Source organism: Lolium rigidum, chromosome 6, assembly GCF_022539505.1.
Source record: "Lolium rigidum isolate FL_2022 chromosome 6, APGP_CSIRO_Lrig_0.1, whole genome shotgun sequence".
NCBI classification, from domain to species: Eukaryota; Viridiplantae; Streptophyta; class Magnoliopsida; order Poales; family Poaceae; genus Lolium; species Lolium rigidum.
The window spans coordinates 127,410,635-127,482,723 of record NC_061513.1 but is presented as its reverse complement, the minus strand read 5'-3'; the positions used below and the strand labels follow the sequence as shown (position 1 = coordinate 127,482,723).

The 72,089-nt window shown below is 41.2% G+C and overlaps 1 protein-coding gene across 16 annotated transcripts; it reads right to left on the bottom strand.

Annotated features, from left to right (window-relative positions):
• Positions 1 to 13,140: 13,140 nt before the first annotated feature.
• On the bottom strand, positions 13,141 to 63,569 carry LOC124666467 (exportin-7-like). 16 transcript variants are annotated; one of them, XM_047203803.1, is made up of 31 exons: positions 63,496 to 63,552; positions 26,799 to 26,826; positions 26,322 to 26,541; positions 25,925 to 26,235; positions 25,152 to 25,312; positions 24,430 to 24,495; positions 23,181 to 23,310; positions 22,976 to 23,085; positions 22,776 to 22,871; positions 22,252 to 22,375; positions 21,882 to 21,949; positions 20,927 to 21,013; positions 20,659 to 20,811; positions 20,480 to 20,566; positions 20,220 to 20,279; positions 20,033 to 20,154; positions 19,864 to 19,951; positions 19,073 to 19,177; positions 18,872 to 18,976; positions 18,750 to 18,802; positions 18,596 to 18,662; positions 18,373 to 18,507; positions 18,179 to 18,291; positions 17,997 to 18,090; positions 17,652 to 17,871; positions 16,512 to 16,642; positions 15,464 to 15,616; positions 15,076 to 15,213; positions 14,905 to 15,003; positions 14,743 to 14,781; positions 13,141 to 13,751 (listed from the first exon to the last, which is right to left on the bottom strand). In XM_047203803.1, exons 4-31 carry the CDS (start codon positions 26,172 to 26,174, stop codon positions 13,614 to 13,616), a joined length of 3,192 nt encoding a protein of 1,063 aa, XP_047059759.1. In that variant the 5' UTR covers positions 26,175 to 26,235; positions 26,322 to 26,541; positions 26,799 to 26,826; positions 63,496 to 63,552; the 3' UTR covers positions 13,141 to 13,613. The 16 variants fall into 16 exon arrangements, with proteins under 16 accessions (XP_047059759.1, XP_047059761.1, XP_047059758.1 ...); XM_047203805.1 differs by having other exon boundaries at positions 26,488 to 26,541; positions 63,496 to 63,549; XM_047203802.1 differs by lacking the exon at positions 26,799 to 26,826 and having other exon boundaries at positions 63,496 to 63,569.
• Between the last annotated feature and the right edge of the window lie 8,520 nt (positions 63,570 to 72,089).

The following is a 72,089-nucleotide window of genomic DNA, read 5'->3' as shown; positions in this document are numbered from 1 at the left end:
AGGGACTTGGTGTTGAGAAGTACAATGACGGCTTCGAGATGAATGAAGCATTCATAAAGTCCAAGGTCATTGCTATGATTGCCGTCAAGCAAGAAGACACCAACCTTGCACTCAACTTGCAAATCATGACCAAGAGTGCCGATCTCAACTCCGATGATCTAGTCTCCTATGTGGCCGCCAATGAAAACATGGCCAAAGCGGAAAGAGGCTCATGGCAATGAACCGTGTTGATGAAGCCTCACACAACCATGAAGCGTCACACAACCTTGCTCTCAAAGCTAGGGCCGATCATGGAAGCAAAGAAGACTATGAAATTGAAGAAGAAGAAGAAGAAGAAGAGATGACTTCAACTAGTGACATTGCTACCGACTTTGCTTTCTTTGCCAAGAAATACAAGGGAAAGTTCCCAATGATCCTCAATGACAAGAAGAAGAAGAGAACTTGCTACAATTGTGATGAAGATAGCCACTTTGCAAATGAGTGCCCTTATGAGAAAAGGGTATACAAGCCAAGATTCATCAAAGGGGTCAAGCCAAGATTGAAGCCAAACCCAATCAACGATCGATACAAGAAGAACAAGGGAAGAGCCTTTGTTGGGGCCGAGTACTTGTCCGATGATGAAGAGGAAGATGAGGAGAAGGAGGCCGGGGTGGCCGGCTTGGCTTTCTCTAAGCCTGGGTCACTCTTCACATATGACTACTCCAAGGACTACTCCACGGAGAATGATGTTGGATCTTCCTTCATGGCAAGAACAACTCAAGATGATGACTCCGATGACTCTCCCTCCTCTACAATCGTTGGCTCTTGTCTTATGGCAAGAGAAACCAAGGTAATGGAACCTCCACCTTCCCTATCTAGTGTTCTTGATGATGAAAACAAAAATCAAGAAGAATTAATTGTGCTTAAGGAACTCTATGATGTTAGATGCACCCTTCGTGGTGAAGCTCTTGTCAAGTTTTATTTCTTGATGGACTCACTCAAGGAAAAGGATGAGTCCATTGAGGAATTAGAATATCATTTGAATGAGAAGGAACGGAGATTCAATCTCCTAAGACAAGAGCTAAAAACCGAAAGGTGCATATCTCAAGGTCTTAAGCAACAAATTGAAACTTATGAACTTGATAAAGTTAAGGGCCTAGAAACTATTGATAGGGCTCAATCTTTCACTCAAGTGCTCCATACCTCAAAGGAGGAACTTGAAGTTGCTCATGCTTCTCTCACTAGGGATCTTGACCACCTTGAAAGAGCTAACAAGCTTGTTAAGGATGAGCTCAAGAAACTTGGAGAGAACCATGACCTACTCCAAGAAACCTACACAAAGGCACTTGAATCAATGAAGGATCCCATTGTTGTTGAAAAGCATGCTAGTTCCCCTACCTCTTTTACTAGTGAGGATGCTAAGATTGTTGAGGAACATGTTCGTTTACAAGAGGAACTCTCTTTGCATGTTGAGACCAATGCATATCTTGAATCATTGGTGACTAAATATGGTCTCGACTATCATCCTAATGAATCCTCTTGTGAGCAAGCATCTATTCTTGAGGAAAATGTTAGGTTAACAATGGAACTTGCAAAGTTCACCACCGCCAAGAACAAGATGGGATTGGATGACCTCTTGAGTAAGCAAAGGTCAAACAATCAAAAGTTTGTACTTGGATATGTTCCCAAGTCGCACAAGAAGAAGAACTACAACAAGGAGAAACCCGCTCAAGATAAGAACAAGAAGGTCACTAATAATGGCAAAGCCTCAAAGGGCAAAGCCACTAGTGGTGACCGCACGGGGCCAAACGATCACTATGCATTATTTGTTGATTATTATGGTGATGTCTATGCTAACTATGTTGGCCCTCCTAATGGCTATGCTTATAGAGGGTACTCAATTTGGGTACCAAAAGACATTGTTGCCTTTGCAAAGGAACCCATTAATCGATGGGTTCCTAAATCCTCTACTTGATTTTGTAGGGGTATTCCTCCGGTGGTCCAAAATGGGTGTTTGATAGTGGATGCACCAATCATATGACCGGAGGAAGAGGTGTGCTTGATCAATTCATTGAAGATATCAACAAGAAGTCAAGCATTACCTTTGGTGATAACTCAAAGGGAAAGGTACTTGGGTATGGCAAGGTAGCAATCTCTAAGGACTTGTGCCTTGAGACGGTTATGCTTGTTGAATCCCTTGGCTATAACTTACTTTCTATATATCATCTTGCCGATGCCGGTTACAATTCATATTTTACTAGTTATTGTGTGAAAGTCTTTAGGAATGACAATCTCAAATTGCTCCTCGTTGGATATGTGGAGAACAACCTTTACGTGGTTGACCTCTCGAAAGAGAGCTCCTCTCACTCCACATGTCTAATGGCGACCAAGCATGACGAAGGTTGGTTGTGGCATCGCCGCCTTGGTCATGTCAACATGAGGAATCTCAAACAACTCCTAAAGGGTGAACACATTGTGGGACTAACCGGCATTTCTTTTGAGAAAGATCGTGTTTGCAGTGCATGTGTAGCCGGAAAGCAACTCAAGAAGAGACATCCTACCAAGAGCATCGTCACCACATCTAGGCCTTTGGAGCTCCTTCATTTGGATCTCTTTGGGCCATCACATTATGATACTCTTGGTGGGAGCAAATATGGACTCGTCATTGTTGATGATTACTCAAGATACTCTTGGGTCTTTCTCCTTAAGTCTAAGGACGAGACCCATAGGGAGTTCATCATCTTTGCCAAGAAAGCTCAACGTATGTATGAATCCGATATCAAGGCGATAAGAACCGACAATGGCACCAAGTTCAAGAACTACACCATGCGAGAGTTTGTCGATGATGAGGGCATCAAGCATGAGTTTTCGGCGCCATACACCCCTCAAAAAAATGGTGTTGTTGAAAGGAAGAACCGGACTATCATTGAGATGACAAGAACCATGTTGAGTGAATTCAACTCACCCCACAACTTTTGGGGAGAAGCCATCTCTACGGCCATCCACTACTCCAACCGGCTCTTCCTCTGTCCCCTCCACAACAAAACTCCATACGAGCTTCTTACCAGTAACAAGCCTAATGTCATGTACATTCGTGTCTTTGGATGCAAATGTCTTGTTAAGAACAACAAAGGAAAGCTCGGTAAATTTGAAACTAGAACCATAGAGGGCATATTTGTTGGTTATGCGGAGAACTCTCACGCCTATAGATACTACAACCGGTCCATTGGGACTATTGAAGTATCTTGTGACGTGGAGTTCTTGGAGGATAATGGCTCCCAAGTGGAGCAAGTTGTTCCATGTGTTGCAGATAATAATGATGATCCATCTAGTGCCATCAAGCATATGGGCATTGGACACATCCGGCCCATAGAAGTTCATAATGATGACCAAGATGATGGAGTAGAAGTATCAAGCACGGCTCAAGTGGAGCCTAGCTCAACTCAAGCTGAACCATCAAGTGCAACTCAAGAACCATCCTCCACTCAAGATGAGTCACATTCCGAAGAACAAGAGGAAAGTCCTCATTCCACTGAGCAAAACCATGATGATGATCAAGAGACATCCACAACTCATGATCAAGCTCAAGTGATCCCTCATGATCAAGCACTAGCAAGGGATGAATTCATTGATCATGAAGGAACCATTCGGAAGATCAAGGCCGCTACAAGGGCAAGTGACATGAAAGTGGATCAAGTCCTTGGTAGCATTTCAAGAGGAGTGGTAACTCGTAGACACCATGCATTACTTATCACTTATTGTCAACACCACATGCTTTTGTGTCTAGTTTTGAACCACTCAAGGTACATGAAGCCTTGGTTGATCCGGATTGGGTAATTGCCATGCAAGAAGAATTGGAGTGTTTCACTCGTAATGAAGTATGGTCTCTAGTTGAGAGACCCAAGGATCATCGCATCAATGTTATTGGGACCAAATGGGTATTCAAGAACAAGCAAGATGAGAATGGCATTGTCATACGAAACAAAGCAAGGTTAGTGGCGCAAGGGTTTGCCCAAATAGAAGGTATGGATTTTGAGGATACCTTTGCGCCGGTAGCCCGTCTTGAAGCTATTCGTCTTTTGCTTGCATTTGCATCTTTCCACAATTTCAAACTATATCAAATGGATGTGAAAAGTGCATTTTTGAATGGTCCCCTAAAAGAAACCGCATATGTGGCTCAACCCCCGAGTTTCGAAGACCCATGCCGACCCAACCACGTGTATTTACTCCATAAGTCACTCTATGGTCTCAAGCAAGCTCCACGTGCTTGGTATGAGTTCCTTAGGGATTTCTTACTACATGATGGGTTTTGCATGGGTACGGTCGATTCCACCCTTTTCACCAAACAGGTTAAAGGGGGTGGCTTATTTATATGTCAAATATATGTTGATGATATTATCTTTGGTGGAACTAACCCCAATCATAACAAAGCTTTTCAGCTATTGATGACTAGGAAATTTGAGATGTCCATGATGGGAGAGTTGAAGTTCTTCCTAGGCTTCCAAGTGAGGCAACTTGCAAAAGGCACCTTCATCTCTCAAGAAAAGTATGTGAAGGACATGCTCAAGAAATTCAACATGACCAATGCAAGCCCAATGAAGACACCCATGCCCGTAAAGGGGCAACTTGGTTCATGTGACGGTGAGAAGGATGTGGACATAAAGGTATACCGCTCCATGATAGGATCCTTACTCTACCTTTGTGCCTCTAGGCCGGATATCATGCTAAGTGTAGGGATGTGTGCTCGTTTTCAATCCGCTCCCAAAGAGAGCCATTTAATGGCGATCAAACGGATTCTAAAATACCTTGTTCTCACTCCTACTCTCGGGCTATGGTATCCAAAGGGGTCAACCTTTGAACTCATTGGCTATTCGGATTCCGATTGGGCCGGTGATAAGGTTGACCGGAAGTCTACCTCCGGGGCTTGCCAATTTATTGGCCGGTCATTGGTGAGTTGGTCATCCAAGAAACAAAACTCCACCGCTTTATCCACCGCCGAAGCCAAATACATATCCGCGGCATCTTGTTGCACTCAATTGTTATGGATGAAGCAAACCTTGAAAGACTATGGTGTGTCTCTTGGTACGGTGCCTCTTCTTTGTGACAATGAAAGTGCAATTAAGATCGCCAATAACCTGGTTCAACATTGTCGCACCAAACATATTGACATTCGCCATCACTTCCTACGTGATCATGTTGCCAATAAGGATATTGATCTCGCTCATGTGGGAACAACCTACCAATTGGCGGATATTTTCACTAAGCCTTTGGATGAAGCCCGGTTTGTTAACTTGAGAGGAGAACTTGGTATTCTTGATCCTAAAAACTTGGATTGATTAACTTCTTGCACTATATTCTTGCATTTATCTTGCTATCTAGCTTAGAGGCATAGCACATATGGGGATAGTCATCCTACCATGTCTTGGTATGATGCATACCTATGTGTGCAACATAAATAGACCCAATGTCATTATATGGACCCAAGCATGTCTCTTCGAGGTCTCATGACATTTGCGCTTTCACATAGGGGGAGTAATCCCCCGCCCCTCATTGAGCGTTCATTACAACTTGATTTGACTATATAAGGCCAAATGATCTTATTGCAAAATTCATTTCAAAATGACTTATGATTCTTGATATATATTTCGAATCATGCCCATTGTTGCTATTTACATCTTGTTTGGATTTTCTCTCCAATGGGTATGCCTAGAGAACTTTGTGTTTCCAACCCCATGTCTATGCTCATCTCATCATCATCTATATATCTATATGTACATGTCATCATCTGAGCATTCACACACATTTACACGAAGCATAGGGGCAAAACGAGGCAAAAACGAGACAAAACTGGACAGTTAGTCTCTGGCCGGTCTCTGGCCCGGTTGGACCGGCCTCTGGGCTGGACCAGCCGGCGCCAGGTCCGGTCGACCGGGCGCCCGACCGGCCATGCGACCTGATATGTGTGGAAGAGGATACCCCTTGGGGTCTTCTTCCTCATTACCCCCCAACTCCCACACCTCCATGGCCGCCGCCTCCATCACCTCCACCATGCTCTAGGGCCTTCCCACCACAAGAATCCTCCCAAACTCCACCAAACCATAGATCGGGTCCCTTGGAACAACTCCACCAAAGGATTTGGTCCCTCTCAAGCTATTTTGGGAAATTTGGGAGTTTTGGGGTTTCAAGCCCTACCTAGTGTTCTTCTTGCTCTCTTGATCAAGGAGGACCATGTCTTCGGGTAATGTGCTCTCCCTCTCTCCCTATTCTCTTGTCCTCATCACACATTGCAATTTCTTGACAAGATTTGAGGAAATCTTAGGGTTAGGGTTAGGGTTTGTAAGTCCTCATGCCTTTAGAGTGTCTCACAACACAATGCACATACTCCACTCTATTGCTATAGTCTATATTCAAGTTTATGAGTTTTTGCATGATTTTGTGGTAGAAAATCTGGGCAACACCTCACAAGTCGACAGATCCGGTCCCCAACCTGGTCAACCGGCCTCTCAACCGGCCGGCCCGGCGTGCCGCCCGGTCAACCGGATTGGCAACCGGCTCGTCCGGTCTGCCGCCCGGTTGGACCGGCCTGTGCACCGGATCGCCCAGTTTTCGCACAATCTTGTCAATACACTTGGTTATATGCTATGCTCTTTGGCTTTCCTCTTATTGATGACATGTACACTTACCCCACTGCTATCCTTGCTCTATTTTCTCATTCACAGATAGTTGGAGTGGTGAAGGATGTGGTGCTCGTCCCAAGAGAGGAAGGCCTACGGTGGATCCACCCCGTCGTTCTAGCAGCCGCATGCCTCCTAAAGCACCTCAGACTCATGATACTGGCAGCTCGGCTGGGGGAAGAACCAAGATAGTTGGTGGTAAGAGGAAGGATAAGCACGCAGCTCAAGTGGATGCCAACCTTCAATATAGCAGACGCACATCGTGGTGATTGGCAGGATTTGAGGACGGTGAATCCGTATCGCTATGAGCAACGGACTTACCTTGGTGGGGACAAGTTCTTCTGGACCAAGACTCAAGCAGCCATATGGGAAGGTTTCTATGACACTCGCGAGTGTATGAAGAATGGTGCTGTTGTGATGCCCAAGGCCATCAACCCTGACGAGCTTGCCTTGCATGAAGCCACAAAGTACCGCTTTGTGGTTGAAACTTTGAAGGGTTTGGGACTATATGATCTTGTGTGCCTAAAGCCCGATGAAGAACAAGCTGACAGCATCTATTGTCCTCTTCTTGTCCGTCAATTCCATTGCACCGTATTCTTCCATGATGATGAAGATCGCACTATCACTTGGATGACTGGCAAGGAGAAGTACTCATGCACCTACACTCAGTTCCGTGCAGCCATGGGTTGTGGTGGTGACTGTGCTCCAGGGTACAAGATTCATTCTCGGTCTAAGCTTGCTAAGGGTGACATCTCCTTTTGCTATCCTCCGAACCCTACACCCGGGCCTCCCACTATCTCTGGGATGTACTACTCATATCTTGTTCTTGCCAAGATGTTCCGTGAGAGTCTCATCAGCAAGTCTGGCGACACCAGTGAAGTCAGGAACTATCACCTAAATCTGATGTACTATTGCCATCCTGACAGGGTAAGGAAGATTGATGGCTGTGATCTCATTCACTATGAACTGAAGCGGTCTGTTATGGGTCGCATGACTCCCAACTATGCTCAGTATGTTCAGCGGCTCATCAACTACATTGTACCTGCTCCTCTCAACACACTAGATGAAAGGGTCATCATGGACCCATTTAGGATCCCCACTCAGGAGGCCACTCGTCGGACGTTCCCTCCATGATGCCCTCCACTGAGCGCCGTTCCAAGGAACACCATGATCATGATGCTAGCTCCAGCTACTCTCGGCGCCCCAAGCACGGTGTCGCTCGCTTCTTCTCCAGCATGTGGCAAATGTGCAAGAACACCAATGATGTTGCACATCAGAGCCTTGCTGTGAACCAGGAGACAAGGAGGCGACAGAATGAGTTCATGGCCTCACGGAATGCTCCTGTTCCTCCTTCTGGACCGGAGATGGAGCCTGTGGTTGCACCTCAGTGGGAGATGCCTCTCCTTACCGATGAGATGATCCAGAACTTCGACTTCTCCATGTATGCTCATGGTGGCCTTCCTCCTCGGACTGCTCGTGCTCCTACTCCTAATGATGATGATGGTGATGAGGATGAAGGTGATGCGGCTGCACGCGATGATGGCGGGAGCTCCTACTCCTCCGGGCATCAGTTCTATTGATGGGTGCGATAGCATCTCTCCTCTTTTCTTTGCCTTTTTGGTGTTCCGATGCCAAAGGGGGAGAAGAGAGTAGAGTCTAGGACCACGGGGTTCTTTGATTGTCACAAGCCATGGGTGTTGCTTTATTTGGATTTTGTATGGCTTGTGCTCATTTGCTTTGATTTCTCAAGAACCATTTGCTACTTCGAATAATTCGTGTATGGATGTGTATGGACGACTATTATGTGTGCTACTCTATGTTAGGATGATTTTGTGTGCTATGCTTATATATCTTGATATGCACATCTCCATACCATGCTTGTTTCCTTAAGATATTGGGGGAGCTTCTCATGTTCCACAAATGGTGCACTTTGCATTCAAACACAAATTCTCCAAGTGCACACATTATGGGGGAGCTGTCGTAATATCTTATATAGAATCAAGGTTTAGAGCTTATCATAATACCTATTTGTGACTCTAGCTCGGTTTGTCATCGTATACCAAAAAGGGGGAGATTGTAAGGGTATTTTACCCTTATCCATTATTTTGGTAACAATGACACCGTGCTAGAGTACTTGGCCTAATATGTTTATAAGGATAATATCGAGGTATTAGGCAAAGAGGCATAAATGGTGTATCAAAGGAACAAGAAGGCTAAAGGAGACCCCCACTTCAACAACAATCGAAAAGGGGTCTACGAGCAGAAATCCGGTCTGCAGCCCGGTCCAACCAGATCCACCAACCGGCCGGTCCGGCGTGCTGCCCGATCAACCGGTCGCCAACCGGGCGAAGTCCGGCGCGCGGCCCGGTCGACCGGTCGCCAACCGGGCTCCAAACGAGGACCCAACAGATCCGGTTGTCGACCGGTCAGCCGGCCTACCAACCGGAGAGTCCGGCGTGCGGCCCGGTCGACCGGTCGCCAACCGGGCGTCAACCGGCCACCAACCGGAGGAGCTCCTGGACGACGCGAAGTGAATCCGGTCCCTGGTCCGGTCCGGCCGGCCTCTCGCATCGGGCAATCCGGTCCGTGGTCCGGTTGACCGGGTTTGTCGAGAGAAAAGCTGAGGTGGCAAGTGACCAACGGCCATATTTCGAAGAACACTATAAATAGGCCTTCTCCTACCTCTGAACAGTTAGGCACTACACTACAAGCTGTTCTTGAGCTCTCTCTCTCTCTCTCTCTTACTCCATTGCTAGAAACACCAAAAGCCTCAGATCTACCTCCTCCTCCACCCAAACTCAAATCCCTCCGGGGAATCGTCAGAGGAGGACCCGATCTACTGTTCTACCAAGCCAAATCTCATTCCCCCTTGTATTCATCGAGAAGCTTGCTTCCTAGGGTTCCTTGGAAACCCTAGGTGGGCAAAGGAGTCCGGAAGCATCCGGGCTGTGGATTTGCTCCGGGCAAGATTGTGAAGGTTTGGAGGCTACCTCAAAGTCTACCACAAGTGAGTGAGCTATTCCTTCGTGGGATAGGCTCCGGAGAATAGGGTGAGCCTTCGTGGCGTGGGGAATCCTTCGTGGGACCTCCACCCCTCCAAACGTGACGTACCTTCTTGCAAAGGAAGGGAACACGGGAATACATCCTCGTCTCCGCGTGCTATCGGTTATCTCTAACCGAACTCCTTACTTGTGATTTAACTGCATGTGAGAGCCTTCGTGCTCGAGTTAGTTGTATCCTCATATAGGTTGCTTCACCTAGTTTGCATTAGGCTCACCTTTATATTCCGCAAAGCCTAATATTGCAAAGAAAGAATTAAAACTTGTAGAAACCTATTCACCCCCCCCCCTCTAGGTTTACCATCTCTATACTTTCAGTAGATTTTTAACCAACCTAAATATTTTCACTTAGTGCACCATGTGGCCCGCTGTCCACACTATTAGGAAAAAGCTCATTAGTGGTGTACCAAAAAAAAAGATGCCAGTGACCAATCCTAGCGCCGCCGTTAAAAATAGTAGTGGTGCACCATTCCGCGCGCCACTGGTATCTGGCATACTAGTGGCCCACCATGTGGTCGTATGCAAAAAAATTGTTTTATCGAAACATAACACCATTTTACAAAATAAAATCAAAATTGATGTTTGTTAATTTTTCTTACAACTAGATGACATAACACATGAACGTCTCGAAGTATTTTATTTTTTAAAATATTTATCTTCTTTTAAAAGACGGTTGGGGGTGGGCAGAATCCAATGGTGCGATATTGGTAGGGGGACAAAAAATCTGCCATTTGACACACTTAGTTGTGGCGCACCTTGGAGCACCACAGCTTGGTGGGTCACTAGTATGCCAAGAGTGGTGCGCCACTCCTAATTGTATCAAAATTTCGAGACCATGCAAAGACGTAGAAAAAAAACTTGGCGCACCACAAACCATGAATACGTCCATAAATAAGTATTTGTTCGCCAATGTTAAGTTTTTTTCTAGTGGCGCACTGGTTTGTGGTGCGTCACTATATAGCAGGGGCGCACCAAAACTATAATGCGCCACTACTACTGATATTGTAGCTAGCTGTTTTCCGTAGTAGTGCCATTTGTCGCACACTGCCGCATCGCCCGCTGGTCTGGCCGCAGAAGGGCGTCCCATGCTAGTCGCACTCAAATTTACTATGTTGTATGGACGTATTCGTCAATATTCTAGTGTCTTTTTACCTATTACTGTTCAATTATTTTATATCATCAATAAAGCAGAGCGAGTCTTTGCCCCCAAACAAAAAAAATAATGAACCGTTTGGTGCACGGACCGTTCATCCCAACGGAGGAAAAAGTATGTGTTGTATGGACGAATTCACATCATCATACTTCAGTAATAGTTGATTCTAGACCTCCCGCAACGAAAAAGTATTGCAAAAATTGGCCTCTCAGCGGAAAAAGGTTGCATGATTTGACAAAATAACATAATACTACGTAACACAACATAATAAATTATTTATTTCTGCTTTAGGAATGCTATATTTCTTTTTGGAATACATAGTAAAACATTACTTGTTCAGTTACTCTAAATAATTTCACCCAGTGTAGCAAATCTTGCATTTGCATTGGCTTCCACCGCACCGAGCGGCATGGTAAGAGCCACGGCTTTGTTTTGCTGAGTCAGCACAAGCCAACGCGCAAAGAGGTTTGATGCAAAAGAGTGCGCCCAGATCTTCTATGGTGCAATGATCTGTGGAAAATACAAACACAACATGTTTGTGAAGGTTATTACATATTTGCCCATAAAATGTCGTAAAATCCTATCGTGTAGAAAATTTACTCACTCCATCTAAATAGATAAAATCAACTCGAAGTCCTATAACATATACTTGAGATGACAATAACAAAACATAAAACACACCTGCTGAAGCTGGATTTCCTAAGAACAGAAGCAGCACAACGAGAACACATGTGGCCCGTGCATCCATCACAAACTACTCCACTAACACAACGATGCTGCTTATGCTAATGTATGTTTTCGAGAACACTGTTGCGTGGTGTGAAGAATCGAACAAACTGTCATCTTATAGACTTCTTGAGAAAGGTGGAAATGGAAAGCAGGTAATGTGAGATTTACAGAAAAGGATGCGAATAAGGCCATTGAATTCCATTTTAATATTTCTATGTACAGCAGTACATTTTATTATATTTTTTCGTAATTACAGATTGATGGAACACATATATGTATATGTGACATCTTAACGATCATTACTGGAATAAAATAAAGAGACGTCTAGCACATCTCAATTCGGCGCATAGAAAAATGCATTGTGTATTCTTCAAATTAATTTAGGTGTAACAATAGATTCTTTCCTAAGTAGAACCAGCTCACCATGGCAATATAAAACAATTGTCTCATGTAATGCTTCATCCATTCCAAAAAAAAAAAGTTAACGCCGAATTTTCTAGATACACATGTATCTACACTAGTTTTAGTATGTAGATACACACGAATCTAGACAATGTGTAAATTAATTTGAAATGTTGGGAGTAGTAACTAAAGAATACCAAACACATGGCTAAATTTATCTGAATGATTCCGTACATTATAATTCAGGTTACCATGGCAATATAATTAAAGCTATAGTTGATCAAATTTTTCGTCAAAGTTGCGTCTTAGGAAACATGTATGTCTTATTCATGGAAACAGAGGTAATATCTAGTTGGAGGAAAACAGCAAAACATCAAACAATTGAAAATATCTGAAGAAGCCTACTATTCCCAAATTAGATCTCATATGTGCTTTGCACCGGATAGCAATAGCATCCAGCATTTGCATAAATAACGAACAGAGATTCTCACAACAAAGGAATAATTGTCTCACGTACATCGTTTGCAAATCTCAGAATAAAAGTTCATACATTATATTCGTTAGCCCCGAATTTATAGAAGGAGGAGAAATAATTTGAAAAGGCAAAAGGATGGGTGCATTTGCCCAACTCAACGGAGGCACTATTTTATCAGTTAGTTACCCGCCGCTTGAAGGTGGTCTGATAATCAACCTGTGCATAACTTAACAATGATGAAAAGAAACTCAGTCGAAAATGATACGCCAGCTATTGTCGCCTATTATCCCACATGCATGGCAAATTAGTCAGGCTAATGTGACTGTTTATCCTTTCAAAAAAAATGCCAAATGTTTCAAATCACCGGTGTTATGGAGCATATACAAGAGATACATAATTACAACATATTGGCAAAAGAATGGCCAGAAAGGTACAAAAAGGTAGGAAAGCCTCACATATACTAGCATTAATCAGGAACCTACTTTGTACCAAGTACTAGTTTGAAGTCATGCTGAGCGAAGCACGAGAATCACTCCAGTCCAGAGGCCAGCACAAATCAATATTGCACATCACCAAACGAAACAAATTGGCTACCAGGACATAAACCTGCATAAAACCATCAAAAGGAAACATCGACAGAGACAACAATCTATAGGGAGGACAGCCTGATTTGTACAAAAGATGTTAAGACGGCATTTGATGTACACAGGGGAAAGATCTTCCCTTCCACCCAGACTATCATTTTCCACCCTTCAGCTAGCCAACATGGCCATTTACATGACTTTCCTTCTAACTTTTTAACCAATGAATTAGGTAAGTGAAGGCTGTTGTCCCCCTAACAACTTGGGGAAACGGCAATCACGATGAATGTTGCTATATAAGCAAAGGGATGCAGAGCTAAATCAAGTCAGTCCCCACCATTCACCATTCTGATACGGATAACTAAGAGATTTACAACTGCTTTTCACCACAGCATGCAGCAACAGAACCCTTGATCCTTCCAGCCAACGAAAGCTAAACTGAGTTTTTTTAGAACAATTTTTTTCCCCAACAAATGGTGATTCCTAAGATGAAAACAAGCTGGGTATTTACAGCAAAGCAGAAGCACCTCCTCCAACTGGCAGCTAATTCTGAAACCACTGCTACTTCGCTCGGAAATCATGCCTGAATGTTGTAAGGTTCTGAGTGAATCTATCTCTGTTCTTCGGTTCCAGGCTCCTTGTGACATCAGTCATGAGCTTATCGAAGCACTGCGAGAGGCGTTGTTGCTGCTCTACAGCCTGCACCAAACAAGTGCATTAGTTATTTAGTTCTCATGCCTATGCTTTTTGTTGGTTACAGCAGTAAAAAAATCCTATTGAATTGATCTAAACTAGTTCACCCAGTAGGCCAGTATGTTATTTTTATTTTCACATTTGCTACTTGAACATAGGTGATTCTCATACTATATAAAGTTGTCAAAACCGGTTCAAATAGAAAGAAATATAGGCGCTCTTCCGTCACCAACTTGGTACCCATGCAAAATCATGATGCCGCAACGTAAGTTCAATAGACTGCAGCCTATAGCACATCCATTTTACAAAACATTACTGGTACTTCAAAATGTCAAAGCTTGGGTAGTCCATCTTCTACTGAACATTTTCTGCAAGAACTATTCTATAGGGGTCGTACTAAAGGGACCATTTTAAGGAAGTTACTGATTCTGCAATATGATGATGCTTCATGATGTATTTAAATCTTCTGGTACAATCCTGAAAATTAAAACCACCTAAATAGAACACCTAGTAGTACAGAACCTGGCCTTTTTGAGTTACATCAAGTATGTGCTCAGGTGTACCATCTATTTCATAAAGGTGTAGCTATTAATACCAAAGATTTACGCAGAACTGGATATGCAACATGGTAGTCATAAAATAATCTCAATTATAGTTTCCCAATAAATTTGTTTCATCAAAATCATAAAAGCAACAATTTTCCAGAAGTTCATTTTTGTCTTAAAAGTGGTTTTTATGTGTCAGTTTAATTATGTGACAACATCACATACCATAAAGTGAAGGTTTTGTAACAGCTTAAGTGCTCAAGTGTAGCTTTGTGACAGTTCTGCTAAATAGTGCAGTTTTCTGATATTTACTCAAGAAAACTATGTCCTCTCACCATCAACGTAAATAAAGCCTTACTGACAACAACTTAGTAAGAGGGGAGGAGAGAATGTACAATAAGAGGGGAGGAGAGAATGTATAATGAACTTAGAACAAAGGTGCACACACTAACCTGTGACGCTAATATCTGTGCTCTCAGATCACTAAACATCTGCACACCAAAATAAAAGCAAATCAAAATTTACAAAGATGATTAAACTGGGAAGAACAAAAACGAGAACAGAACATGAGTAATAATGACATATTAACAATAACAATAACATTATGCAGGCACCTGTTCACTGATCATTATTAAACTCAGTATTGGTCTACTGAGACTCCACTGGTTACCCGCATCCTCGAAGATAATGATTTCAAAAAGTGTCTTTAGTATCTGTTGCAAAAACAATGTTATTATCACATAGTACCTTTTCAGAATATGGTGGAGAAGGTTAGCATCACAAACCTGAGGAAATAAACTGGGGAACTCCCCAATATGCCGAGCAAGATTCAGTGCAGCTGGTGATGGAGGGTTATCACCAGCAGTTATATTAGCTATATTGTTAAAATAGAAAGCTGCCAAGCTATCAATGGCGGAAGCGCACTGCCAAAATGAAAAGGCAGAATTCAGTATACTTATTAGAGAAGTACTCCCTCCGGTCCAAAAAGATCAAGGCGGAGCTAACACAACATCAGCGTATAGATATGTACACTCTCGCGTCGATTAAATCCGACTGGAGGTCGTACAATGGTACTATACAAGCTTTCATAGCAACATAGAGTAATGAACTAGCTTCAGGCAAACGCACACTGACAATATGCACAAAAGTGGTAAAAGATCCATAGAGACATACCTGTGTTGATATCCCCGTATCTAATCCTTTTAAGCCAGATTCAAGTGTGCTGACAATATGCACGAAGGTGCTTGTATCCAAATTGAGAACAGAACTGATAGTGATATGGTTGTTGAACATAACTTCCATGTATCCATAGTATGCTTTTGATAGCTGAAACAAACCAATAGATTATTCTGATTGATTCTAAATTTCTACAGATGAAATGTAAAATAGACGCATCTCGCTGACCATAAAAGGGGGTTCTCATAAGATCTGCATCACTGTCCAGATTCATGTATTTGCAAATGACCAAACCAAACAAATCTGGCCTACGTATCTACTGCCTGATGGTTTAATTAACAAACAGGATCCAAACTACAAAACCAAGGATATTGCTAACTATTGAGACATTACCTATCATACCAGCATACGGCAAAAATACAAGCTATCAAGAACAAAGGATATGACTTGCCATCCAGACTCCTATTTCTCTACTTATATACTTATAAGAAGCATAGAATGGTAGGGGTTGGAATACGGATGCAACATCAAAGATTCCTGAAACAGCTTCACGAAAAGATCCTGGACCCCAGTATTTTGCCATAGATCATTTCATGTTTGCCTCGCGTCATTACTATGAGCTTTTACTTGACATTTTTTCTGAATTTTCATTTTGGCACATATATAATTATCGAATGGTACCCCTTAATATACACTTGTCAAAATAGTACAAATGTGAAACAGCAATTCTGCCCTGAATATAGAAATCCCGACTTAACCAAGGTCCGTATTAAAAAAAAACAATAATGTATTGACATTATGGGATTAATTTTATAAAACAAAACTAACTCAACCGCATTCATGCTAAAATTTAGGTCAAGTTTGTAATGACCAAACTGTTGCCTCTGCTAATGATCAATGTCCATTGTTCCTATGCTCGTTCAGTGCTATAGAACTTATCACAAATATTTTCAGATAGCTAACAAACATAATAAGCTAAGCAGTCGCATATGGCAGCAAACAAATGAGAACTAAATTACCAATGACAGCATGAATAATTGAGTACCTTTTTAAATGTCAATATATCAGACAGTGGAATTGACAGCGTCATCTTCAAAGATATATCAAGGGCATCTGCGAGAGCTCTGTCACCATAAAGCTCAAACACACCAAAATTGACATAGTTCCCACATAAGGCTGCAAATACAATTGAAGTGAATGTCAATCACAAGAACAGTAAATATCAGCAAGGAACTAGAAGTCTGCAATGTGAGTTTAATATTTTGAAGTGAACAAAGTAAAAGCATAGTAATAGGCTCACAAAGTGGAACACAGACAATATTCAACTTTGTGTAACAAACTATTATTGCATTTTAATTCTAATAATGCAAACAAAACTAAGGTTCATAGCACAGCCACACGAGATCTTCCTAGAACCTGGCCAAGAATAACAGAATTCGAATAGAATTATTTCCCACCAATAGGCTTCCGTAGAACTAGCCAAAAATTTAGCAGTACACAAATTTTGCGAATTAAAATCTCAACTCAGAATATTTTGGTTCAGGGTAACCATAGCTGAGGTAACTTGTTGCATTAAAATATAATCTCATTGGGAATAGCGAACTCTTCTTAGCCAGTTTGCAAAGGAACAGGAGGAACCAGCTACTTGTAGTTTTCCACTTGTGTTGCAAGGTCTGAACCCTCATCAAAACAGTTAACAAGGTCCCAATCCAACACGAATGTTCAGTAGTGCAATATTTAAAATTATAATATTCACATTCCTGACAAATCATATCAAAATAGAGCTGCCTATCAAAATATAATTACTTTCATGACTTGCACTAGAAAAATAGGAAAAGTTGGACCAAAGCGAAAAATACAAAATGGCTGGTTGGGGAAGTTGGACTACCAAAATCCAGGTCAACCCCAAATGCAGCATTTTGACAGTTGAACCGTATTCTGTACTGGAAGTACAAAACAGTCATGTAAATCCTCAAACACTGTCCACTGGAGCCAATTTGAATAACAAAACTAACAAATTTCCCACTAGGCTAGTACAGAGTGCACATGTATAAGGATCGCTTTCAAATGGCTGAAGCAGGTTTACTACGAAAGTAGTTCAAATAATGAAACTGGCATCATTATAAAATGTAAGCAACGTGCAGTTATAAAACAGCATGCATCAAAACACAATTCATATACTCACCCCTTGAAAGAACAGTCAATGAAATCCATATGCCTTTGTATTTTCTTGCATAAATATCAGTGCCATTTGGAAGTAATAGAATCCTTGAACCATAAGCCACAATAAGCTTGCTTATCTCTCGAAACAGTAGGATCCCATTTGGTGATGACGAATCAAACGTCAATCGCTGAGCTTTGTTCAAAACAAATTCAGCCATGAACTTGAATAAAGGTGTGGTAACCTGCACGTGACGATGTTTTAGAGGAACTGAATAAAAGATTTATAGAATCAGATTCTAGGTAATAAAAGTAGGCTTAATAACAGCAAAGAGTTCTCAAAAATGTAACAGTAGTAAAGATTGGTGACCTCTGGTTCATCTGTCAACAGGGAAATGGCTCTCAATAGAAGCGGCATGCGAGATGGATACAACCATTCAAATAGGAGCCCGTAAGTCCTGCGGCTGGATCACATCAACAAAGGCGCAATTAGTTTCCAAAACTTAGGAGCTGTTACATACTTTTATACTAATGTATGTTCACAGAATTCACCTATTTGTGGCCATCGCAATGCCTCGTAGATCTCTCATCAAACCAGTAAATGCGTACTTTACAGCATCAGTCCGGAAAGCAGCATCGGCACTTGCCTCTAAATTAACTGCAATCTATAGTGAAAACAAAGAACAAAATCAGAAAAAAAATGTGATAAAAAGTATAATATTACCATAAAACAACTAGTTATGGACCTGCAGAAGTGGCTCCATGAAAGTGCGGAATTTTATTGGGCCATCTTCCATGAAGACCAGGGAGCCAAGGATGTAGTAGAAGTTCGTTCTACTGCGGACACACCTGTATTCATCAAGAAACGGAAAATTTTCCCGCTGGCAGGATGAATAGTGAAAATGAAACATTTATGAGACAGGGGAGCACAGAGATCATATGAAACAAAAGCTAGTGTGAGGCACTTACAGAATGATTTGACATGATGAACTTTGTACTCTCCAACTTGAGAAGAAGCTTTCCAGTCATATAGCTGCTACGTCAATACAAACAGGAGTTCTCATCATGCTGAACATGGCAACATGAGAGAATGGAAACTAAATACATAAAACTACAAGTTTACCCAGATGCGAGGTCCTGGAACAGTGCCAGAGTATGATCAATTACATCCTCACACTGTAAACACATCAAAGGTCAGCAAGAACTTATAGATCAAAATCAAAGTTGAAGTCAGTAGATACTCACCTCAGCGTAGCACTTGAGATTTGTAGCTATTTTCCCAACAATAACGTTGAGTAAAACTAAATGATCAGTCAGTCCAAGAAGCTCAGACAATCTTGCATACAACTGCTGCAGCAAAGAATCAATGCTTTATGATATGGCAGGAAGGTATATCAAAATGCTGCAAACAATATAATCTGTCATTGGAGTTTGCTTTTTCTGAACCTTTGAAGAATGCATGGCTTGGTCACCTACATAGGATCTTCTGAAATTTTGCACAAAGATAAGAATAGCTCGATCAAGCCTTTGCTTGCTTAATTCTTGATATCTCTGCAAGGAGAATATAATCAGTTCTCATTCTTCCATTCACTCAATAATCTTCTGAGAGCAAAGCCATAAAAGGAGGACAGAAAAACATAAAAATCAGGCAAGTACAGCAAGATAGCAATATTACTGCCTTGGTAGGACAAGTGGGGAACAGGAAACCAAGGCAGGAAAATGGCTTTAGGATCAGTTGTTGTGCTAATCTTTACTGATTGTAGTAGGATTTTCCATTACAACCTAAACGAAAATGCTTTCAGTAAATAGTGTATCCAAAAACAAAATTTAAGTGCTTTTGAGAAGCCACCGCAACGCCAAACAAACCACAATCTTAGCTGCCATGGAGATTGTGTTTTGCTGCATGATATATGGTTATTTTTGAAAGTTAATCCAGTCTAGAGCAACTATCAACACAATGCAACCCACTAAAGTATTACTAGGACCTATGCATGGAAAAGTTTTGAGTCAGCAAGAGGCAATATCTGTCAAGTACGATGTCTGCATATGAAACCAACATTTATTAGTTAAAAGTCATCCTAAACCATAGTATTCTTCAAAATTAGATTTTTCTAAAAAATGGAGAAAAAAAAACATCCTATAGCAGATAGCCTTAGAATTGGAAAATCATCATGCCTGCAAGCACATTTACTAGGCAGCTCGCCATTCATGTCAAGTGACAAAAAAATTCATCTAACCTGTGCATGCCCCCCTGTATCGGTAATATTTATCAATTGTAACACTCGGGCTGCAAGTTCTGCGTCGAATAACTCCTGTGAATCTTGGCTGCAGAAGAAAATAAAAAAACTTATTTATGGAAGGAATAGCACAAAAATGGCAACCAAGCAAATAAACTCAATTGCTCACCTGCAACCAACAGTCTGTCTTATCTTGAGAATGGCTGCAATTATGTGGACCATCCATGCAATCTGCCCTTCAATGACAGAAAGCTCAGCTACATCTCCAGGAGCAGTTAATCTTGACCTTGCCTGTTTAAGTATTGAGTTTGAGTCTCTTCTGGAAAACAATAACTCATGAAACAGCACTGTCATACCGTATAAGCTTGTAGAAGAGGCTCCATGATATTTATGATGAAAAGGCTACAGCTTTCGTACTGCAACTCAACAAAAGAAAATAATAATCAGGGCATGAAATATGAAACAATTTATGCAAGTCCAGAAATTCCAAGAACAAGGCATCTTACTTCCAGTCAACCACGATTTCAAAATTGAAGTCAAATCAAGTTTTGAACAGAAAGATATCGTTTTAAAAATCAGAAAGCAACATTCATGGAATCATGACATAACAGCAAACCTTGAATCGGCAAAGATAAGGAAGACTCTCCAGCTGATCCTGGAGACCTTCGGCATTATCCAACGGATTGTCTAAATCTGATGAGGCCTGTGATGAACAGAAACAAGAAAATAATAAGAATGATGTTTAATATTTGACTGAAATAGAAAGAGCAATTGATCCCTCACATAAGAAAGTACCTGAACAGAATTAATTCTGGAAGTGATAAAACCTTCCGTAATTTTGGGTACAGTTTCATCTAGCAGACTTGGTGTATCGCCTTTCAAGTAAGGCAAAGATGTCACCAGCCTTGACCAAAGGCTTAAAAGATAGTATACACTGTTACTGGCCCACTGCAAAATGATTAATCAATGGGATACCAAAGTCATAACATGCACAACAATTAACAATAATTAGTAACTGAACAATCAACAATAATTAGTAACTGAGCAAGATAGACAGACAAACCTGCCATGATAGCAATGATTTAGTTGTAAATTCTGCTACAAGACCAATCCATTCGCCATAAAACTCAACACTCAGAAGCTCTGATAACTGCAAACAAAATTGTCACAAATGGGTTTATTCCTAGCCTGAAAGATGCCACTATTATTGTGAGACATCACGCGTGGATCATATAACAAGTACAAACATGATGTAAAATTTTTGAGTTTTTGCCCAAAATGGATAACAACCAAATCGCTTGGAAGTTAATGCTGAGGCCCTCTCAAGCAGACAGAGATTAGATTCAGAAAAATAAACTAACATCACAGAACAAATATGATACAGTTTGACAAAATGTTGATTCAGCGATAAACCATATATTCAGTTGCTTTATACTCCGCAAGTATCACAACCAAACAAACTCTGAATAGGAAAGCATCATTCAAATTATATTTTTCACTTCCACACGTGTACAACATGAACATAACAGCAAAACAATGATAAGCCATAGCTCACTGATGTGAGGTGTATTTGGTAACAAAATTTGGACCTATCACAATATCAAATTTAGAAATGCCATTTTCAGGCAAACAAGTCATGCATGAGGGAGCGAGCCATATCCACAATACTTCATTCAGGGCATATGACAAGGATAATGAACATGATACGAATTTGTTGTTCCATCTAGTACAGCAATGTTTATTTGGCTCAACCTCATAAAGAATACATCAGCAGTCACAGCAAAGAATGATGAAACTCAAGTGTAACTGGTTAACTGTTTTTCTTCAAGGTGATGCTAAAAGAAACTGAGAAGCTACAACACAAAAAATTTGCATCCAAAATCACTATCGTTTCCCCATAGGAAAGGTTTGTATGTATTCTAACAAATACTAAAAGATAAAAAAAAAAACATCTCCTTGGTGACAGAACAGGCAAGAATGAAGTAGGGTCATTCTTAATTAAGTAACAGAGTCAGAACCTGATAATTCACTTTAAAACGTCCCAGGAGACGGCAGAACTCATGGTAGTTCCCATGATCAGCAAGACCTGTAAATGGTAAATCAAAGAAATTACTTAAAATCATTTTTTAAGAACTACAGCACGAAGTGCCTCAACCACTTTGGCTTCTCTTGCAAAATACATTATAGATATGACTTGTAATTAGTTCCATTACATGCTTTAGGTTAACAAAACTAGTCATTGGTTAATCAACTTTTGGGAGACTACTAAATGCTTAAATAAAGGATAAAAGGCTTTTCTTCCTTCCATTAAAGGAACTTCAATCTAAGACCATTGTCAAGAAATAGCACCAATCACAATCTTGCAAGCAAAAACTGCAAGTGGTATACCTTGGCCTGTTTGGAGTATCTCCCTGGTGCCTGACATCAGATGAGAGAGAAACTGGGACCTCGCAGGGTCCTCCACAAAAAGACTACGCCTGACAGAAGCAAGCCTGACAAGACATTCTAAAGCCTGTTGAAAAATAAGTCCATGAACACATCCATAAGTAATACATTTCTTGGGAAGGAAAAAAAAGATACGTTTGGATGTGGGTGATTGGGCTTAGATTTAATTGAACAGCCCCAAAAGGAAGGGACCGGAAGATGTCAAATTCACAGCAAAAATAAAATAAGCTCCTCAGAAATATAGTGCTGTTACATCAAAGACAATCAAAATACTCAAGCACCAGCACTTGTGACTTACAGGTTGCAGTAGCTAGTAACTTACCAATACTATATTTGCAAGTTGTACTAGTAATCAGCCAATCAGAAGCTAGTTCAAAAATGCTCTTTCCAATTAACAAACAAACCACTAAGAAATAAATCTGCAGCATGTGCCAATGCAATATTCAAATCACTCATCAAAAGTATACCTCTTTGGAAACAGTTGTATCATTGACTTTGTAGTAATCGAAAAAAATCTGGACAGTTGAAGGATCTTGAAGGAGAGGCCTCCAGGATGCAGGAAGCTGCATGAAGATAATAATATGTGTGAACTACAAGAGGCAAATGTGCTGAAGGATAAGAGGTAGGTTGGCACAAAGGAAAGCTAACAATTAAGCAATCAATATACCTGCACTGTTCCAAATTCTTCAGAGCTCTCATCCACTGGTGAACCAACAAAGTCAAATGACAAGCACCTCAACGCAAGAGAAATAGGAACACGCCTTAGGTCATCTGCTACTGTAGTTAAGTAGAATTGTGTTAAATGATGTGAACAAAATCGGTATGTATTCTAATATGACCTACTGGAATGACATGTCCTGCTCAAATAATACCTGGAAAGTTACCTTCACTCTTCAGTTGGTGTAATGAGGTAAGAGAAATTTGGAAGATCTGCAGAAGAAACTGGTCTTTGAATGAGGTTGCAATTTTTCTGTGAAGCGACAAGGGCATTGCAGAGTTTGCCTGCGTGCATAAGCAAAGAAAATAGAATTCAAGTTAGTTTCCAAAATGAACAGAGAGCAGTCAACTGCATGCTGATAAACTTTATTGGTCTAACTCGAGTAGTTCTTCTGAATAACATAAGCCTTGGTCCGCCATGTATGCAAATGGAATTCCATTTGTGAGTTGAAGTAACGTTCAATCATCTACCAAGAAGTATACGACAAAAGGCGGAAGAAGGAAAGGAGAAGGCCATAAAAAATATGTGCATGACGGGACAGGCCATATTAACAGTGGGTGGGGGCACGACAGATGATCGGCAAATATATTTGGCCTTCTCCGCTAGTAATTGAGTGAGGTCCCACCCATGTCACCACCTATTACGAATAAATACTAAGGCCCTTCTAAAAATAGTGGACACGTGGACTCCATATCCATACAAGGTATGGAGTAATTAGAGAAGTTATCCCAAAATAAAGAGAGCACACCTACATACTATGGACACAATCCAGTAATTAATCTCTAAATATGAACTAAATACAGGATGTCTGGTGAAGAGACCAAATTTGAGTGATAGCCCTTTGATCTGGTGAATGATCAGGATGCTTGGATCTGCTTTCCACCTTTCCCAATATGTTCGAAACTTTTAACTTGTGACTTTCTATATTAGCATGGAGATAGTGAAGATTAAACTTCAATGCACCAACCATCGCTATTAATATATACGAACTTATTAATATCAGTGGGATAAACAGTAATAGTCCGGTCATTTGCGACTGTGTATTGTCATTTTGAATGCAAACACTAACTTTTTGTTATGTACAGTCGGTAAGTCTGCGGTATTCACAAGTATGTACTCTGCTATGCAGTCTTGACGTCCTATGAAAATAGGTGCAAGCGGCTTTCATATGCACTATACAAGCTAGGCATCTGAGACAATAACGTTGCGCATGACAAATAGTTTTGGACAACAAGATTTTCTCCAGCATGATACAAACAACCATGTCAGCACCTCTTTTGGGAGCAACATCTGATAACTAAATCAATCAATATTCTAAGAATAAACACAAACTCATCATACTGGATAGGGAAGAAACCACTTATGGTAACTAGATTGGCAATACATTGTTTTCCAGATCTCACCTGGTTCATTTCCATTACGAGAAAATTTAGTATCTTCAATCCTATCAAATAGTGATCCTGGGATGCCTGAAGATATAACATATAAGCATAAGCAGCATTTCAGTACAAAAAAATGAGGTAACTTTCGACATGGCATGATTTAAAAAATTACCACATGATTTATTTAATTATTTATTTTGGCAAAATCTGCTTATCATTTGATTACCCTTTTCAGTACTAAGGTTGCATGCTGAAGACATGCGATCAGGTTTTACCATGAACAAGACTTTGCATGCTAAAAGTGGAGGTGTTTCTAAAAGTACATCTCATCAGAATGACTTGTTACCCGGTCTTCCGTATCTGGAAATAACTATACTAGTACAATTATCTAGCTGAAGAATGTGCAATTGGCCAATTTTGAAGAAATAAATATACATAGCAAAATGTGATAGAATAATTTAAAACAACCCATCAGGCATTAAAGCACTATATATTTTTCTTACAATTATTTTGATTTAGTTAAAATGTTTAAGACTCCAAACAATTGCATACACAAACTCAGATTAATCACAGCTGGTTATATTTCAACTCGGGTTGGTCGGAAGAGAAGGTTTCACTAACCTATGCTTATGTCATGATACAAAACAACTTTAAGCAGCTATGAAGTCCTTACTTAATACTCATATCTATGTGATAGGCTATTAGGTAACTTCCATACAAAACAAATCGTAAGGCATACTTACAAGAGCTAAGAAATCTGTTGCTTCTTTGAAAATCTCTCTGAATCTGTCATCATCAAGCCATCCAAATTTTGTTATCCGACAAACAAGCTGAATTAGGGAAACAATCACAAAGTTCTGCAATTTAGGTCCTCTTGCCGCAAGATAGTTCATGACATAATTCCCTTCACACAGATCACAAACAGGTTAGTCCAAAACTAGCAATAGAAGTGGCACGGACATAAGTATGTTTAACAAGGTGACTACAGATAAATAAGTCCATTTCAGCTAAATTGCAGAAACATGGAAACAGAGGATAAAATGAAAATAAATACTCATACATTCCAGCTATGCTACAGAAGCATAAAAAACAGGCTATAAAATGAAGTTACGTGAATTATCATTTCCACCTATGCTACACTGTTACAGAAGCATAGCTGTTTTTGAAGACAAAACAGAAGTAAATTGGGAATCAAGAAAACGACAAAACCTACGCATATAGTAACTTAAACTGAACATCATCATAAACATACAGCTACTTTGTACGGTTGACAAAACAAAAGTAAATTGGGAATCAAGAAAACGACAAAACCTACGCATATAGTAACTTAAACTGAACATCATCATAAACGTACAGCTACTTTGTACGGTTGCATGAAAAGTACGACACGCGCCTTGTGTGTGAACATATAGAAGAAGACATAAATGCCAACATGCCATGCAGATGCGACAAAATTGGAAGAACAAAAATTGAATGATATGAGATATAATGCATTATGTCGGAAAAGAAACATTACGGATATCCAGGCGCAGTTGCAAAGAAAGGCTGCGGTCGGAGACTTGCTTCAACAAGCTTGTACTGGCCAGCATCAAGGCGTACGGAGTTGATGCATTGTCCAATATATACTGGCACTGTGAAATGTAGTCACTGTTCTCTGAGAAGCACTTGAGGGTGCTTTCTGCATGTGCTCTCTCAGCGGAGTCTCTAGAATTGTACAGCTTTTCACACAACACCTCTAGCTGTGCTAGGCTCTCCATTGAGGACATGAACAAGGAGCTCCAATTCCCCGATAGAGCGAGTATCCAGGGTTTAATATGCCACCGGGTTCTGAATTAATATGCATGAATGTTCATCACCAAGGTTCGAAATTAATGCGTTAGGGTATTCGGTTCAATAGGGAACTTAAAAAGTACCATAAGAGCTTTGAAGCTGAAATATATGATTCTAGCACAGGAAGACGGAACGTCAAAATACATTCATATTACAAGAGAAATGTTTCAACAACAGAGTTTTCTCATGTACAGTCTTTCCAGTGAAGCTTAATCAAAGATTACGACCCAAGAAACAAGAGAAAAACACCTAACAAAGACTTAAATCGCCAATACCAGCCACAATCAGCCTGGGGTGAATGATCTGCATGAATGGAAATGCGAGACTCAGTGACGGCTAAAGAAGCACAATGGCAAGATAATCATCTACCTAGAATTATTTTTCTGTTGCAGTTGCTAACCATTCAATTTCATAACATGCACAAATACGCTGTAACACAGGCATCCAGGGGCACAGCAAATCATATAATGGCAATATGACAAACTTAAAAATAACTAGTATATGATGCATCGGTTAAGATGTTGTATTTTATGCAGCAAAAACAAAAACTAGATGTATACCAGCCACAATCAGCCTGGGGTGAGTGATCTGCACGAATGGAAATGCGAGACTCAGTGATGGCTAAAGAAGCAGAATGGCAAGATAATCATCTACCAAGAAAATTTTGTTGCAGTTGCTGACCATTCAATTTCATAGCATGCACAAATACACTGTAACACAGACATCCAGGGGCACAGCAAAACATATAATGGCAGTATGACCAACTTAAAATAGCTATATGATGCATCAGTTAAGATGTTGTATCTTATGCAGCAAAACCAAACACATGACATGTATAGCACAACCTTAAAAAACCATTCTATTTTAGATACACTGTAACACAGACATCCAGGGGCACAGCAAGTGATATAATGGCAATATGACCAAGTTAAAAATAACTAGTATATGATGCATCTGCTAAGATGTTCTATCTTATGCAGCAAAACCAAACACATGACATGTATAGCACAACCTTAAAAACCCATTCTATTTTAGATACCCTGTAACACAGACATCCAGGGGCACAGCAAATCATGTAATGGCAATATGACAAGCTTAAGAATAACTAGTATATGATACATCTGCTAAGATGTTCTATCTTATGGAGCAAAAGCAAACACATGACATGTATAGCAGCAGCACAACAGAACATCATGAGATGGCAACCAGTTATTTAGACCAGGTAATACTTGCTTCCTTTGCTATGCAAATCATATTTATAAAACACATTCCAGCATTTATGCACATGAGCAGAAGGATCGGAGCACATAAAACTTGCCGTACGATTCCTAATCATCAAATCAGTTTCATCGGATTGTGCATCGGAAGTCTGTTTTACTTGGCCACCTTATCCAAAGGATCTAAAGCACATCACAACAAGCCACGGGAAAGCGGAACCGAAGATCCGATCAGCATCCGCGAACCAAAACCAAGCTATCATCTACCCCGTAAGCGTCCTCGAGGGATCCGGCGAAGTCCCCAGACGTCCGTCGAGATCCCCCGAGTCCCCAGCAGCCCCGTGGTGAACAAGCCGAATTCCGTTGCATTCCGATCCTAAAACGCCAAGCGCCGCGGCGGCGGCGCCGCCGCGGGCCCGATCAAGCGCCCCCCGCCCTGAGGCGAGGAAGAGGCAAGGCAAGCTCTACGGTACGCGTGGTACAGCAAAAAAAAGCATGGCGGGCGGGCGGGCCGCGGCGATCGGGGTGGTGCCGTTGCCGTAGTCTACCTTATCCCCGTGCGTGCGAGCGGGCTGAATCCGCGGAGGTGAGTGTCGGACGGCGGTGGTGGTGGCTAGGCTAGGTCTACGGCGTGGGGATCGGAGGCGTGCGTTTTGGGGGTGGGGTGGGGTGTGGGAAACGGAAATGGGGGAGGAGCTAAATAGGACGATGGGAGTGGGAGGCGATGATGTGCTGTGCTGTAGACTTTGCGTCTACAGATTTCTCACCTAGGGTTCTGCCACGCACTGGCACTGCTTTGCTTGCGCTAGCCTATCGTCCGTTACTGCTTGCTTATGGCAACTCTTCTGTTTTTTTCCCATTCATTTCCTGCAAAAAAGTATGGCTTTGCCAGCAGTACAAGCTTCTAGATATAAAACTTTTATTATTGTTTAATTTCGTGCATTTATGATAAGATATTGGTATGCATTTCTGTAAAATTTTCAGTATCTTCCTCATATCGTACATTAATTGGTATTATTGGTATTCATTAGTTGGCTTGAGTAAACATGATCTTCAAAGATATTGTCAATAATTATAACCCTACGAGATGAGAGAAGATAAGTATTCACCGAGTAAAGATATCCTCGAAGGACCCTGGAAGTCGCCATTAATTCATCGTCGGTGCAGACTGATTTACATGGAGGACCTCAAAGAAAAAGATAATTACAACATGGCCCTTAACTTTTGCACCAAAGACCCTAGAACAGAAAAGGAAAAAAAGCAATCAAGTCCAGGTCTTCTCCCAGCTCATTCTCCACCAATCTGTCGAACGAGGCATCCGACCACGGCCATCCACGGCACCGCCGAAGACTAGGCCACTTGGGGTACTACGACGGGAGCACGCCGCATCGGAGCCAGAGGGGCTCCAAAGTGGCACAAAGGCCTAGAGGTAGAAGAACACCTTTTGCCAGCAGGAAACTTGGAGAGCTAAAGTAACCGATGTCGGCAACCAGGGTAGGAGCAGCCTCCTTCCGCCCATCAAGGTCGACGGCATCCGTGCCACCGAGGATTCACTCCCAACAAAGATGTGGAGTGGACGCCTCATCGACCCAAAATAACAACAGCAAACAAGAACTGCCGTGTATGAACTCCCCAGAGCAACCTTCCAAACTTCCCTTGAGGAATCTGTAGTCGCTGGCCCACTCCACCGCCCTCCACCACGACGGCCTGGAGGAACAGAATCCTCACGAACCACGACCTTATTCATGGAGATACCTAAGCTCATCCACCTCGCCTCCAACTCCAACCTCCAGAGAACGGCGGTGAGGAAGAAGAGTCCTATCCAACACCGGATTTGGCCAAGAACCACTACACAACTCCAAACCTCCACAAGGAAGAGAAAAGGCATAAGGCCAAACATAAACCTAATCCTAACTACGCTTGTACATAGGGTGGGATCCTCACCTTCTCGTCATCGATCGTTGTCGGAGAGGAGAGGGGAGAGTCCAGCGACCCTAGATCTAATGGGGAGGCGAAGCTACAGAGAGGAAGGGTGGGGGCGGGAGGTATATCTATGGGGGGCGGGGGGTGGAGTGTCTAGTAGAGACTCGTTGCCTCTAATTCCTTGGATTCACCCACCAGTATCAACGAATATATATACGACATCAAATGTATTTATTTAAATATAAATCCACTTTTGAAGCTCTCCTTAGAAGTCAATCCATGTGTGCTTACCACAAACATAATTGTAAATAGTGTAGATGCTTTAGGACAAAAACATATGGGAAGAAAAAGGAGAGAAAGTTGGTGAGAAATATAAGTATTTTACGTGCACTACTTTTAAATAATACATATATATTAAATAATGTTTTGGAACTCCTTTCCTATGTAGTCTTTATCCTTTGTGAGACGGTGGGTATTCTCTTTGTTTTTGTCGATACGCATGTGTATGTCCTTTGTATATATGGAAATATGATTACATGCATCTAATGTCGATCAAACGTGTCTTAGGAGAATGCAATGACAACTAACCAAGTAAAGAATTCTTCTGGATCGAGTCATTGACTAGCACGCTACTAAGTTCTTGTCATATGAAAAAAATTATGTGTTCTTCTTCCATATAAGATAACCCACATAAATTGTTATTGGCAAAGTTATCACTTGTTTATGGTCGAATCAAAAGGGGAGATAATGAAGCACATAAGACCTAACACATTGAACACCATTGAAAGGGTACGAGATGTGCACGTTGTCAAGATTGGAGGACTACAACTATCAAATATACATCAAAACAATAGATTACCAAAACAAAGATTGACATCTGAAAATGAACGTTGGTACAAATGTATATGTGTAAATGTTGCCTGTGTTTGATTATGGCATTATTTGCTATAGTTTATGTTAGGAGCTTCTTAAACTTAGGATTTTGTGGAACACTGATAAAATTGAGGCTTTCACTTTTAGTACATAAATAGGGCCAGTCATGGTTACAAGGAAAAACTTTAAGTAGTGAAGATCTCATTCTATCAAGTTGTAAAAAAAAGTCTCCTTGTAGCATGTTTTTGTCTCAACCTCTCGGGGGTTGATAATTGCATGTCTGATCTGACCTGGATTGTGTTACAAAACCATAACAAGCTCAAACATCCCTATTTAAAAAACATCTCGAACATCCTAACAAAAATTGTAGAACATAGACTCAGTTCAACACACACAAAATATGAAACACATAGCAAACATAAAATGGCAACATATATTATGCAATCACCTTTGTTGTTTGATCTACACAATCATCATTTTAATAGCGATGCCAATTTATCCAGAAGGATCCTTAAAACAAGTAACCATGTCATGTGAAGGTTATTTTAGTACCTTTACTCAAATTATACTAGAAGAAATAAAAGTTCAATTAAATATTAATGGTATAATGTTGTGCTTGTTTTATTTTTAAATAATTTCCATATTTGGTATGTCTACTTGTAACGTAAAACAAGTGCTAACTTAAGGTTTTCATATAGTAAAGTTTAAAAATAAACCTACAACCTTTTCCCTTGATATGTCAAGCCATTTGGCACTTAAATGATGTGACTATGTGGGTTGCACCACAAAGGGAGGTTGCATGACATATGTTTTCATCATTGATATGGATTGACCTAATTATTATGTATAGTTAAGAAGATATGTCATGTATCAAATGGCCACCATTCGATTATCCACGCATCTTGGATCTTTTGCATGTGGATAGTTTTGTAACCAACTACAACGAAGCACGAAATATTGCACGTTAAAAAAGGTATATATTTAAAAAAATCATAAATTTCTTTAACTTTTTTCATTTTAGTTCCATGAAACTACCAAAAAAAAGTCTAAAATGCTACCAAGATGCCTTTTCCACTAGTTGTTTATCTATGTGCCTCTGTTTCTCTCCCTCCTGATACGTCTCAAACGTATCTATAATTTCTTATGTTCCATGCTACTTTATTGATGATACTCACATGTTTTATACACATTATATGTCATTATTATGCATTTTCCGGCACTAACGTATTGACGAGATGCCGAAGAGCCGCTTGTCTGTTTTCGTTGTTTTTGGTTTCAGAAATCCTACAAAGGAAATATTCTCGGAATTGGACGAAATCAACGCCCAGGGACCTATTTTTCCACGAAGCTTCCAGAAGACCGAGGGAGATATGAAGTGGGGCCACGAGGCGACGCCACACTAGGGCGGCGCGGCCCAGGTCCTGGCCGCGCGGCCCAGGTCCTGGCCGCGCGGCCCTGTTGTGTGGGTCCCCCGTGACGCCCCCTGACCTACCCTTCCGCCTACTTAAAGCCTTCATCGCGAAACCCCCAGTACCGAGAGCCACGATACGGAAAACCTCACTGAGACGCCGCCGCCGCCAATCCCATCTCGGGGGATTCAGGAGATCACCTCCGGCACCCTGCCGGAGAGGGGAATCATCTCCCGAGGTCTCTTCATCGCCATGATCGCCTCCGGATCGATGTGTGAGTATTCCACCCTCGGACTATTGGTCCATAGCGGTAGCTAGATGGTTGTCTTCTCCTCATTGTGCTATCATGTTAGATCTTGTGAGCTGCCTATCATGATCAAGATCATCTATTTGTAATGCTACATGTTGTGTTTGTTGGGATCCGATGAATATTGAATACTATGTCAAGTTGATTATCAATCTATCATATATGTTGTTTATGTTCTTGCATGCTCTCCGTTGCTAGTAGAGGCTCTGGCCAAGTTGATACTTGTAACTCCAAGAGGGAGTATTTATGCTCGAGAGTGGGTTCATGCCTCCATTAAATGCAGGACGATGTGACGAAAGTTCTAAGGTTGTGGATGTCGTTGTTGCCACTAGGGATAAAACATCGATGCTTTGTCTAAGGATATTTGTGTTGATTACATTATGCACCATACTTAATGCAATTGTCTGTTGCTTGCAACTTAATACCGGAAGGGGTTCGGATGATATCCTGAAAGTGGACTATTTAGGCATAGATGCATGCTGGATAGCAGTCTATGTACTTTGTCGTAATGCCCTGATTAAATCTCATAGTACTCATCATGATATATGTATGTGCATTGTTATGCCTTCTTTATTTGTCAATTGCCCAACTGTAATGTGTTCACCCAACGTCTGTTTATCTTATGGGAGAGACACCACTAGTGAATTGTGGACCCCGGTCCAATTCTTTACATCTGAAATACAATCTACTGCAATTGTTCTTTACTGTTCTTCGCAAACAATCATCATCATCCACACTATACAATTAATCCTTTGTTTACAGCAAGCCGGTGAGATTGACAACCTCACTGTTACGTTGGGGCAAAGTACTTTGATTGTGTTGTGCGGGTTCCACGTTGGCGCCGGAATCCCTGGTGTTGCGCCGCACTACACTTCGCCGCCATCAACCTTCAACGTGCTTCTTGGCTCCTACTCGGTTCGATAAACCTTGGTTTCTTTCCGAGGAAAAACTTGCTATCGTACGCATCACACCTTCCTCTTGGGGTTCCCAACGGACGTGTGTTAACTGCACGCATCAAGCACTTTTTCTGGCGCCGTTGCCGGGGAGATCAAGACACGCTGCAAGGGGAGTCTCCCACATCCAATCTCTTTACTTTGTTTTTGTCTTGCTTTACTTTATTTAGTTTATTGCTTTGTTTGCTCTATATCAAAAACACACAAAAATTAGTTGTTGGTTTTACTTTATCTAATGTCTTGTTCTCCATATTAAAAACACAAAAAAATTAGTTACTTGCATTTACTTTATTTAGTTTGCTTTATTTACTACTGCTAAAATGGGTACTGTTGAGAATACTAAGTTGTGCGACTTCACTAGCACAAATAATAATGATTTCTTATGCACATCTATTGCTCCACCTGCTACTACAGCAGAATTCTTTTAAATTAAACCTGCTTTACTGATTCTTGTTATGAGAGAGCAATTTTCTGGTGTTAGTTCTGATGATGCTGCTGTCCATCTTAATAATTTTGTTGAACTATGTGAAATGCAAAAGTATAAGGATGTAGATGGTGATATTATAAGATTGAAATTGTTTCCTTTCTCCTTAAGAGGAAGAGCTAAAGATTGGTTGCTATCTCTCGCCTAGAAATAGTATTGATTCATGGACTAAATGTAAGGATGCTTTTATTGGTAGATATTATCCTCCTGCTAAAATTATATCTTTGAGAAGTAGCATAATGAATTTTAAGCAATTGGATAATGAACATGTTGCTCAAGCATGGGAGAGAATGAAATCTTTGGTAAAGAATTGCCCAACCCATGGACTAACTACTTGGATGATCATCCAAACCTTTTATGCGGGACTAAATTTTTCTTCGCGAAACCTATTGGATTCAAACTGCTGGAGGTACCTTTATGTCCATTACTTTGGGGGCGGCAACAAAGCTTCTTGATAATATGATGATAAATTACTCCGAATGGCACACGGAAAGAGCTCCACAAGGTAAGAAGGTAAATTCCGTTGAAGAAACCTCCTCCTTGAGTGATAAGATTGATGCTATTATGTCTATGCTTGTGAATGGTAGATCTAATGTTGATCATAATAATGTTCCTTTAGCTTCATTGGTTGCCCAAGAAGAACATGTTGATGTGAATTTCATTAAAAGTAATAATTTCAACAACAATGCTTATAGGAATAATTCTCGTAACAACTATAGGCCATATCCTTCTGCTAATGGTAATAGTTATGGGAATTCTTATGGGAATTCTTACAACAATAATAGGAGTGTACCCCCTGGTCTTGAAGCCGTGCTTAAAGAATTTATTAGTACACAAATTGCTTTTAACAAATCTGTTGAAGAAAAACTTGATAAAATTGATATTCTTGCCCCTAAGGTTGATAGACTTGCCTCTGATGTTGATCTTTTAAAATTGAAAGTTATGCCTAATAAGGATAATGAAAATAAAATTGTTACTACAGCAAACGCCATCCAAGTTCGAATTAATGAAAATATTAGATTGATGGCTGAATTGCATGCTAGGTGGGAAAGAGAAGAAAACGAAAAACTAGCTAAAGAGAATAATGTAGCTAAAGTTTGGACTATTACCACTACTAGTAATGATAATGCTTCACATGTTGCTACACCTCCTACTATCAATGTTAAAATAATTGGTGTTGGCAATGTTTCTACTCCTAGTGCAAAGCGTGCAAAATTGCCTGAAACTGCTAAAACTGCTGAAACTGCCTGTGATAAAACTGCTGAAATTTTTCAAAATGTTGGGGACAATGATTCCATTGCTGTATGTCATAATGATTTAGATTTTGATTATTGTCACATTGATGGCGTGTATTTCACACGTTCGTTGGGCAACCCCAAGAGGAAGGTATGATGCGCACAGCAGCAAGTTTTCCCTCAGAAAGAAACCAAGGTTTATCGAACCAGGAGGAGTCAAGAAGCACGTTGAAGGTTGATGGCGGCGAGATGTAGTGCGGCGCAACACCAGGGATTTCGGCGCCAACGTGGAACCTGCACAACACAACCAAAGTACTTTGCCCCAACGAAACAGTGAGGTTGTCAATCTCACCGGCTTGCTGTAACAAAGGATTAACCGTATTGTGTGGAAGATGATTGTTTGCAGAAAACGAGTAGAACAAGTATTGCAGTAGATTGTATTTCGAGTAAAGAGAATTGGACCGGGGTCCACGAGTTCACTAGAGGTGTCTCTCCCATAAGACGAACAGCATGTTGGGTGAACAAATTACGGTTGGGCAATTGACAAATAAAGAGAGCATGACCATGCACATACATATTATGATGAGTATAGTGAGATTTAATTGGGCATTACGACAAAGTACATAGACCGCCATCCAATCGCATCTATGCCTAAAAAGTCCACCTTCGAGGTTATCATCCGAACCCCTCCGAGTATTAAGTTGCTAACAACGAGACAATTGCATTAAGTATTGCGCGTAATGTAACTAGTGACTACATCCTTGAACATAGCACTAATGTTTTATCCCTAGTGGCAACAGACACATCCATAACCTTAGTGGTTCTTGTCACTCCTCCAGATTCACGGAGGCATGAACCCACTATCGAGCATAAATACTCCCTCTTGGAGTTACTAGCATCAACTTGGCCAAAGCATCTACTAATAACGGAGAGCATGCAAGATCATAAACAACACATAGACATAGTCTTGATAATCAACATAACAAGTATTCTCTATTCATCGGATCCCAACAAACGCAACATATAGAATTACAGATAGATGATCTTGATCATGTTAGGCAGCTCACAAGATCCGACAATGATAGCACAATGGGGACAAGACAACCATCTAGCTACTGCTATGGACCCATAGTCCAGGGGTAGACTACTCACACATCACACTCGGAGGCGACCATGGCGGCGTAGAGTCCTCCGGGAGATGATTCCCCTCTCCGGCGAGGTGCCGGAGGCGATCTCCTGGATCCCCCGAGATGGGATCGGCGGCGGCGGCGTCTCGGTAAGGTTTTCCGTATCGTGGTTCTCGGTACGGGGGTTTCGTCACGGAGGCTTTAAGTAGGCGGAAGGGTAGGTCAAGAGGCGGCACGAGGGCCCCACACCACGGGGCCGCGCGGCCAAGGGGGGCCGCGCCGCCCTAGGGTGTGGCCCCCTCGTGGCCCCTCTTCGTCTCGTCTTCGGTCTTCCGGAAGCTTCGTGAGAAAATAGGCCTCTCGGGCTTTTATTTCGTCCAATTCCGAGAATATTTCTTTACTAGGATTTCTGAAACCAAAAACAGCGAGAAAACGACAGCGGCACTTCGGCATCTTGTTAATAGGTTAGTTCCGGAAAATGCACGAATATGACATAAAGTGTGCATAAAACATGTAGATAACATCAATAATGTGGCATGGAACACAAGAAATTATCGATACGTTGGAGACGTATCAGCATCCCTAAGCTTAGTTCCGCTCGTCCCGAGCGAGGTAAAACGATAACAAAGATAATTTACGGAGTGACATGCCATCATAATCTTGATCATACTATTTGTAAAGCATATGTAAAGAATGCAGCGATCAAAACAATGTGTATGACATGAGTAAACAAGTGAATCATAAAGCAAAGACTTTTCATGAATAGCACTTCAAGACAAGCATCAATAAGTCTTGCATAAGAGTTAACTCATAAAGCAATAATTCAAAGTAAAGGCATTGAAGCAACACAAAAGAAGATTAAGTTTCAGCGGTTGCTTTCAACTTGTAACATGTATATCTCATGGATATTGTCAACATAGAGTAATATAATAAGTGCAATAAGCAAGTATGTAGGAATCAATGCACAGTTCACACAAGTGTTTGCTTCTTGAGGTGGATAGAAATAGGTGAACTGACTCAACATTGAAAGTAAAAGAATGGTCCTCATAGAGGAAAAGCATCGATTGCTATATTTGTGCTAGAGCTTTGATTTTGAAAACATGAAACAATTTTGTCAACGGTAGTAATAAAGCATATGCATCATGTAAATTATATCTTATAAGTTGCAAGCCTCATGCATAGTGTACCAATAGTGCCCGCACCTTGTCCTAATTAGCTTGGACTACCTGGATTATCACCGCAATACATATGCTTTAACCAAGTTTCACAAAGGGGTACCTCTATGCCGCCTGTACAAAGGTCTAAGGAGAAAGCTCGCATTTGGATTTCTCGCTTTTGATTATTCTCAACTTAGACATCCATACCGGGACAACATAGACAACGAGATAATGGACTCCTCTTTTAATGCTTTAAGCATTCAACAACAATTAATTCTTTTCTCATTAGAGATTTGAGGATGTTTGTCCAAAACTGAAACTTCCACCATGAATCATGGCTTTAGTTAGCGGCCCAATGTTCTTCTCTCACAATATGCATGCTCAAACCATTCAACTCAGTGTAGATCGCCCTTACTTCAGACAAGACGAACATGCATAGCAACTCACATGATATTCAACAATGAGTTGATGGCGTTCCCCGATAAACATGGTTATCGCACAACAAGCAACTTAATAAGAGATAAAGTGCATAATTACATATTCAATACCACAATAGTTTTTAAGCTATTTGTCCCATGAGCTATATATTGCAAAGGTAAATGATGGAATTTTAAAGGTAGCACTCAAGCAATTTACTTTGGAATGGCGGGAAAATACCATGTAGTATAGGTAGGTATGGTGGACACAAATGGCATAGTGGTTGGCTCAAGTATTTTGGATGCATGAGAAGTATTCCCTCTCGATACAAGGTTCAGGCTAGCAAGGCTTATTTGAAACAAACACAAGGATGAACCGGTGCAGCAAAACTCACATAAAAGACATATTGAAAACATTATAAGACTCTACACCGTCTTCCTTGTTGTTCAAACTCAATACTAGAAATTATCTAGACCTTAGAGAAACCAAATATGCAAACCAAATTTTAGCATGCTCTATGTATTTCTTCATTAATGGGTGCAAAGCATATGATGCAAGAGCTTAAACATGAGCACAACAATTGCCAAGTATCACATTACCCAAGACATTTATAGCAATTACTACATGTATCATTTTCCAATTCCAACCATATAACAATTTAACGAAGAAGAAACTTCGCCATGAATACTATGAGTAGAAACCAAGGACATATTTGTCCATATGCTACAGCGGAGCCTGTATCTCTCCCATAAAGTGAATGCTAGGATCCATTTTATTCAAACAAAACAAAAAACAAAAACAAACCGACGCTCCAAGAAAAAGCACATAAGATGTGGCCGAATAAAAATGTAGTTTCGGGGGAGGAACCTGATAATTTGTTGATGAAGAAGGGGATGCCTTGGGCATCCCCAAGCTTAGACGCTTGAGTCTTCTTGATATATGCAGGGGTGAACCACCGGGTGCATCCCCAAGCTTAGAGCTTTCACTCTCCTTAATCATGTTGCATCATACTCCTCTCTTGACCCTTGAAAACTTCCTCCACACCAAACTCGAAACAACTCATTAGAGGGTTAGTGTACAATATAAATTGACATATTCAGAGGTGACACAATCATTTTTAACACTTCTGGACATTGCATAATGCTACTGGACATTAGTGGATCAAAGAAATTCATCCAACATAGCGAAAGAGGCAATGCGAAATAAAAGGCAGAATCTGTCAAAACAGAACAGTTCGTATTGACGAATTTTAAAATGGCACCAGACTTGCTCAAATGAAAATGCTCAAATTGAATGAAAGTTGCGTACATATCTGAGGATCATGCACGTAAATTGGCATAATTTTCTGAGCTACCTACAGGGAGGTGGACCCAGATTCGTGACAGCAAAGAAATCTGGAACTGCGCAGTAATCCAAATCTAGTACTTACTTTTCTATCAACGGCTTAACTTGGCACAACAAAACTCAAAACTAAGATAAGGAGAGGTTGCTACAGTAGTAAACAACTTCCAAGACACAAAATAAAAACAAAGTACTGTAGGTAAAAACATGGGTTGTCTCCCATAAGCGCTTTCTTTAACGCCTTTCAGCTAGGCGCAGAAAGTGTGTATCAAGTAACATCAAGAGATGAAGCATCAACATCATAATTTGTTCTAATAATAGAATCATAAGGTACCTTTATTATCTTTCTAGGGAAGTGTTCCATACCTTTCTTGAGAGGAAATTGATATTTTATATTACCTTCCCTCATATCAATAATAGCACCAACAGTTCGAAGAAAAGGTCTTCCCAATATAATGGGACAAGATGCATTGCATTCAATATCCAAGACAACAAAATCAACGGGAACAAGATTATTGTTAACGGTAATGCGAACATTATCAACTTTACCCAAAGGTTTCTTTGTAGAATGATCAGCAAGATTAACATCCAAATAACAATTTTTCAGCGGTGGCAAGTCAAGCATATTATAAATTTTCTTAGGCATAACAGAAATACTTGCACCAAGATCACATAAAGCATTACAATCAAAATCTTTAACCTTCATCTTAATGATGGGCTCCCAACCATCCTCTAGCTTTTTAGGAATAGAGGCCTCGCGCTCTAGTTTCTCTTCTCTAGCTTTTGTGAGAGCATTTGTAATATGATGCGTGAAAGCCAAATTTATAGCACTAGCATTAGGACTTTTAGCAAGTTTGTGCAAGAACTTTATAACTTCAGAGATGTGTCAATCATCAAAATTCAAATCATTATAATCTAAAACAATGGGATCATCATTCCCAATGTTGGAAAAAATTTCAGCAGCTTTATCACGAGCGATTCAGTAGTTTTAGCAGTTTCAGTGCAGTTTTTCGCGCTTTGCATTAGAAGTGGAAACATTGCTAACACCAATTCTTTTATTAGTATGAGTAGGAGGTGCAGCAACATGTGTAGCATTAGCATTACTAGTGGTGGTAATAGTCCAAACTTTAGCTATATTCTTCTCTTTAGCTAGTTTTTCATTTTCTTCTCTATCCCACCTAGCACGCAGTTCAGCCATTAATCTTATATTCTCATTAATTCTAACTTGAATGGCATTTGCTGTAGTAACAATTTTATTATGATAATTCTCATTAGGCAAAACTTTTGATTTCAAAAGATCAACATCAGTAGCAAGACTATCGACTTTAGAAGCAAGTATATCAATTTTCCCAAGCTTTTCTTCAACAGATTTGTTAAAAGCAGTTTGTGTACTAATAAATTCTTTAAGCATGGCTTCAAGTCCAGGGGGTGAACTCCTATTATTGTTGTAAGAATTTCCATAAGAATTACCATAGCCGTTGCCATTATTATAAGGATATGGCCTATAGTTGTTACTAGAATTGTTCCGGTAAGCATTGTTGTTGAAATTATTATTTTTAATGAAGTTTACATCAACATGTTCTTCTTGTGCAACCAATGAAGCTAACGGAACATTATTAGGATCAATATTAGTCCTATCATTTACAAGCATAGACATAATAGCATCAACCTTATCATTCAAGGAAGAGGATTCTTCAACAGAATTTACCTTCTTACCTTGTGGAGCTCTTTCCGTGTGCCATTCAGAGTAGTTGATCATCATATTATCAAGAAGCCTTGTTGCTTCACCAAGAGTGATGGACATAAAGGTACCTCCAGCAGCTGAATCCAATAAATTCCGCGAAGAAAAATTTAGTCCTCGCATAGAAGGTTTGGATGATCATCCAAGTAGTCAGTCCATGGGTTGGGCAATTTTTAACCAGAGATTTCATTCTTTCCCAAGCTTGAGCAACATGTTCAGTATCTAATTGTTTAAAATTCATTATGCTACTCCTCAAAGATATAATTTTAGCAGGGGGATAATATCTACCAATAAAAGCATCCTTGCATTTAGTCCAGGAATCAATACTATTCTTAGGCAGAGATAGCAACCAATCTTTAGCTCTTCCTCTTAATGAGAAAGGGAACAATTTTAGTTTAATAATATCACCATCTACATCTTTATATTTTTGCATTTCACATAGTTCAACAAAATTATTAAGATGGGCAGCAGCATCATCAGAACTAACACTAGAAAATTGCTCTCGCATAACAAGATTCAGTAAAGCAAGGTTTAATTTCAAAGAATTCTGCTCGTAGTAGCAGGTGGAGCAATAGGTGTGCATAAGAAATCATTATTATTTGTGGTTGTGAAGTCACACAACTTAGTATTTTCAGCGTTGGCCATTTTAGCAACAGTAAATAAAGCAAACTAGATAAAGTAAATGCAAGTAAACTAATTTTTTTGTGTTTTCGATATAGCAAACAAGATAACAAGTAAAGTAAAACTAGCAACTAATTTTTTTTGTATTTTGATTTAGTGCAGCAAACAAAGTAGTAAATAAAACTAAGCAAGACAAAAACAAAGTAAAGAGATTGAGAAGTGGAGACTGTAACACCCCAAATTTCAAAACAAAGAGAAAATAAATTTCCTTTTTCCAAAAATGAGAACCAACAAAAACTTTTCTTACATAGAGTGCTATGCTTAGTGCTCCTACCTATTACTTGTGTCTTTGCCATGATGAGTGTTATTATGCTTGTGTGATACACCCTAAAACCCTAGAGGGATCAGGTGAAGATCACAAACCAAATAAAATTAAAAGAGAAAGAAAATCAATTAAGAAAAAACCCTAAACCCTAACCTTTTCAAAAATCATTTGGATCTATTTTGAGAAACTGAAATTAAAGAAAAAGCCCTATGTGGGCCTATAGCCCTAATATGGATATTTTGAACCCTACTTTTCTTACCTTGATAAAATAGTGGTGAACCCCTGCAAAACTTATTAAACCCTAAACCTCATCCATCTTGTCATCAATCCTTGAGAAATAAAATAAAAAGGAAAGATCTTATTTAAGAAAAAGGCATATGTAAGCCTATGGATACTTGTCGAAAATAATGAGCTTTGCCTTGTCTACCTTGAGTAGATGAATTGAAATACCTCAACACACTCAACAAAGCACTTACCAACCAATTCAAGTGTGAAACAAAATAAAATCAAACATATGCATAGAGGCATATGTGCCTATGGCTATTTTTGTAAAACTTTACCCTAGGCCTTTCTACTTTATTTAGAAGAATGGAAAACCTTCATAAACCTTATCTAGTACTTCTCAAACACAATCCAAAGTGAAACAAAAGATTTTGAAAAGAAAGTAATAATGCCATAGAGGCATATGAGAGCAAAATATCAAATTTGTGAAATTGAGGATCTTGACCCTAAGACTTGTAGTGAATGGTTGGATCACTCCTATATACCATTTCAACACTCAACAATACCAATTGGGTCAAGCCTAGTCAAAATAAGAATCAAATGCAACATATGCATAGAGGCATATGTGGCACATAGCCATTTTTACCAATTCTTGTCCTATGCACTTCTACCTTGACCAAATGGTGTGAAACAATCTATAAACCTAATCCAACCCTAAATTGACCCTCAACCTTGCCCAAGCAAAGCAAGGGGAGCACATTACAAGAATATGAAAAATTGACATTTCACCTCTCATGTGTTTTTGGCCAATTTTACAAATCTTTGAGCTAGACCTTTTGGAATGGTTTCAATGGTTTGAAAATGTTTTTAAACTAATAAGAATCACATTAGAGCCAAGAAAAGTCAAATCAAATGGAGAGAAATCAAATAGTGAGATAATTCCATTTTTACTCACATACACATATAGCCAAATTATCAAACATTGCCCTAGGCCCCAACTTGGCCTCAAAATGGTTGGAACCTTTTATCCAACTCAATCTAGCACTAAGTAAACCTCACTCTTGTCAAATTGAAGCAAAGAAAAATAAAAGAATAAAGGTTAGGAAATCCCAAAACCCTTACATATGGTTTATGCCATTTTTCCAAATATTTGACCTAGACCAATTTGGCCTTCACCAAGAGTTGAATAATGATACTAAACACTTATTACAACTTTTAGAATCAAAGAAACCCTTTTTCAAATCTAATTCAAACTCAAATTTGGCTCACATACAATAATGGTCAAATCTGCCATTTATATTCTGGTCACTACTTTGAGCCTCTCTATTTCAAGTTTTTCAAACTAAACTTTCCCAACTCTTTGCATGTCATCCAAGTCAACATCAAGGTGAACAACTTCTGTAAAGATACCCATGCCAAAATCATTCTTGATCATGAGCTATGCTCATCCAAAGTTTCAACTTTTTAACTTATTCAACAATCTCCAACTTAGCCATTTTTGCTAATTATTGAATTCTCCATTTCTACCACCACCTCAAATCACCTCTGGTCAAATACAACTTATATCAACACTCACATTTCAAAAAGATTCACCATTTGAATTAAATCAAATTTGGAGAATAATTGCAAAACCCAAATATGGCACTATTTGAAACTATTCCAAATAGTGATTCTACCCCATCTAATCTACCCCAATTACACCCTACTGGTCTTCTTGTCCCCTCTCCGCCTCACACCACCACAGCAACCCTAGGAGAAACCCTAGGGAGACCAAGACATGGCCATGCACACACCATGCCGGCCATGTTCTTCTCCTTCCTCTCCCCTTGCTCTCCACTTCCGGCCCTGGTGCCCAAACCCGCCACCATGCATCCCTACACCACCCTAGCACCTCCAGTGTCGAGGTGAACGACGACATTCGCCGGAGAACACGCGCCCTAGGCATGCCGAGGACGTCGAGCACGTTCCCGCGGACGCGCCAGAGCACCACCTGTCGCCGTCGACCCAGGCCTCCTCTCGCCATCTCCCTTCGCCAGCAAGCTCTCCGAGACGACCAACGCCCGCCAGACACGCGCCGTGCCCCGCGCGAGCGCCGTCGCCGACGACCAGGTCCCCGTCTTCCCGCAACCCTGCCGCCAGAACGTCGCCGTCGCGCGCACACACCAGACCGTCCCCCACCTCGCCAGCACGCGCGTTAGCCTCGCCTGGATGTCACCTACCTAGCGCCGCCCTCACCTTGCCCCTTTGCTCGCCGGAAACACCGCGACCCTGTCGACTTCGCCGCAGACCTCTGGCCACCTCGAGCGCCTATAAAAGGAGAGCTCCTCCTCCTCTATTTCTCACACCGGTCGCCTTCCCTCCTCATCCTTGATCTCCTCGACCACCTCCCCTTCCCAATTCCGCCGGAGTTGCCCCAATTTCATCGCCGGAGCCCGCAGAGGTCCTGAGATCGCCGCCGTCGATTCGGGCCACCATTCGAGCCGCCGTCTGCGCCATCTGCTTCCTCGTCCTCGACAACGCCGCCCTGCACCGTCGCTGATCCTCGCCGGAGCTCCAGCTCGCCGCCGACCCCCTGCCGTAGCCGCCAGCACCTCCCCTCTCGTCGACGACGACGACGACGCTCAGCCGCACGATCTTCTTCTGATCTGACGCTCCTCCGCGCCCCGTACCGATTCGGTAAGTCTCACCCGGCCGACGAGTGGGGCCTGCTGTCGGCTGGCCCGCAGCGTTAGGCTGGGCCGGCCCAACTCCTCCGTGCTGCGTTTCAAACTAAATCGGCCCACTTCGTTTCCCGCCCGATTTAAATCCGAAATTCGTTTAATTCTTTTTAGATAAATGGCAAGCCGATGCGGTGTTTGAAATTGAATAGTTTCAAATCTACCCAACCAATTTTGATGAACTTTATATTGTTGGAAAGCTTAGGAAAAGATATATCCAATGCCACTGGTCCCACCTCAAGATCTTTTGTAGAATTAATCAGACAAAAATAACAAGACAAGGACTTTTCTACCTTAGAAAAATTCTTAAAAATCAACCACAAATGATTTTAAGTTAATTCCAACTCCAATAGCTCACCTTTGACTTACACTAATTGTTTATGCAAGAAAATGGTGGGGTCACTTTGCATGATCATGCCCTAGTTTAAGTAGTGGATAATATGGCTAGTTTAACTAGTTGATATTGTCCAAAACTATTAAGTAATTCTTATGAAGTCTTATACTTCATTTAAATCTTGTCTCAAATGAATTCATGTGATGTTTGGACCCCTGGCCAAACTCACTTATATGAATTACTTAGAGATTTAAATCATATGTAGTGTTATTAAATGATATGAGGTACTCTACCTCACTTAAATCTATTTCTCAAATGAGGATGATGAATGGTTGACTTGGGTCAACATGATTTCATGTATGCTTGTTTGAGAAATTAAATCTTAAGAAATTTCAATGAGAGAAAAGTATTTCTCCAGAACCATATGGAAACTATCATTTACATATGTAAGGAGAGGAATTTATCTTCCTCAAGCAACACAACCAATGCACCCTAATTATAGTATTGGTGTGAATAGAATAATTGGTGTGAGTACAAGTAATGTTAGAATAGCCAATGAATTGTTGATAATGTTAAATCACCTCAATGGTAATTTTTAACCTAGCTACAACTATGTGCTAAATCATATGAGAAGTTTTCCTCTCATTTAAATCTTGGTCTCAAGTATTTCAACATGAGGTGGTGACCATGATATATATAATCTCATGTTGAGTATTTGGTGACATTAAATCACTACCATGTTAGTATTAAATCGTATGAGGTATGGAACCTCATTTAAATCATTTTCTTAAATGATGAGTATGAAGAGGTTGACTTTGGTCAACCTAGGTCATATATTGTTCATAAGCGAAATTAAATCTTAATAAGATAAGGAGAGGAAATTATTTTTCTTAAATAAGAGGAACACCTCCACTCACTTAATAGTAGGGTGTGATGCTAGTTAAGTTGTGTGAAGCTGGTGTGTGATTAGTTTAGTATGTAAGTTTGGTATGATGATTGTGTACCCCGTATTCGTATTTTAGACGTTAGTACCGGAGACCATCAGGAAGAGGAGGACTTCTACAACAAGAAAGGAGACGAGAACTTGGACCCTCACTTCATACCAAGGCAAGCTAATATTCTTGCAAAGTGCAAAGCCCCTTGGGGCAAGGCACCATGACTCGTACCTTTCTTACATAAGCCTATCCCAAGTTTTTACTTTACAAGCTTTTACTCGTTTTCTCAATGAGTTACTTTTATTACCCATGCAAGCTACACTCTTGCAAGCCAATACTAATGCAAGCTAGATTGATGCAAACCATTTTGGTTGCAAGATAATACTCTTGCAAAGTGCAAAGCTCTCTATGAGCAAGGCATTTCCCTATTTACTTTATGCTTATGATCCTATTCCCAGTTTTACCTTGCAAGCTTTATTTACTTTTGCTTTATCAAAGTACCTTTTGGATTCATGATTCACTTGGTTAGTACTGGATTAGTACAAGAGTATCAAAGTTAGCCTAGAAGTAAAGCAAAATACTTAGCACCCCTCATACATAGATGTTAGTGCTCAATTTGAAAGTGACTACTCCATTTGGGAACTTGGGAATTGAAATGATTTCGAAAACCTTGGAATGACGAGTCATTCCATTGAAAGATTTTTGAAGGAGTTCTGAAACCTTGGAATGAAGATGCATTCCATTGAATGATTTTTGAAGGTGAATATGACTGATGAATGACTTGGTGAATTTTACAAAAACACTGATGGTTGGGTTCGGATGCGATACCATTCCAATTTTTTCAGTACCCCCACAATACCTGAATCCGGGTAGGGCTTAACCAGAAGTTTGTGTGTCTTAGTATGGGTTCCCTCTAAACAAGCGTCATCGGGGTTATGCCGAAAGCTGCCTCTACCACAAACAACTGAGACGATATGATATGATGCGAAATGAGGTGAATGTCCGGCCCAAGCCCCGTGCGGTTCCCGAGCTGACCGTCTCGTCTTCACTGGGAGGCCAAGCTCATGGGGAGAGGTGCCTATACTAGGGTATGTAAATGAAAGGTTATGATTGGTAGTTCGCGTATCGCGTACGATAAATCAGGGCCGATTACCCACGACGAGCTATTGCAATTGTTGTGGCACAAGTGTACAACCTCTGCAGAGTTAAACCTATTCGAATAGCCGCGTCCTCGGTTATGGACAGTTGGAAAGGCCATACTCGTTCCGTCATCAGAATTTTTCGAAAACTATGAATGGTGAAGGGTGACTTATGATTTTGAACTTGAACAGAGACTTTGACTTGGAATCACAATAGAGTTGTGGGAATGACCCTAATGTTCCCCCTTGAGTTAGTTAGCACAGAGTAAATTGTTTACAAAAATGTTTGTGAAACAAAATTGGCTTTATGCAAAATAAACTAGAGCTTAGCACCCCCTTACTAGAATTGTTAGCACTTACATTAGTATTAGTTTGCGAGTACTTTAAAGTACTCACGGCTGTGTCCCTGGCTATTCAAATGGCCAGACTGTGAAGCAGAACATCAGTATGGAGAAGACGACCAGCAGGACGCCCACGACAACTAGGGAGCCTTCTGACGTCAAGCGTTGGCCTGTGGACTAGAGAGTCCTTTCTACGTTACGCTTCCGCTAGGAAACTATGAACTTGGTGAATGTTGATCCCTAGATCAACTCTGTGTGTACTATGGGATCATGTGATCTCTATTTGTAAGACGACTATGGTATGTAATGAATGATGACTTATGATATTCAACTGTTATGTCTCGCAACAACAATATTCCTGGGATTGCGATGTATGGCATGACAGGCATCTGGACTTTAAAAATCCGGGTGTTGACAAGTTGGTATCAGAGCCATTGTTTGACCTTAGGAGACCCTAGTTAGAATGGACGTCTGAAAAACTTAGTTTCAAAAACCAATGAAGTGAATATTTGTGCAAACTTGTTCTTACTCTTATCCTTGAGATCTTTTTCAAAAAAAAATAGAGAAATCTATACTCTACTTTCTTTGCAAGCCTACATAAAATTTTGCACACTTGACTACTTCTTTAACTTACTTATCCTAATTGCTCACAGATGAAGTACCAATGGGAGTCCTATCAGCTGGGTCCCGAAGGCGACCTCAAGTTCGAAAAGGAGTTGAAGCAACTAGTGGAATATCTAGGACATCCGTATCCCGAATTCTTCGGAATACCCCTCAAGGCTCAGTTAGGAGAACCATCTCAGTGGGACGTTTCTACTGATCTACGAAGGAAGCTTGATGCCCCGGTATGGGAAACCATTTGGGTTTCTGTAACGGGAAACACTTGGAAGGAAGGACTAGCCGAAGCGATGCAGGAAGCAATTTTTCGTCTGTGTGGACAAAATGAGGACAAGATCAAGAACACTCGCTTCATCTACTACCCAAGACATGACCCCCGGGGAGAACCAATGACCATGCCCCCACCACAACCAAAGATGAACCCCTCTGAAGCACCTCAGGACTTCAGGCAGTACAAAACCCGCAGGGATTTGGACAACGCCCTCGCCTCTCGCCAAGCACCTCACCCGTGAAGAAGAAGAATCCACCCGGAAAAGTAGTATCACCCCAGCACTTAAGTAGGTGTGAGTTGTATCGGGATCCCCATGTATCGTAGAACGAATGAATGGTTCTTCAAACCAACGGTGTGTTAGATTGGTAATGTGTGATGTTTGGTATGAATGAAAAAGTGTTGCTGGTTTTTACCCCTCAACAATATTCAAGTTTTCAAGTTTTGAACTTTTAAACTTTAACTCAAACAAACCATAGAAGTTTCCCTCTTATCTTATCATCTACCTCCATTGTTCGAGATGGCCCCTCCTGCCCGCAACAACTCCCGTGCCCGGACCAACCAGCTGCACATTGAGCACGCGAAAATGAGCTGACACCATCAACATCCTTGCAATGGAGCGCAAGGCACTTCGCCATCGAGCACGCCAAGAAGGACTATCTCATTGCTCGTCTCCGCGTAAGGATAGCAACCCCGGAGCAGCTCATCCCAATACCCAACCATGCCCCCGAGAGACAAATCCACGGTGACTTGCTATGAATGCGGTGTTACCGGTCATTACTCTAGTAAGTGCTCGATGAAAGCCGCCAATACTGCCCCAAGGACCGGAAGCAATGCCGTCCCCGTCGCGAACGAGCAGGACAAGTCCACCATCACTTGTTATGAGTGTGGTGTAGTGGGTCATTACTCCAATGAATGCCCCAAGAAGCTAGCCAAGATTGCCGCCAACACCGCTGCACCTACCCGGCAGCGAGCGCCATGCCGCCACTAGAAGAAGGTTTGCTCCAAACTACCCGAACAACCGCAGCGGTCGCTACTACCACATGACGGCCACCGAAGCGCAAGAAGCACCTCAAAATATGCCAAGTTATGTTCCCTGCTAAATCCTATCACCCAATCTCTCTTAGGAACCTAACTCTTCTTGAAATCTCGGGACGAGATTTGTTTAAGGGGGAAGGGTTTGTAACACCCCAAATTTCAAAACAAAGAGAAAATAAATTTCCTTTTTCCAAAAATGAGAACCAACAAAAACTTTTCTTACATAGAGTGCTATGCTTAGTGCTCCTACCTATTACTTGTGTCTTTGCCATGATGAGTGTTATTATGCTTGTGTGATACACCCTAAAACCCTAGAGGGATCAGGTGAAGATCACAAACCAAATAAAATTAAAAGAGAAAGAAAATCAATTAAGAAAAAACCCTAAACCCTAACCTTTTCAAAAATCATTTGGATCTATTTTGAGAAACTGAAATTAAAGAAAAAGCCCTATGTGGGCCTATAGCCCTAATATGGATATTTTGAACCCTACTTTTCTTACCTTGATAAAATAGTGGTGAACCCCTGCAAAACTTATTAAACCCTAAACCTCATCCATCTTGTCATCAATCCTTGAGAAATAAAATAAAAAGGAAAGATCTTATTTAAGAAAAAGGCATATGTAAGCCTATGGATACTTGTCGAAAATAATGAGCTTTGCCTTGTCTACCTTGAGTAGATGAATTGAAATACCTCAACACACTCAACAAAGCACTTACCAACCAATTCAAGTGTGAAACAAAATAAAATCAAACATATGCATAGAGGCATATGTGCCTATGGCTATTTTTGTAAAACTTTACCCTAGGCCTTTCTACTTTATTTAGAAGAATGGAAAACCTTCATAAACCTTATCTAGTACTTCTCAAACACAATCCAAAGTGAAACAAAAGATTTTGAAAAGAAAGTAATAATGCCATAGAGGCATATGAGAGCAAAATATCAAATTTGTGAAATTGAGGATCTTGACCCTAAGACTTGTAGTGAATGGTTGGATCACTCCTATATACCATTTCAACACTCAACAATACCAATTGGGTCAAGCCTAGTCAAAATAAGAATCAAATGCAACATATGCATAGAGGCATATGTGGCACATAGCCATTTTTACCAATTCTTGTCCTATGCACTTCTACCTTGACCAAATGGTGTGAAACAATCTATAAACCTAATCCAACCCTAAATTGACCCTCAACCTTGCCCAAGCAAAGCAAGGGGAGCACATTACAAGAATATGAAAAATTGACATTTCACCTCTCATGTGTTTTTGGCCAATTTTACAAATCTTTGAGCTAGACCTTTTGGAATGGTTTCAATGGTTTGAAAATGTTTTTAAACTAATAAGAATCACATTAGAGCCAAGAAAAGTCAAATCAAATGGAGAGAAATCAAATAGTGAGATAATTCCATTTTTACTCACATACACATATAGCCAAATTATCAAACATTGCCCTAGGCCCCAACTTGGCCTCAAAATGGTTGGAACCTTTTATCCAACTCAATCTAGCACTAAGTAAACCTCACTCTTGTCAAATTGAAGCAAAGAAAAATAAAAGAATAAAGGTTAGGAAATCCCAAAACCCTTACATATGGTTTATGCCATTTTTCCAAATATTTGACCTAGACCAATTTGGCCTTCACCAAGAGTTGAATAATGATACTAAACACTTATTACAACTTTTAGAATCAAAGAAACCCTTTTTCAAATCTAATTCAAACTCAAATTTGGCTCACATACAATAATGGTCAAATCTGCCATTTATATTCTGGTCACTACTTTGAGCCTCTCTATTTCAAGTTTTTCAAACTAAACTTTCCCAACTCTTTGCATGTCATCCAAGTCAACATCAAGGTGAACAACTTCTGTAAAGATACCCATGCCAAAATCATTCTTGATCATGAGCTATGCTCATCCAAAGTTTCAACTTTTTAACTTATTCAACAATCTCCAACTTAGCCATTTTTGCTAATTATTGAATTCTCCATTTCTACCACCACCTCAAATCACCTCTGGTCAAATACAACTTATATCAACACTCACATTTCAAAAAGATTCACCATTTGAATTAAATCAAATTTGGAGAATAATTGCAAAACCCAAATATGGCACTATTTGAAACTATTCCAAATAGTGATTCTACCCCATCTAATCTACCCCAATTACACCCTACTGGTCTTCTTGTCCCCTCTCTGCCTCACACCACCACAGCAACCCTAGGAGAAACCCTAGGGAGACCAAGACATGGCCATGCACACACCATGCCGGCCATGTTCTTCTCCTTCCTCTCCCCTTGCTCTCCACTTCCGGCCCTGGTGCCCAAACCCGCCACCATGCATCCCTACACCACCCTAGCACCTCCGAGTGTCGAGGTGAACGACGACATTCGCCGGAGAACACGCGCCCTAGGCATGCCGAGGACGTCGAGCACGTTCCCGCGGACGCGCCAGAGCACCACCTGTCGCCGTCGACCCAGGCCTCCTCTCGCCATCTCCCTTCGCCAGCAAGCTCTCCGAGACGACCAACGCCCGCCAGACACGCGCCGTGCCCCGCGCGAGCGCCGTCGCCGACGACCAGGTCCCCGTCTTCCCGCAACCCTGCCGCCAGAACGTCGCCGTCGCGCGCACACACCGAGACCGTCCCCCACCTCGCCAGGCACGCGCGTTAGCCTCGCCTGGATGTCACCTACCTAGCGCCGCCCTCACCTTGCCCCTTTGCTCGCCGGAAACACCGCGACCCTGTCGACTTCGCCGCAGACCTCTGGCCACCTCGAGCGCCTATAAAAGGAGAGCTCCTCCTCCTCTATTTCTCACACCAGTCGCCTTCCCTCCTCATCCTTGATCTCCTCGACCACCTCCCCCTTCCCAATTCCGCCGGAGTTGCCCCAATTTCATCGCCGGAGCCCGCGAGAGGTCCTGAGATCGCCGCCGTCGATTCGGGCCACCATTCGAGCCGCCGTCCGCGCCATCTGCTTCCTCGTCCTCGACAACGCCGCCCTGCACCGTCGCTGATCCTCGCCGGAGCTCCAGCTCGCCGCCGACCCCCTGCCGTAGCCGCCAGCACCTCCCCTCTCGTCGACGACGACGACGACGCTCAGCCGCACGATCTTCTTCTGATCTGACGCTCCTCCGCGCCCCGTACCGATTCGGTAAGTCTCACCCGCTGACGAGTGGGGCCTGCTGTCAGCTGGCCCGCAGCGTTAGCTGGGCCGGCCCAACTCCTCTGTGCTGCGTTTCAAACTAAATCGGCCCACTTCGTTTCCCGCCCAGTTTAAATCCGAAATTCGTTTAATTCTTTTTAGATAAATGGCAAGCGATGCGGTGTTTGAAATTGAATAGTTTCAAATCTACCCAACCAATTTTGATGAACTTTATATTGTTGGAAAGCTTAGGAAAAGATATATCCAATGCCACTGGTCCCACCTCAAGATCTTTTGTAGAATTAATCAGACAAAAATAACAAGACAAGGACTTTTCTACCTTAGAAAAATTCTTAAAAATCAACCACAAATGATTTTAAGTTAATTCCAACTCCAATAGCTCACCTTTGACTTACACTAATTGTTTATGCAAGAAAATGGTGGGGTCACTTTGCATGATCATGCCCTAGTTTAAGTAGTGGATAATATGGCTAGTTTAACTAGTTGATATTGTCCAAAACTATTAAGTAATTCTTATGAAGTCTTATACTTCATTTAAATCTTGTCTCAAATGAATTCATGTGATGTTTGGACCCCTGGCCAAACTCACTTATATGAATTACTTAGAGATTTAAATCATATGTAGTGTTATTAAATGATATGAGGTACTCTACCTCACTTAAATCTATTTCTCAAATGAGGATGATGAATGGTTGACTTGGGTCAACATGATTTCATGTATGCTTGTTTGAGAAATTAAATCTTAAGAAATTTCAATGAGAGAAAAGTATTTCTCCAGAACCATATGGAAACTATCATTTACATATGTAAGGAGAGGAATTTATCTTCCTCAAGCAACACAACCAATGCACCCTAATTATAGTATTGGTGTGAATAGAATAATTGGTGTGAGTACAAGTAATGTTAGAATAGCCAATGAATTGTTGATAATGTTAAATCACCTCAATGGTAATTTTTAACCTAGCTACAACTATGTGCTAAATCATATGAGAAGTTTTCCTCTCATTTAAATCTTGGTCTCAAGTATTTCAACATGAGGTGGTGACCATGATATATATAATCTCATGTTGAGTATTTGGTGACATTAAATCACTACCATGTTAGTATTAAATCGTATGAGGTATGGAACCTCATTTAAATCATTTTCTTAAATGATGAGTATGAAGAGGTTGACTTTGGTCAACCTAGGTCATATATTGTTCATAAGCGAAATTAAATCTTAATAAGATAAGGAGAGGAAATTATTTTTCTTAAATAAGAGGAACACCTCCACTCACTTAATAGTAGGGTGTGATGCTAGTTAAGTTGTGTGAAGCTGGTGTGTGATTAGTTTAGTATGTAAGTTTGGTATGATGATTGTGTACCCCGTATTCGTATTTTAGACGTTAGTACCGGAGACCATCAGGAAGAGGAGGACTTCTACAACAAGAAAGGAGACGAGAACTTGGACCCTCACTTCATACCAAGGCAAGCTAATATTCTTGCAAAGTGCAAAGCCCCTTGGGGCAAGGCACCATGACTCGTACCTTTCTTACATAAGCCTATCCCAAGTTTTTACTTTACAAGCTTTTACTCGTTTTCTCAATGAGTTACTTTTATTACCCATGCAAGCTACACTCTTGCAAGCCAATACTAATGCAAGCTAGATTGATGCAAACCATTTTGGTTGCAAGATAATACTCTTGCAAAGTGCAAAGCTCTCTATGAGCAAGGCATTTCCCTATTTACTTTATGCTTATGATCCTATTCCCAGCTTTACCTTGCAAGCTTTATTTACTTTTGCTTTATCAAAGTACCTTTTGGATTCATGATTCACTTGGTTAGTACTGGATTAGTACAAGAGTATCAAAGTTAGCCTAGAAGTAAAGCAAAATACTTAGCACCCCTCATACATAGATGTTAGTGCTCAATTTGAAAGTGACTACTCCATTTGGGAACTTGGGAATTGAAATGATTTCGAAAACCTTGGAATGACGAGTCATTCCATTGAAAGATTTTTGAAGGAGTTCTGAAACCTTGGAATGAAGATGCATTCCATTGAATGATTTTTGAAGGTGAATATGACTGATGAATGACTTGGTGAATTTTACAAAAACACTGATGGTTGGGTTCGGATGCGATACCATTCCAATTTTTTCAGTACCCCCACAATACCTGAATCTGGGTAGGGCTTAACTGGAAGTTTGTGTGTCTTAGTATGGGTTCCCTCTAAACAAGCGTCATCGGGGTTATGCCGAAAGCTGCCTCTACCACAAACAACTGAGACGATATGATATGATGCGAAATGAGGTGAATGTCCGGCCCAAGCCTCGTGCGGTTCCCGTGGCCGATCGTCTGTCTTCACCGGGAGGCCAAGCTCATGGGGAGAGGTGCCTATACTAGGGTATGTAAATGAAAGGTTATGATTGGTAGTTCGCGTACTTGCGTACGATAAATCGAGGCCGATTACTCCCGACGAGCTATTGCAATTGTTGTGGCACAAGTGTACAACCTCTGCAGAGTTAAACCTATTCGAATAGCCGCGTCCTCGGTTATGGACGAGTTGGAAAGGCCATACTGTTCCGTCATCGAATTTTTCGAAAACTATGAATGGTGAAGGGTGACTTATGATTTTGAACTTGAACAGAGACTTTGACTTGGAATCACAATAGAGTTGTGGGAATGACCCTAATGTTCCCCCTTGAGTTAGTTAGCACGGAGTAAATTGTTTACAAAAATGTTTGTGAAACAAAATTGGCTTTATGCAAAATAAACTAGAGCTTAGCACCCCCTTACTAGAATTGTTAGCACTTACATTAGTATTAGTTTGCGAGTACTTTAAAGTACTCACGGCTGTGTCCCCGGCTATTCAAATGGCCGGATCGTGAAGCGGAACATCGGTATGGAGAAGACGACCAGCAGGACGCCCACGACAACTAGGGAGCCTTCGACGTCAAGCGTTGGCCTCGTGGACTAGAGAGTCCTTTCTACGTTACGCTTCCGCTAGGAAACTATGAACTTGGTGAATGTTGATCCCTAGATCAACTCGTGTGTACTATGGGATCATGTGATCTCTATTTGTAAGACGACTATGGTATGTAATGAATGATGACTTATGATATTCAACTGTTATGTCTCGCAACAACAATATTCCTGGGATTGCGATGTATGGCATGACAGGCATCTGGACTTTAAAAATCCGGGTGTTGACAGAGACTCCCCTTGCAGCGTGTCTTGATCTCCCCGGCAACGGCGCCAGAAATTTATGCTTGATGGCGTGTATTTCACACGTTCGTTGGGCAACCCCAAGAGGAAGGTATGATGCGCACAACAGCAAGTTTTCCCTCGAAAGAAACCAAGGTTTATCGAACCGGGAGGAGTCAAGAAGCACGTTGAAGGTTGATGGCGGCGAGATGTAGTGCGGCGCAACACCGGGATTTCGGCGCCAACGTGGAACCTGCACAACACAACCAAAGTACTTTGCCCCAACGAAACAGTGGAGGTTGTCAATCTCACCGGCTTGCTGTAACAAAGGATTAACCGTATTGTGTGGAAGATGATTGTTTGCGAGAAAACGATAGAACAAGTATTGCGATAGATTGTATTTCGAGTAAAGAGAATTGGACCGGGGTCCACGAGTTCACTAGAGGTGTCTCTCCCATAAGACGAACAAGCATGTTGGGTGAACAAATTACAGTTGGGCAATTGACAAATAAAGAGAGCATGACCATGCACATACATATTATGATGAGTATAGTGAGATTTAATTGGGCATTACGACAAAGTACATAGACCGCCATCCAACTGCATCTATGCCTAAAAAGTCCACCTTCAGGTTATCATCCGAACCCCCTCCAGTATTAAGTTGCTAACAACAGACAATTGCATTAAGTATTGCGCGTAATGTAACTAGTGACTACATCCTTGAACATAGCACTAATGTTTTATCCCTAGTGGCAACAAGCACATCCATAACCTTAGTGGTTCTTGTCACTCCTCCGATTCACTGGAGGCATGAACCCACTATCGAGCATAAATACTCCCTCTTGGAGTTACTAGCATCAACTTGGCCAAAGCATCTACTAATAACGGAGAGCATGCAAGATCATAAACAACACATAGACATAGTCTTGATAATCAACATAACAAGTATTCTCTATTCATCGGATCCCAACAAACGCAACATATAGAATTACAGATAGATGATCTTGATCATGTTAGGCAGCTCACAAGATCCGACAATGATAGCACAATGGGGACAAGACAACCATCTAGCTACTGCTATGGACCCATAGTCCAGGGGTAGACTACTCACACATCACACCGGAGGCGACCATGGCGGCGTAGAGTCCTCCGGGAGATGATTCCCCTCTCCGGCAGGGTGCCGGAGGCGATCTCCTGGATCCCCCGAGATGGGATCGGCGGCGGCGGCGTCTCAGTAAGGTTTTCCGTATCGTGGTTCTCGGTACTGGGGGTTTCGTCACAGAGGCTTTAAGTAGGCGGAAGGGTAGGTCAAGAGGCGGCACGAGGGCCCCACACCACAGGGCCGCGCGGCCAAGGGGGGCCGCGCCGCCTAGGGTGTGGCCCCTCGTGGCCCCTCTTCGTCTCGTCTTCGGTCTTCCGGAAGCTTCGTGAGAAAATAGGCCTCCGGGCTTTTATTTCGTCCAATTCCGAGAATATTTCTTTACTAGGATTTCTGAAACCAAAAACAGCAGAAAACAAGAATCGTCACTTCGGCATCTTGTTAATAGGTTAGTTCCAGAAAATGCACGAATATGACATAAAGTGTGCATAAAACATGTAGATAACATCAATAATGTGGCATGGAACACAAGAAATTATCGATACGTTGGAGACGTATCACACATCTCTGAAGTTATAAAGTTCTTACAAAAACTTGCTAAAAGTCCCAATGCTAGTGCTATAAATTTGGTCTTTACAAAACATATTACGAATGCTCTCATAAAAGCTAGAGAAGAGAAACTAAAACTTGAAACCTCTATTCCTAGGAAGTTAGAAGATGGTTGGGAGCCCATCATTAAGATGAGGTTCAATGATTTTGATTGTAATGGTTTATGTGATCTTGGTGCAAGTAATTCTGTTATGCCTAAGAAAATCTATGATATGCTTGACTTGCTACCATTGAAAAATTGTTATTTGGATGTTAATCTTGCTGATAATGCTATAAAGAAACCTTTGGGGAGGATTGATAATGTTCGTATTACGGTTAACAATAACCTTGTCCCCGTTGATTTTGTTGTCTTGGATATTGAATGCAATGCATCTTGTCCCATTATATTGGGAAGACCTTTTCTTCGAACTGTTGGTGCTACCATTGATATGAAGGAAGGTAATATTAAATATCAATTTCCTCTTAAGAAAGGTATGGAACACTTCCCTAGAAAGAGAATGAAGTTACATTATGATTCTATTATTAGAACAAATTATGATATCGATGCTTCATCTCTTGATAATACTTGATTCACACTTTCTGCGCCTAGCTGAAAGGCGTTAAAGAAAAGCGCTTATGGGAGACAACCCATTATTTTACTACAGCACTTTTGTTTTATATTTGAGTCTTGGAAGTTGTTACTACGGTAGCAACCTCTCCTTATCTTTATTTTATTGCATTGTTGTGCCAAGTAAAGTCTTTGATAGTAAAGTCAATACTAGATTTGGATTACTGCGCAGGAATAGATTTCTTGCTGTCACGAAATTGAGCCGCCCCTGCTGTAGAAAATTTTAAAAAATCTGCCAATTTACGTGCGTAATCCTCAGATATGTACGCAACTTTCATTCAATTTGGGCATTTTCATCTGAGCAAGTCTGGTGCCTCAAAAAAATTTGTCTTTACGGACTGTTCTGTTTTGACAGATTCTGCCTTTTATTTCGCATTGCCTGTTTTGCTATGTTTGATGGATTTCTTTGTTCCATTAACTTTCAGTAGCTTTGTGCAATGTCCAGAAGAGTTAAGAATGATTATGTCACCTCTGATCTAATGAGATTATTTTGAGTTTGGTGTGGAGGAAGTTTTCAAGGGTCAAGAAAGGAGGATGATACAATATGATCAAGAAGAGTGAAAAGTCTAATCTTGGGGATGCCCCCGTGGTTCATCCCTGCATATTTTAAGAAGACTCAAGCATCTAAGCTTGGGGATGCCCAAGGCATCCCTTCTTCATCGACAACTTATCAGATCACCTCTAGTGAAACTATATTTTTATTCCGTCACATCTTATGTGCTTTACTTGGAGCGTCTGTTTGTTTTTGTTTTTGTTTTTATTTGAATAAATTCGGATCCTAGAATTATTTGTTTGGGAGAGAGACACGCTCCGCTGTTTCGTATGAACACATATGTTCTTAGCTTTATCTTAATGTTCATTGCGAAGGTTGGACTACTTCATTCATTGTTATATGGTTGGAAACAGAAAATGTTGCATGTGGTAAATGGTATAATGTCTTGAATAATGTGATACTTGGCAATTGTTGTGCCCATATAGATCATGTTTAAGCTCTTGCATCATGTACCTTGTACCCATTAATGAATAACTACATAGAGCTTGTTAAAATTTGGTTTGCATGATTAGTTTCTCTAGAGTCTAGATATTTTCTGGTTAAGGTGTTTGACAACAAGGAGACAATGTAAAGTCTTATAGTGCGTACAATATGTTCATATGTGAGCTTTGCTGCACCTTTTATACTTGAGTTTGCTTCAAACAACCTTGCTAGCCTAGCCTTGTATTGAGAGGAATTCTTCTCGTGCAGCCAAATCCTTGAGCCAAAAACTATGCCATTCGTGTCCACCATACCTACCTACTACATGGTATTTCTCTGCCATTCCAAAGTACATTACTTGAGTTCTACCTTTAAAACTCTATCCTTTGTCTTTGCAATATATAGCTCATGGGAAAATAGCCTTAAAAACTATTGTGGTGAAGAATATGTACTTATGTATCTTATTTCTTAATAAGTTGCTTGTTGAGCGGTAACCATGTTTACGGGGACGCCATCAACTTTTACCTTTCTTGAATATCATGTGAGTTGCTATGCATGTTCGTCTTGTCTGAAGTAAGGGCGATTTTCATGATCAAATGGTTTGAGTATGCATATTGTTAGAGAAGAACATTGGGCCGCTAACTAAAGCCATGATTCATGGTGTAAGTTTCAGTTTGGACAATTAATCCTCAATCTCTTATGAGAATTTTATTTGTTGTTGAATGCTTGTGCATTAAAGAGGAGTCCATTATCTGTTGTCTATGTTGTCCCGGTATGGATGTCTAAGTTGAGAATAATCAAAAGCGAGAAATCCAATGCGAACTTTCTCCTTAGACCTTTGTACGAGGCGGCATAGAGGTACCCCTTTGTGACACTTGGTTGAAACATATGTCTGTGCAATGATAATCCATGTTAATCCAAGCTAATTAGGACAAGGTGCGAGCACTATTGGTATACTATGCATGAGGCTTGCAACTTATAAGATATCTTATACATAACACATATGATTTATTACTACCGTTGACAAAATTGTTTCTTGTTTTCAAAATGAAAATCTCTAGCACAAAAATAGTAATCCATGCTTCCCTCTGCGAAGGGCCAATCTTCTACTTTATTGTTGAGTCAGTTTACCTATTCTTTCTATCCCAGAAGCAAACACTTGTGTAAACTGTGTGCATTAATTCTTACATGTTTACCTATTGCACTTGTTATATTACTTTGTGTTGACAATTATCCATGAGATATACATGTTGAAGTTGAAAGCAACCGCTAAAACTTAATAATCCTTTGTGTTGCTTCAATGCCTTTACTAAGAATTTATTGCTTTATGAGTAAATCTTATGCAAGTCTTATTGATGCTTGTCTTGAAAGTACTATTCATGAAAAGTCTTTGCTATATGATTCATTTGTTTACTCATTATCTTCATCATTGCTTTGAATCGCTGCATTCATCTCATATGCTTTACAATAGTATTGATCAAAATTATGATAGCATGTTTTTTCACGGAATTATCGGAATTGGACGAAATCAACGCCCAGGGGCCTATTTTTCACGAAGCTTCCAGAAGACCGAGGGAGATACGAAGTGGGGCCACGAGGCGACGCCACACTAGGGCGGCGCGGCCCAGGTCCTGGCCGCGCGGCCCTGTTGTGTGGGTCCCTCGTGACGCCCCCTGACCTACCCTTCCGCCTACTTAAAGCCTTCGTCGCGAAACCCCCAGTACTGAGAGCCACAATACGGAAAACCTCACTGAGACGCCGCCAATCCCATCTCGGGGGATTCAGGAGATCGCCTCCGGCACCCTTCCGCAGAGGGGAATCATCTCCCGGAGGTCTCTTCATCGCCATGATCGCCTCCGGATTGATGTGTGAGTAGTCCACCCTGGACTATGGGTCCATAGCAGTAGCTAGATGGTTGTCTTCTCCTCACTGTGCTATCATGTTAGATCTTGTGAGCTGCCTATCATGATCAAGATCATCTATTTGTAATGCTACATGTTGTGTTTGTTGGGATCCGATGAATATTGAATACTATGTCAAGTTGATTATCAATCTATCATATATGTTGTTTATGTTCTTGCATGCTCTCCGTTGCTAGTAGAGGCTCGGCCAAGTTGATACTTGTAACTCCAAGAGGGAGTATTTATGCTCGATAGTGGGTTCATGCCTCCATTAAATGCTGGAACGATGACGAGAAAGTTCTAAGGTTGTGGATGTGCTTGTTGCCACTAGGGATAAAACATCAATGCTTTGTCTAAGGATATTTGTGTTGATTACATTACGCACCATACTTAATGCAATTGTCATGTTGCTTGCAACTTAATACCGGAAGGGGTTCGGATGATAACCTGAAAGTGGACTATTTAGGCATAGATGCATGCTGGATAGCGGTCTATGTACTTTGTCGTATTGCACTGATTAAATCTCATAGTACTCATCATGATATATGTATGTGCATTGTTATGCCTTCTTTATTTATCAACTGCCCAACTGTAATTTGTTCACCCAACATATGTTTATCTTATGGGAGAGACACCACTAGTGAACTGTGGATCCCGGTCCAATTCTTTACATCTGAAATACAATCTACTGCAATTGTTCTTTACTGTTCTTCGCAAACAATCATCATCATCCACACTATACAATTAATCCTTTGTTTACAGCAAGCCGGTGAGATTGACAACCTCACTGTTACGTTGGGGCAAAGTATTTTGATTGAGTTGTGCAGATTCCACGTTGGCGTCGGAATCCCTGGTGTTGCGCCACACTACATTTCGCCGCCATCAACCTTCAACGTGCTTCTTGGCTCCTACTGGTTCGATAAACATTGGTTTCTTTCTGAGGGAAAACTTGCTACTGTACGCATCACACCTTCCTCTTGGGGTTCCCAACGGACGTGTGTTAACTGCACGCATCACCTCCCTCTCCTCAAGATCGACGATGATCTTACGTGACAGGGGAGTTCAAATCTGGCAACGCCATATGACAAGAGGTGCAGATGAATCCTATGTCCATTCTATGAATGTTGTAACGATGTTGCAAGATACGGTAGACATCTCATTAGGGCATGTACCATGGGGTGACGTCCGCGTTCTCTTAGAGCTGGCACATAGGACTTTTGTTGAGTTGAAGGAGAGAGAATAGAGAAAGAGAAGGTTGTTTTTTCTTAGCTAAGCGGTGATCCCTTAGAAAATAAGGGAAGGGGAGTTTCACAATTGTATCACATGTCTTCCACTCTTCCCTTGGAAAGATGATTTTCTACCAAAATTTAATTAATTCTCATTGAATTTAAGGGATGGCAATAAGATATTATGCATTGTACATGTTATAGATATTGCCTTCTGTAGATGATGTGGATGGCTAAGGGAAGATGTTCCTTCCCTACCATTGTACATGTCCTTACATCATAGATCGATCCATTTTTTGCGTACCAAATATGCACATCTTCTCTTCTAAACTTGATAGTGTTTTTCTCTAGATATCACATGTACAGTGGACCAAAGTCATGTAATGGTTTCCCTTTTTTGAATTGCGCCTTATAACTATATTAAGTTTCACCATAATTCAATATGTGTGCCTAATAAGAACCATCAGTACCACCACTTTTCTCAATCATGGTGATGGATAGTGGATTACTTAGTGCATCTCCATATCACCCTCTTCATGAACCTACTTGAGTAGTCAGATCAAGCATAGGATAATAATGATACATAGCTATATTGTAATTTCTACTCTATGTTGAGGCACATATGTGCATGTGGCACATTACAAAAATCCAAACCCTATAGAAATTGAATGGAATGTTGGTAAGGAATAAGGTGGGGAGATCCATATATAGTGGAGCTCTAGCCATGTTCTAAGTTCTTAATGACACATTGCATGAAAGATACTTTGGCTAAACACTCAACCATACTCAAATCGTCGTATTTTTGCGTGAATGTCCAAGCATAGTAGTTATTAACAAAAAAATCATTTTCATCCTCATAATTCTGGCATTTTAAGTGTCTTTAAATCATGTTTGTTCGGAGTATTAACCTGGACTACTACATGAGGTGATTTTTTTACTAGTGGATTTAATGGCCCTTGTCACGCATGTTAAAATATGTTGATAGATAATACTTAAGGACCACAAGACTCTTTGGCTTTGACACCAAAATATCCGGTCATCCTTATTATATCTATCTCTATGTGTGAAGTATTGAGGCACATGAACTCGTTGACTCTTCTTCATGGCGTGCACAATTGTACAAAGGATAGGAGAAGCAGTGCATCTATTTCTTTGCCTCCATGAGAACCTGCACAAGGAGGAAATAAGAATTTTGGGAAGCTCGTGTTTGTGCAACCACTCATTGAATTTGCGTCCCTTCTCCATTGCATCAAACATACACCAAGCCTAGTCGACACTATGAATGCTTGATGGCATTGACCAATCCTTGACAGAAAGAGAGAGAGAGATAGATAGAGAGGTAGTTTGTGTGATTTCTGTGATATTTGTCAACTTGATTTTCTTACCGCTAGATCTAGTTTTTGCGTCATTGATTTACTATGAATTGTACTCCTCAGTATTCCTCAAAATTAAAATATAGAATATACTTCTCAACAAGCCCCACATGCTAGTAATTCTTAGAACAATGTCCCGGTAAGGAAGCAACCATGCATCCTTGTAATTGACATGGTCATCTATTAATTTCCTTTTGTACATAAATTGACCATTTCTGAAATACACACACACCACCACCACAACCATATATTTCACTCCATGGACCAAATAGATCCAAGGTTGATCTTACTATGGTGTTCACATTGTCTTTCATTGGGTGTATGTTCCAAGTGTTTTTGTCACGCTATTTGTTAGACTTCTCGTTGATATTACTACCTTGTAGTCTACCTTATCCCCGTGCGTGCGTGCTGAATCCGCGGAGGTGAGTGTCCGACGGCGGCTGTGGTGGCTAGGTCTAAGGCCGGTGTCTCGTCGTGGGGATCAGAGGCGTGCGTTTTGGGGAGCGGGGGTGGGGTGGGGTGTGGGAAACGTAAATGGGGGAGGAGCTAAATAGGACAACGACATCGATGGGGTGGGGAGTGGGAGGCGATGATGTGCTACGCTGCGCTGTGGTGGTGTCTTCCGGGACGGGTTGGACTTTGCGTCTACAGATTTCTCACCTAGGGTTCTGCCACGCACAGGCAAAGCTTTGCTTGCGATAGCCTATCGTCGGTTAATGCTTGCTTATCACAACTCTTATGTTTTTCCCCATTCATTTCCTGCAAAAAGTATGGCTTTGCCAGCAGTACAAGCTTCTAGATATAAAACTTTTAGTATTGTTTAATTTCATGCATTTATGACAAGATATTGTTATGCATTTCTGCAAAATTTTCAGTATCTTCCTACTATTGTATATTAATTGGTATTAATTAGTTGTCCCGAGTAAACATGATCTACAAAGATATTTTCCACAATTAGAATCCTATGAGATGAGAGAAGAGGAGGAGTATTCACCGTGTAAATATATCCCCCAAGATTAAAGCCATGTCTAGTAGAGACCTCTTTTTTTGTGAACAAGAAGAGGGTCCTCGAAGGACCCTGGAAGTTGCCATTAATTCGTCGTCGGTGCAGACTGATTTACATGAAGGACCTCAAATTAAAAGAAAATTACAACATGGCCCTTAACTTTTGCATCAAAGACCCTAGAACAGAAAAGAAAAAAAAAGCAATCAAGTCCAGGCCTTCTCCTAGCTCCTTCTCCGCCAATCTGTCGACGACGCATCCGACCACGGCCATCCACAACACCAAAGAGGACTAGGCCACTTGGGGTACTACGACAGGATCACGCCGCATCGAAGCCAGAGGGCCTCCAAAGTGGCACAGAGGCCTGGAGGTAGAAGAACACCTTTTGCTGGCAGGAAACTTGGAGAGCATAAGTGCCCGCTGTCGGCGACCATGGTGGGAGCAGCCTCCTTCGGCCATCGAGGTCGACGGCATCATGCCGCCGAGGATTCACTCCCAACAATTAAAGATGTGGAGTGGCCGCCTCATCGACCCAAAATCACAACAACAAACAAGAAATGCCATGTATGAACTCCGCAGAGCAACCTTCCAAACTTCCCTTGAGGAATCTGCAGTCATTGGCCCACTCCACCGCCCGCCACCATGACGGCCAGGAGGAACATAATCATCACGAACCATGACCTTATTCATGGATATACATAAGCTCATCCACCTCGCCTCCAACTCCAACCTCCAGAGAACGGCGGCGAGGAAGAAGAGTCATATCCAACACCGGATTTGGCCAAGAACCGGTGCACAATTCCAAACCTCCACAAGGAAGAGAAACGGCATAAGGCCAAACATAAATCTAATCCCAACTACGGTTGTACATAGGGTGGGACCCTCACCTTCTCATCGTCGATCACTGCCAAAGAGGAGAGGGGAGGGTCCAGCGACCCTAGATCTAGTGGGGAGGCGAAGCTACAGAGAGGAGGGGGTGGGGCGGGAGGTCTATCTATGGGGGTGGGGGGTGGAGTGTCTAATAGAGACTCGTTGCCTCTAATTCCTTGGATTCACCCACCAGTATGAACGAATATATATACGACATCAAATGTATTTATTTAAATATAAATCCACTTTTGAAGCTCTCCTTAAAAGTCAATCCATGTGTGCTTACCACAAACATAATTGTAAATAGTGTAGATGCTTTAGGACAAAAACATATGGGAAGAAAAAGGAGAGAAAGTTGGTGAGAAATATAAGTATTTTACGTGCACTACTTTCAAATAATACATATATATTAAATAATGTTTTGGCACTCCTTTCCTATGTAGTCTCTATCCTTTGTGAGACGGAGGGTATTCTCTTTGTTTTTGTCGATACACATGTATATGTTCTTTGTAGCTATGGAAGTATGATTACATGCATATAATGTCGATCAAACTTGTCTTAGGAGAATGCAATGACCACTAACCAAGTAAAGAATTCTTCTGGATCGAGTCATTGACTAGCACGCTACTGAGTGCTTGTCATATGAAGAAATTTATGCGTGCTTCTTCCATATAAGATAATTCACATAAATTGTTATTGGCAAAGTTATCACTTGTTTATGGTCGAATCAAAAGGGGAGATAATGAAGCACATAAGACCTAACACATTGAACCCCATTGAAAGGGCATGAGATGTGCACGTTGTCAAGATTGGAGGACTACAACTATCAAATATACATCGAAATAATAGATTACCAAAACAAAGATTTACATCTGAAAATGAACATTGGTACAAATGTATATGTGTAAATGTTGCCCGTGTTTGATTATGGCATTATTTGCTATATTTTATGTTAGGAACTTCTTAAACTTAGGATTTTGGGGAGCTCTGATAAAATTGAGGCTTTCACTGTTAGTACATAAATAGGGCAAGCCATGGTTACAAGGAAAAACTTTAAGTAGTGAAGATCTCATTCTACCAAGTTGTAAAAAATAGTCTCCTTGTAGCATGTTTTTGTCTCAGTCTCTCGGTGGTTGATAATTGCATGTGTGATTTGACGTGGATTGTGTTACAAAACCATAACAAGCTCAAACACCCCTGTTTAAAAAACATCTCGAACATCCTAACAAAAATTTTAGAACATAGACACAGTTTAACACACAAAAATATGAAACACATAGCAAACATAAAATAGCAACATATATTATGCAATCACCTTTGTTGTCTGATCTACACAATCATCATTTTAATAGCGATGCCAATTTGTCGAGAAGGATCTTTAAAACAAGTAACCATGTCATGTGAAGGTTATTTTAGTACCTTTACTCAAATTATACTAGAAGAAATAAAAGTTCAATTAAATATTAATGGTATAATGTTGTGCTTGTTTTATTTTTAAATATTTTTCATATTTGGTATGTCTACTTGTAACGTAAAACAAGTGCTAACTTAAGGTTTTCATATAGTAAAGTTTAAAAATAAACCTACAACCTTTTCCCTTGATATGTCAATCCATTTGGCACTTAAATGATGTGACTATGTGGGTTGCACCACAAAGGGAGGTTGCATGGCATATATTTTCATCATTGATATGGATTGACCTAATTCTTATGTATAGTTAAGAAGATATGTCATGTATCAAATGCCCACCATTCGATTATCCACGCATCTTGGATCTTTTGCATGTGGATAGTTTTGTAACCAACTACAACGAAACACGAAATATTGCACGTTAAAAAAAGGTATATATTTTAAAAAATCATAAATTTCTTTAACTTTGTTCATTTTAGTTCCACAAACTACCAAAAAAAAGTCTAAAATGCTACCAAGATGCCTTTTCCACTAGTTGTTTATCTATGTGCCTCTGTTTCTCCCCCTCCCTCTCCTCAAGATCGACGATGATCTTACGTGACAGGGGAGTTCAAATCTGGCAACGCCATATGACAAGAGGTTCAGAGGACTCCTATGTCCATTCTATGAATGTTGTAACGATGTTGCAAGATACGGTAGACATCTCATTAGGGCATGTACAATGAGGTGACGTCCGCGTTCTCTTAGAGCTGGCACATAGGACTTTTGTTGAGTTGAAGGAGAGAGAATAGAGAAAGAGAAGGTTGCTTTTCCTTAGCTAAGCGGTGATCCTTTAGAAAATAAGGGAAGGCGAGTTTCACAATTGTATCACATGTCTTCCACTCTTCCCTTGGAAAGATGATTTTCTACCAAAATTTAATTAATTCTCATTGAATTTAAGGGATGACAATAAGATATTATGCATTGTACATGTTATAGATATTGCTTTCTATAGATGATGTGGATGGCTAAGGGAAGATGTTCCTTCCCTACCATTGTACATATATGTCCTTACGTCATAGATCGATCCATTATTTGCGTACCAAATATGCACATCTTCTCTTCTAGACTTGATAGTGTTTTTTCTCTAGATATCACATGTACAGTGGACCAACGTTACGTAATGGTGTCCTTTTTTTGCATTGCACCTTATAATTATATTAAGTTTCACCATAATTCAATATGTGTGCCTAATAAGAACCATTAGTACCACCACTTTTCTCAATCATGGTGATGGATAGTGGATTACTTAGTGCATCTCCATATCACCCTCTTCATCAACCTACTTGAGTAGTCAGATCAAGCATAGGATAATAATGATACATAGCTCTATTGTAATTTCTACTCTATGTTGAGGCACATATGTGCATGTGGCACATTACAGAAATCCAAACCCTATAGAAATTGAATGGAATGTTGGTAAGGAATAAGGTGGGGAGATCCATATATAGTGGAGCTCTAGCTATCTTCTAAGTTCTTAAAGACACATTGCATTAAAGATACTTTGGCTAAACACTCAACCATACTCAAATCGTCGTATTTTTGCGTGAATGTCCAAGCGTAGTAGTTATTAACAAAAAAATCATTTTCATCCTCATAATTATGGCATTTTAAGTGTGTTTAAAGAATGTTTGTTTGGAGTATTAACCTAGACTACTACATGAGGTGATTTTTTTACTAGTGGATTTAATGGCCCTTGTCACGCATGTTAAATTATGTTGATAGATAATACTTAAGGACCATAAGACTCTTTGGCATTGACACCAAAATATCCAGTCATCCTTATTCTATATATCCCTCTGTGTGAAGTATTGAGGCACATGAACTCGTTGACTCTTCTTCATGGCGTGCACAATTGCACAAAGGATAGGAGAAGCAGTGCATCTATTTCTTTGCCTCCATGAGAACCAGCCCCGACCCTATGTATTTTGGTGCCCTTGGGCGACGTAAAAAAAAGGGCCCTTTCAAAACGATATGTAGTGTAACTAGATATATATAAACTCTCAGTTTGTTCGCATATTACACTAAAAATAATTATAAATGGCAGCAAAATGTAAAATTTATTTTGTACTAGTTTCATTACCTCAAATAAAGACCAAATTACCATGAGTACTTCGACAATTATGCTTCAAGGCTTCTCCAAAAAGCTTCTTCGCGCATTCCTCGATGCAAAATCATTGATAATTGTTTCAAGATTAATATTTTCCAAGATATCCTTCTCAATACAACATTTAGCCAAGCCATTCAATCTATCTTGTAACATAGTTGACCTCAAACAATGTTTTAGTAGATTCAGTTTGGAGTTGTCAAGATTATCCCATGTTCTTGGATCATACATAGATAAAAGAGAATCATCTTGATCATCACCATTAGGATTAGATGAAGGCTGCAAATTTTCTTCCTCCATATTATCCTCATTAACATTATCATCATGATCTGCAATTACATTCAAAAAAATATAGTTACTTACTTACGACATTTGGAAAACGTGATGCTAGTAAGTTACTTACTATTATTTGAGGAATGTTCATTGACCTCAATATCTTCCATCTGTATCATCCTCATCAGCTTGTCCCGGATTAGATATTGGCCTCTGATTATTGTTGTTGACATCACCATTACTTTTAACTGGCAAATACTTATTCAAATCGCCTGTTTGCGATTCCCTAATTTTTTCATCTTGCTTTCTCTTCTTCTTTTTCGCGGCACCAGACAATTGTTTTTGGCGGCGTTATAACACCTGTAGTGATGAATGAATTTACATCAAATTAAAACCCTAGAAATAGTTCTAGATTAGAAGAAAGAATTAGCCAGGAATCAGTCAAGGACTTACAAAGAGGCCGGATGGGCCGGGCGAGCGGAACGCCGGGGAAGAGATCGGCGAGGCGACTGGGAAGAGTCGAAGAGATCGGCGACGGTGAGGCGACTGGCGAGGCGACTGGGCGAGGCGCTGTGCGACTGGGGAGGCGGCGAGTCGCTGATCGGTACGATTCACGGATCGAGCCGAACGCAGCGTAAGTAGGATTCACGCTGATCGGAACGATTCACGTATGGAAAATGCTTTCTATCAGTCGGAGGCCGGAACTATCGCAGCCTCCGGGTCAAGCGACGTCCGCCTCCCTCCATCGCTTGGTCCTGGTGAAGCCACGTCGCCAACAATTGGAAAGACAAAACTTGACGGGAGACAGCGATAGGTGGGGGGCCACGTTCTTTCTTATCTTCTACACATCTTCTCCGCTCGCTCCTTCCTCGCGGAGAATGCGCAGCCACATCTCTACCCAAGCGCCGCGCCGTTGCACTCACGCGCTGCTGCTGCCGGCTGTTCCTGCACAGCTCCGGCCTAGGCCACCTCGCCGCTGCTCTACCTGCACCTCGCCGACCGCTGACCCACACATCCGAGCGCGCTAGCTCGTCTCCCTGGCAAGCCGCACCTTACAGCTTTCTGCAAAAAAGGTGCCCCAGCTTCCAGCGACGGTCGCCGCTGCTACCAACTCCGGTGGCTGGTGCTGCAAGGGCCACAACTTCATGCGCCGCTTGGTGCAAAGGAAGACCGCCGCTGCTACCACAGGCAACCGACACTGCTGCCAACGGCGGCCGCCCCTGCTACCACCGGCAAACGGTGCTGCTGCCAATGGCGTCCGTCCCTGCTACCACCGGCAACCACCGCTGCTACAAACGCTGACCGCCCCTGCTTCTTTCGACACTCGCCGCTGCTGCAAAAGACGACCACCCCTGCTACCACCGGCAGACGATGCTGCTGCCAATGGCGTCCACCGCTGCTACCACCGGCAACCACCGATGCTTCCATCGGCATCCGCCATTGCTGCAAACGACGGCCACCCCTGCTACCATCGGCAACCACCGCTGCTGCAACTGGCCGGAGTCGCAGCTTCAAACGACCACAACATGAGCTTCAAATGGCTACTGCGGGAGTTGCATGCAACCGAGCAGTGGTATGATGCGACCAGCATCTTCTCCGACAACGGCCGTGCCTCCCTGCTGCAAGGCGCTTCCTCGCCGACGGCGGTCACGGCTTCGGCGCGTAGCATGCGAAGCCATGGCTTGGGGGTTCAGGGGATGTGCTGCGAAGCCGCCTCCACAGCTCCACGCCTCCACCTCCACTGCTGCTAGACCCTTCCTCACCGGTGGAGGAGGCTGGCGGCGCTTGGCGGCGGCGCTGCAACCGGAGGCGGGGAGTAGGACCGCTCAGAACTGCCATGGTTTTTGGCTGGAGCTTTCGAGAGGACGGTGGGTCAGGAGGTGATATTTTCTGTTCTTGTGCGGGAGCGAAGGGTGTGAGCTGGCATATCGTGGGTGGTCCCAATCTAATTGAACCGCTCATGATGATGCAATCGTGCGGTCCGGAAGCCGGAGGCTGCGGGGCAAAAATCCTTCGGAGAATCCTCAGCGCTCTCCTTCACGTATTCACCTCCCTGATTTCCTTGGCAATGGGCATGTTGACCAATTTTTTTCCAGCCCATATGGTGTAGAAATAAAGCCTCCATCTTGGGCCCCCGCAGGCCTGGGCCCTTGGCGACCGCCCAAGCCTGCCAAGGGTCAGGGCCGGCCCTGATGAGAACCCGCACAAGGAGGAAATAAGAATTTTGGGAAGCTCGTGTTTGTGTAACCACTCATTGAATTTTCGTCCCTTCTTCATTGCATCAAACATACGCCAAGCCTAGTCGACAGTATGAATGCTTGATGACATTGACCAATCCTTGACAGAGAGAGAAAGAGAGAGGTAGTTTGTGTGATTTCTGTGATATTTGTCAACTTGATTTTCTTGCCGCTAGATCTAGTTTTTGCGTCATTGGTTTACTATGAATTGTACTCCTCAGTATTCCTCAAAACTAAAATATAGAATATACTTCTCAACAAGCCCCACATGCGAGTAATTCTTAGAACAATGTCCTGGTAAGGAAGCAACCCTGCATCCTTGTAATTGACATGGTCATCTATTAATTTCCTTTTGTACATAAATTGACCATTTCTGAAATACACACACACACACCACCACCACAACCATTTCTTTCACTCCATGGACCAAATAGATCCAAGGTTGATCTTACGATGGTGTTCACATTGTCTTTAATTGGGTGTTTGTTCCAAGTGTTTTTGTCACGCTATTTGTTAGACTTCTTGTTGATATTACTACCTTGTGTTTTTTCTTGTTTAAATGTCCTGAGGTTCAATGTAATCTTTAAATCACATGTTGTGTCCATTAAAAAATGTTTCGGTGTGGACAATGGAGAAGCTTGACAATTTTTTCTCCGGGAGGGGGGCGAGTTGAAGGGGGGCTTGAAGACAACCTATGTGTAAAATTAAAGCAGTGTTTGATATCTTAGACATACAATTAAGGGCATTGATAGGTATTGTTTATAGTAGGGTAGGAGGCATGTCTCGCTTTGGCCATCGAGAAGCTCCTGACCTAGGTGTAGGTTTGATCGATAACCTAAGACATGTATTTCTTTTGTTCATGTTGAACAATCGAGAGTAATTTTAGTTGAAGTTTATATAATGTTTAGGGTTAGAAGTTAACCTACCGTCGTTGCTCCCCTATAAACTTCATTCCTAAAGATAAAAACATCCTAAAGAGAAAAAAATGTAAAATGGCCTTGTACGAATGGATGAAATATACCTAAGGTTACAGTGTAAAGCCT

What these genes read in the sequence shown, in the direction of transcription:
- LOC124666467 (XM_047203802.1), bottom strand. Translation starts at nt 26,174, where the DNA reads ATGTCCTCAATGGAGAGCCTAGCACAGCTAGAGGTGTTGTGTGAAAAG. An exon ending in CTCTTCTACAAGCTTATACG is followed by an intron (nt 20,155 to 20,219) that starts GTATGACAGTGC and finishes ATACTTAAACAG; the next exon opens with GCAAGGTCAAGATTAACTGC. An exon ending in AAGCCATGCATTCTTCAAAG is followed by an intron (nt 18,977 to 19,072) that starts GTTCAGAAAAAG and finishes TCTTTGCTGCAG; the next exon opens with CAGTTGTATGCAAGATTGTC.